General features: G+C 56.4%; 2 protein-coding genes across 7 annotated transcripts; one reads left to right on the forward strand and one right to left on the reverse strand.

The window, feature by feature from the left end:
• Positions 1-20608: 20608 nt before the first annotated feature.
• Positions 20609-55936, forward strand: BRD3 (bromodomain containing 3). 2 transcript variants are annotated; one of them, XM_057547700.1, is made up of 12 exons: positions 20609-20766; positions 35089-35417; positions 36260-36397; positions 36963-37110; positions 37876-38090; positions 39906-40277; positions 42606-42734; positions 44836-45027; positions 46256-46479; positions 49422-49714; positions 50784-50912; positions 52625-55936. In XM_057547700.1, the coding sequence occupies exons 2-12, from the start codon at positions 35205-35207 to the stop codon at positions 52738-52740; spliced, it is 2169 nt and encodes a 722-aa protein (XP_057403683.1). In that variant the 5' UTR covers positions 20609-20766; positions 35089-35204; the 3' UTR covers positions 52741-55936. The 2 variants fall into 2 exon arrangements, with proteins under 2 accessions (XP_057403683.1, XP_007194484.2); XM_007194422.3 differs by lacking the exon at positions 20609-20766 and adding an exon at positions 22983-23775.
• A 1692-nt stretch (positions 55937-57628) lies between these two features.
• Positions 57629-60183, reverse strand: BRD3OS (BRD3 opposite strand). Of its 5 annotated transcripts, none has more exons than XM_057547702.1 (3): positions 60058-60183; positions 59698-59742; positions 57629-59359 (listed from the first exon to the last, which is right to left on the reverse strand). In XM_057547702.1, exon 3 carries the CDS (start codon positions 58753-58755, stop codon positions 58501-58503), a length of 255 nt encoding a protein of 84 aa, XP_057403685.1. In that variant the 5' UTR covers positions 58756-59359; positions 59698-59742; positions 60058-60183; the 3' UTR covers positions 57629-58500. The 5 variants fall into 5 exon arrangements, with proteins under 5 accessions (XP_057403685.1, XP_057403684.1, XP_057403686.1 ...); XM_057547701.1 differs by having other exon boundaries at positions 60042-60174; XM_057547703.1 differs by having other exon boundaries at positions 60047-60153.
• Between the last annotated feature and the right edge of the window lie 765 nt (positions 60184-60948).

The raw sequence follows: 60948 nt of genomic DNA on the forward strand, positions 1-60948 counted from the left end.
CCAACACAATGGAATGAAACTAAAAATCAATAGCAGAAGGAAGGAAGATTTTTAAGTGTGTGGACTTTAAATAACACTCTATTTAACAACAAATGGATCAAAGGAGAAATCACAAGGGAAGTTGGAATATATTTTGAGACAAATGGAAACAAAAACACAGCATGCCAGACTAAATGGATGCAGTGAATGCAGCACTAAGAAAAAAATTTATCACCATAAAGACTCACATTTAAAAAAAAAAAAGACTTCAAATCAACAATCTAACTTTACACCTTAAGGAACTAGAAAAAGAAGAACAAACTAAACCCAAAGCTAGCAGAAGAAAGAAAATAATAAAGAGAACAGAGATAAATAAAATAGAGAATAGAAAAAAACAATAAAGAAAATCAATGAAATCAAGAGTTTGTTCTTTGAAAAGATGCCCCCCCCCTTTTTTTGCCTTATTGCAGGAAACTTCTCAGGGCTGGAAACTGAGAGTGGACTACCTTGCCTTATTCCTCATCTTAGTGGAAAGCATCCAGTCTCTGACCATTCAGTATGAAATTGACTGTAGTTTTTTGTAGATGCCCTTAAGGTTAAGAAAATTTCTTTCTATTCCTAGTTTTCAAGGGTTTTGTCATGGATTGATATTGAATTTGTGTCAAAAGCGTTTTCTGCATCAATTGGTATGATCATGTCATTTTTCTTCTTTAGTCTGTTAACACGCTGGATTACATTCATTGACTTTCAAATGTTAAACCAGCCTTGCATTCCTAGGATAAGCCTCACTTGGTAATGAAGTGTTATTCTTTTTATTTATTTCTGGAGTTGACTTGCTAATATTATATTAGGGATTTTGCACATATGTTCATGAGGGATATATGTCTGTAGTTTTCTTTTCTTGAATTGTCTTTGTCAGGTTTTGTATCAGATTAATGCTGACCTCATAATAGGGGCTAGACTTTCCTCCTCTTCTATTTTCTGGGAGAGATTATGTAGAATTGGTGTTACTTCTTCTTTAAATTTGAGTGGAATTTCTAGTGAAACTTTCCGGGCCTAGATTATTTTCTTTTTCATAAAATTTTAAACTGAAAATTCTGTTTATTTAATAGATATGAGACTGTTCATGTTATCTATTTCTTCTTGGGTGAGTTTGGGTAAGATTGTGCTTTTCAAGGAATTCATTCATTTCGTTGAAGTTGATGACTTTATGTGCATAGTGTTGTTCGTGGTATTCTTTTATCATGCCCGTAATGTGTGTGGGGAGGTGTCTGTAATGATATCTTCTCTTTAATTCCTGAGATTGGTAAATTGTGTTTTCTCTCTTTTTTGTCAGTCTAGCTATAGTTTTACTAATTTTATTGGACTTTTCAAAGAGCCAGCTCTTAGTTTCATTGATTTTCTCTATTGCTTTTGTTTTCAATCTTATTGATTTCTGCTCTTGTTTTTGTTATTTCCTTTCTTCTGCTTACTTTGGCTTTATCTTACTTTTCCTTTTCTAGTTTAAGGAGGGAGCTTATATTATTTATCTGAGACCATTCTTCTGTTTTAATATAAGCACTTAATGCTCTAAAGTTCCTGCCACCAAGCTATGCTTTAGCTGCATTCCACAAATTTTGATATATTTTCATCTTCATTACATCTAAACTATGTTCTGAATTCCCTTGAGACTTCCTCTTTGACTCATAGGTTATTTAGAAGTGTGTTGTTTAATTTCCTATTTGGGGATTTTCTTATATGTGTGAGTTAGATATTTTTAATTTAATTTAGCTATAGTCAGAGAACATACTTTGTATAATTTCAAGTTTTAAAACTGTTTCAGGGTTTTGTTTAATGACCCAGGTTATAATATATATTGAAAATGTTCAAAAGACACTTTAGAAAAATGTGCATTCAACTGTTGTTGAGTGAAATGTTCCATAAATGCCAATTGGGTCAGGTCAATTTGAGGTATTTTTCAGTTTTTTATTTCCTTTATTTCCTGTCAATTTTTTCTATCAAATACTGAGAGAGGAATGTTGATGTCTACAACTATAATCATAGTTTTGTCCATTTTTCCTTTCAGTTTTATTATTTTTTTGCAACAAACACTTTAAAGCTTTGTTGTTAGGTGTATAGACCTTTAGGCTTGTTATGTCTTCTTTGTGAATTGGCACTTAAATCATTATGTAAAGTTCCTCTTCATCCTTAGTCATTTTCATTGCTCTGAAGTCTACTTTGTCTGGTATTAATTTAGCTGCTCCAGCCTCCTTGATTAGTGTTTGCCTAGTATATACTTTTCTGTCCTTTGATTCTTAACCCACCTATATCATATTTGAAGTAAGTCTCTCATAGACAGCCTATGGTTGGGTCATGGATTTTAATCCATTTTGACAATTTATCTTTTTTTTTTCTTTTTTTGGTGTGTTTAGGCCATTTTTTTTTTCATTTCATTGTGTAAAGACCACTTAACATGATATCTACCCTCCTAACAGATTTTTGAGTGTACAATATATTCTTGCTGACTGTAGAAAAACCATTTACATTTAATGTAATTATTGATATGTTTGGGTTTGGCTACCATTTCATTATTTATTTTCTATTTGTCTTCTTTTTTTTCTTCCTCTGTTTTCTCTTTCCATGCTTTTTAAAAAATTATTTGAATACTTCTTAGTGTTCCGTTTTAAATTATCAACTGGATTTTCTGCCTGTATGTTTTGTGTGTATAGTTTTTAGAGGATTCTCTAGGGGTTAAAATAAGTATGTTTCTAAGTTTATGTCACAGTCTACATCATATTCCTACTTTACCATTTCAAGTAGAATGGTAGGCATTTCAAGTAGAAAGTGGAAACCTCACCAGCATGTTGATCCCTCTACCCGCTTGCCATCGTGTTGCAGTTGTCATACATATTAGATCTAAATACTTGAAAAATCCCACTAGACAATGTGATGCTTTTTCCTTCAACCATCGTATCTATTTCTAAAAACTAAAAAGAAGAAAAATAGTCTATTTTCCTAGATATTTACAATTCCCGTTGCTCTCTTTTCATTTTTGACATTCCAAATTTCCTTCTTGCTTCATGTCCCTCCTACCTGAGAACTTCTCTTAAAGCACATCTGCTGGCCATAAATTCTTTTAGTTATCGTTCACATGAGATGTCTTTATCCTTCTTGAAAGATCTTTTTCACTGGATTGACAGTTCTTTTCTTTCACTTTAAAAATGTTGTTCCACTCCCTTCTGACCTCCATACTTTCGAATGAGAAATCTGCTGTCATTCAATTTCCTTTCAATATTTTTTAACGAGCGTTGTCTCTTTCCTGCTCCTCTTAAGATTTTTTTCTTTGTCTTTAATATTTGGTAGTTTGACTATGATATGTCTTGGTGTGGATTTCCTTAAGTTTAATCTATTTGTGGTTTACTCAGCTTCTTGAATCTCTAGGTAGGCTTGTGTCTTTTTCCAGATTTGGGCAGTTATCAGCCATTCTTTTTCCTCTGGGTGCTTTTTTAGCTCTGCCCTCTCTCTACTTTCCCCCCAAGATGCCAGTGTCATGAATGTTAGATCTTTTGTTAGAATCTCACGGGTCCCTGAGGCTCTGTCATTTTTTTTTTCCTCTCTGTTGTTCAGAATGGATAATTTCTATTGTTCTCTCTTCCTCTCCATTCTGATGTTGAGCCCATCGATTGAGTTTTTAAATTTCAGTTATTCTATTTTTCAATTCTGAAATTCCCATTTGGTTCTTCTTTGTATATTCTCTTGCTTTACTGAGACTTTTTTGTTGTTGTTGCTCGTTTTGGGTGTGTTCACAATTGCTCAGTAAAGCCTTTTTATGTTAGCTGATTTAAAATATTTTTCAAATAATTCTAAGATCTCTGTCATTTCAATGTTGGCATCTCCTTCAGGTTCCCCCTCCCCACCATGTCCCTGTGACACACCGCCATCCTTTTGTTTTCCAAGCAACTTCCAAACCTTCTGGCACTACAAGGTGCTCCAGGCTTGTGTCAAAAGCTGTCACACCCACTCTCTGGCTGATTGACTAAATCTTTGGTAAGTTTATTAAGCACCTGCTGTCTACTGCTGCTGTAATGGCACCGGGAATAAAGTTGGGGTTCCTAAAGTGTCCTTCCATCCTTCCGTTCAGCAAAGAGCAGCTTGTGAAGCCGCTGCTTCATCTCCAGGGTTGCACCCAGCTCGGGGAGCTCTGGAGAGCGTGATGAATGTAGCAATAACTATGTAATTAGGAGCACGATGAGGTCGAGGCAGGAGGAAGTCATGGGAAAGTCATGTGAGGGGAGGGCTTCCAGCTCTCCTGTGGGCCTCCACTGATACCTTCCCAGCTGGAAGGGGTAGGAATACCTCATTACTGCCCCCAATGTGGCCTCCAGGGACACTGTGGCAGTTGGGGAGGGGGTGTTTCCACCCAGCAGGGATGAAACTCCTAGCTTCCTAATTGTCCTCTGACCCTGCCCCAGCAGTGTAGGGGGTGGTGGGGGGGAGGGTCAGTACAGCCTGGAGAGGGTAGAAGTCATCTCCCCACTCGGCTTTTGCTGGCCTGGGTGGGGTGGTGCCAAGTGCTTTCTGTGTTGTTGGGCTACAGAAGAGTTGTTAATATCTAAAAGTTTTCTGTCATGCTAGGCTGCCTCTTTTTTGGTCCTTTGTCTCAGTAGAGCACGCTTTTGTTGGGCTTTTGTGTCTGTGACCATTGTTCATTTCCAGGTTGCTGGCTTTTCAACTATAATTCAAGAGGCAAAAGGAAAACCCAAGGAACACACCACCATGGCATTCCATCTTCCCAGAAGCAGAAACCATTTAAATTTGATAAATGCCAACAAGAAGCCCTCCAAAAAATGCTGCTGGTTCATCTTGAACTAGGAAATAATATACGTTGAGGCTGCTTTAGAAAGATAAATGTAGAAATAGGCTTAGGACATACCAACGTCCCAACGCCTGCATGTTGTAGTCAATCAATGTTGGATGGATGGATGAACAGAATACAGGAAAGGCCATCAGGAGGCCAGTACACAGGGCAGGTGAAACATCACAGCGTCAGCTATGGTCATAACACAATAGTGCCTGAGATAGCGCCTGCCCTGCATGTGGCTCAGCTAACCAGCCCCTGCTCCCCACTCAGGTGTGGGAGACCAGAGTGCCCTCGGCTGAGGGCTGCCAGGGATGGGAGGCTGGTTGCCATGGTGATACCTGCCAGCTTTGCCATCCTGTGCCCAGGCCATTCAGACAGACCTGTGTTCAGGTTCCCTCCACCTCCGTGTCCAAGGAGCCACCCGCAGAACGAGAGAGGGTTCTGAAAAGGTGCTGTGTACACTGTCATGTACCACGTGGTTGCCAAGAGGATGGAGATGGTGGCTGCATCCAAAGAGTCAGAGAGTTACAGTCTCCATCTACTTGAGGGGCTCCAAACTTTCCCATGACTTCCTCCTGCCTCGACCTCATCGTGCTCCTAATTACATAGTTACTGCTACATCATCACGCTCTCCGGAGCTCCCCGAGCTGGGTGCAACCCTGGAGATGAAGCAGCGGCTTCACGAGCTGCTCTTTGCTGAGCAGAAGGATGGAAGGACACTTTAGGAACCCCAACTTTATTCCCGGTGCCATTACAGCAGCATTAGACAGCAGGTGCTTAATAAACTTACCGAAGATTTAGTCAATCAGCCGGAGAGTGGGTGTGACAGCTTTTGGTACAAGCCTGGAGCACCTTGTGGTGCCAGAAGGTTTGGAAGTTGCTTGGAAAACAAAAGGATGGCGGTGTGTCACAGGGACATGGTGGGGAGGGGGGACCCGAAGGAGATGCCGCAGGCCAGAGCTGGAGTGACTTGAGCAAATAAGTAAATAAATGACATAGCACTGGATTATGACCCAAAGTATAAAATAGATGTACGTGAGTCCACACTGATAAAAGGAAATGACTGAAAAAATGGGGGAGGAGAGGGACTTCCCTGGTGGCGCAGTGGTTAAGAATCTGACTGCCAACACAGGGGACACAGGTTCGAGCCCTGGTCCAGGAAGATTCCCACATGCTGCAGAGCAACTTAGCCCGTGCACCACAACTATTGAGCCTGCGCCCTAGAGCCCGCGTGCCACAACTACTGAGCCCACCTGCCACAGCTACTGAAGTCTGTGTGCCTAGAGCCCGTGCTCCACAACAAGAGAAGCCACCGCAATGAGAAGCCCGTGCACCACAATGAAGAGTAGCCCCCCGCTTGCTGCAACTAGAGAAAGCCTGTGCGCAGCAACGAAGACCCAATGCAGCCAAAAATAAATAAATAAATAAGTAAATTTTTTAAAAATGGGGGAGGAGGAGAGACAAAGCAGCCCAAATTGTACATGTAGTAACTGCCCCCTCCAGGAGGGGGCGCTTAGCCCTCTGCCCAGTTGGGGTGGAAAGTGCTTGTGACTCACTTCAAAAGACATGGCCTCAGGCAGCAATGCACAGCATGGACCCCAACAGGATGGGATGGGATGAGACGGGCTCTCCACCTCTGCGGTCTCTTTCCAGAACCCATAATCCCAGACTCATCATGAGAAAACCTCAGACAACCCGAGGTTGGGGGACATTCTGCGAAACACCTCACCAGTGCTTCTCCAAACAAGAAGAAACTGGGAAACTGCCACAGTGGGGAGGAGGCTGACAGCTGGAGTCCAAGCGGCATCTGGGGATTCTGAACAGAGGACGGGGCTAACGGACACGCTGGCAAACCCCAGATGCAGTCTGCGCCAAAGGCGGCTTCTTAGTTGTGTCGGATGTTCTGTGTTATGTAAGGTGGGAAGGATGGGGAAACTGCAAGAAAGGTCTACGGGACTCTCTGTGCCATTTGCAACTTTTCTGTAAATCTAAAACCATTCCAAAATTAAAAGCTTATTTTTAAAGAGACTGGAGGGGCCAGGCAAGGGTCACAGGCTTGTGGGTGTGTAGGCGCCTGGGCTCACTGCAGCGTAGAGGCACTGTAAACTGGAGGCAGGCGTCCATCCTTCTCCGGCTCTTACTCTGCTCCTGGTGGCATTGCTGCCCTGGATGGCCTCGGGCGCTGGGAAGACCGGCAGGGCTGCAGCTCCCTCCGCGGTGTTGTCCCAGCCCTGCCAAGCTCTAGGGGTTACCGCGACTGTGCACCGCCCTCGCTCCCTGCTCCGCTCTACGACCCGCTCATTGACCTGGGGTCCCCGCACCCCCCTGGCCTCTGTGGACCTCCTGGTGTTGTGTGCAGAACTTTGCCAATATGGGCACAGTACATGCAGGGGAGCCCAGTGGGCGAGCCCTTTTGGGTGTTGGCCGATCCCGGCTCTGATACCTACTGACACCTACTGATGCATACGTCCCCTTAGCCTCGGTTTCTCTTCTGTGAGGTGGGTCAGTAGCAGCACCCAGTGCAGGTGCAGGCATGGAGGTTCCAGGGTCGGTGCTGGGCTGGAGCAGGGAAGTGCTGCCGTTTTGGTGGGGCGGTCTGGTCCTGCGTGGAATGTGGTTCAGAGGGAACACCCAGGCAGAGGAGCGGAGGCCCCCGGGAAGGAGAGGCAGGTGTGAGGGGGCCCCCCTTCACCTTCTGCGCCCCACACTTACTTTCTACTCTGTCTCAAAGCTTTTAGGAAGACGACTCTTCCCCCTACTTAGAGAAGGTCCCACTGGGCATCACTCTGCCCATCCTCCCCAAATGCAGAGACATGTTGGGGGGAAGGAGGGGAGAGTGTAGATGGACTTGAATAGCAATTCATTTTCCTACTTAAGAAAAGGCATGAGCAACTATAATTCGAAAGGATACACGCACCCCTATGTTCATGGCAGCATTATTCACAATAGCCAAGACGTGGAAACAACCTAAATATCCATCGACAGGTGAATGGATAAAGAAGATGTAGTAGGGGGTCCTCTGGTGGCCTAGTGGTTAGGATTCCAGGCTTTCACTGCCGTGGCCCGGGTTCAATCCCTGGTTGGGGAACTGAGATCCCACAAGCTGTGTGGCGCAGCAAAAAAAAAAAAAGATGTGGTACATATATACAATGGAATAGTACTCAGCCATAAAAAAGAATGAAGTAATGCCATTTGCAGCAACATGGGTGGACCCAGAGATTACCATACTAAGTGAAGTAAGTCAGAAAGGGAAAGACAAATACCATATGATATCACTTACATCTAGAATCTAAACTACGACCCAAATGAACTTGTTTACAAAACAGAGACTCACAGACCTAGAGAACAGACTCATGGTTGACAAGGGGGAGGGGGGGTGGGAAGGGATGGACTGGGAGTTTGGATTAGCAGATGCAAACTATTATATATATATTCAATAGAATAGATAAACAAGGTCCTACTGTATAGCACAGAGAACTATATTCTGTATCTTGTGATAAACCATAATGGAAAAGAATATGAAAAGAATGTATATACGTAAAACTGAATCACTTTGCTGTACAGCAGAAATTAACACGACCTTGTACATCAACTATACTTCAATAAAATAAATTTTAAAAAAGAAAAGAAAAGAAACAGCATCAATTTGAAGAGCTTTAGAAGTCTTTCTGGGACTTCCCTGGTGGCGCAGTGGATAAGACTCTGCACTCCCAATGCAGGGGTCCCAGGTTCGATCCCTGATCAGGGAACTAGATCGCACATGCACACCGCAACTAAGAGTTTGCATGCCGCAACTAAGGAGCTCGTGTGCCACAACTAAGACTAAATAAATAAATAAAATAAAAGTATTTTTTCGCAAATGAGCAGCTATTACAATTAAAGCAGCCACACACCAAGGGCTGCCTCGGTGACTTCATTTGCTCCTGGTGTCTCCCCTTGGCTGTCCGGCAAGGGTCGTGCACCAAGCCCTGCCCGGCACTCACCTCCGAGGGCTGAGAGCTCGCCTGTGCCAAGCACCGGGGAGGTGCAGGTGGACGGAAACAGCCTCAGCACCACGGCCCTTGGGAGCAACACACGGCCCAAGGGTTGTGCCCCTCAGTGGGGGCGAGTCCTGCGATGGGTGGGTGCAGCCGTGCGTGTGAGCTACAAAGTGTGAGGCAGGGCAGGCAGGCTTCCTGAGGAGGGGGCCCCTGAGAGCCTGAAGGTCAGCAGCAGGAGCCAGGGACAGCGAGGCAGGGGACAGGAGAAGTGTTATAAGCAGAGTGAACAGCTTATGCAAAGGCCCTGTGGCAGGAAGGAGCTTGGTGAGCCCAAGGGTCTGGGAGGTGGCCAGTGTGCCCAGGACGTGGTGGGCTGGAGCGCATGGGACCTGCAGGCTGGGCTGGGGACATGGCATAGCTCTGACGAGCTGGCAGCAGCAATGAGGTGTTCCTCCAGCTGTTCTGTGGAAGCCAGAGGCTGCTGCGGTTGTACAGGAAAAGAGGGACCAGACATCCTGGAATGGTAGTTAGGAGGTACAATCCACAGGACTTGGTGGCCGACTGGATGTGGGCGGGGGGGTGGAAGTCAAGGATGATGCCAGTTTCTATTGGGGCGTTTGGGGGACAGGGGTGTCCCACGGGTCTGCCCTTCGCCCGCCACCTCCCAGGTCTCAGCTGCCAGGCCTGACACCCACTGCTCAGTCCTAAGCTCGCGTCTCAGGGCCGTGGCCAGGGCCACTCCACCTCCACACACAGGCCCCTCTTATTATTTGTCCCCCAGAACCCCTATGATGTTGGTTCTCTTTATATCCCTGCTTCCCATGTGAGGAAACCAAGACTCAGAGGGGTTTAGCTGCTGCGGGTCACAGGAGCGGGGACTGTTAGGATTCAACCCAGATCTGAGAGATGCCAAAACTCTGGGTGCCCTCCAGGGTCGCATGTGCTGCCTCTCAACAGCGGATGTCCAGGGAGCGCTGCTCCAAACCCCCGTGACCTCCTGCCCAGGCAGCGCGGGCAATACGCGTGCAAGCAATGGAGGATCACTTATTTTCTTGTGTCCTGTGATGGCTTGGGAGCTACCCATCCTATTGCTATTATTTTAGCAGTTACCCTTGGCATTTTAAAGACCTACTTCCTTGGAGACGAAAGTGGCTCTCCGTCATCCTCCCGAGTGTGGAGAGAACTCAGAATGCTCTGCTCTCATTCCCCCGCCGCCCCCAAATCTGTCTCGTTAGATGAGTTGGGTTAACATGAGCTTCCGGAGAGAGAAGCCCAAAGCAGCACACCTTCAACAGAACTGGGCTTTCTTTCTCTCCCATGGAAACAGAGTCTGGGGGGAATGGCCAGGGCTGGCAGGATGGGGGATCCTACAGATGGCAGAGCAAGGGCAACGTGTGGCCCCAGGAAGGGAGAAAATGGGCACTTGAGGTCACCCCGCCATCCGCCCTACGGTCAGTCCACGCTCAGCAGCGGTTACCCACATGTTGTCGTCTTCCTGGCTCACCATCCCTTGTAGCAGCCCTCGGTCCTTCTGGGTGCAATGTCCTCTCACTGGAGTATAAATTTCAGTGGTCTTCTGAGCGAGGTCGAGGTCTCTTTGTGCCGAGGGCTCTAACGTTAATCTGCACAAGCCTTTCCTTTGCCCTAGCCCATAAGCGACAGAGAACTGGGGCTGACAGCTGTGCTCTCTCTGTAGGCCGCCGTTACCCAGCGTTTCCATCACCGCTGCTGGGAGCCCTGCTCTGTTCTATTGCCGCTCCTTCGTAGGTGACACGTTCCTTTCTGCTGGTTGTTTTCTCTCTTATTTAACTGCCCTCCAGCCCCATGCCCTTCTCCTCCTCACCAAAACCAACCTACCCAGGACCCCATGGCTTCTGAAGAGCCATGCTCCAGACCAGAGGCATTTCCCAAGGGTGGAGCCATCCCCTTCCCTTTCTGCATTCTCCCTGTCAACCAGCCATCAAAATGAGGGTCAGCAAAAAAAAAAAAAAGGGACTTCACTGGTGGTCTGGTGGTTAAGAATCCGCCTTCCAAGGCAGGGGATGCAGGTTCAATCCCTGGTTGGACAACTAAGATTCCCACGTGCTGCGGGGCAACTAAGCCCGCCCACTCTAGAGCCCAGAAGCCACAAGTAGAGAGCCCATGCACTGCAACTACTGAGCCCGTGAGCTCTGGAGCCAGCATGCCACACTAGAGAGAAGCCCGCACGTCACAACAAAGATCCCACCTGCCGCAACTGAGACCCGACGCAGCCCATAAATAAATAAATAAATTTTGAAAATGAGGGTCAGCCAGTAGCTTTTAAGTATTCTTATTATTGAGGTAAAATTCACCATTTTAACCACTTTAAAGTGAATGACTTCTAGTATATTCACAAAGTTGTGCAACCAGCACCACTACTTTATTCCAGCATGTGTTCATCACCCCAAAAATCCCCTCACCCATCAATCAGTCACTCCCCATTACCCCCACCCAGCAGCCCACAACAACCACTAATCTGCTTTCTGTCTCTATGGATTCACCTATTATGGACATTTCATGTAAATGAAATCATACAATATGTGATGTTTTGTTTCTGGCCTCTTTCACTTAGGACAATAGCTTCAAAGTTTATCCATGTTGTAGCACGTATCAGTGCTTCATACCTTTTCATGGCTAAATAATTTTCCATTGTGTGGACATACCATATTTCACTTACCATTCATCAGTTGATGGACATTTGGTTTGTTTTCACTTTGGGACTATTATGAATAGTACTCCTGTAAACATCTGTGTACAATTTTTTTGAACATCTGTTTTCAGTTCTTTGGGGTACATATCTAGGAGTAGAATTGCTAGGTCATATGGTAATGCTATGTTTAACTTCTTCAGAAACTACCAAACTGCTTTCTGAAGGGTCTGCTCCATTTTCCATTCCCGGTAGCAATGTCTGAGGGTTCCAATTTTTCCACCTCCTTGCCAACACTGGTTATTTTCCTTTTATTAAAAATTTTTTTGGCCACACCACACAGCATGAGGTATCTTAGTTCCCTGACCAGGACCCTGTATTTTCTCCTAAGGTTTTTATAGTTTTATTATTTATTTATTTGGTTGCACTGGGTCTTAGTTGTGGCAAGTGAGTTCCTTAGTTGCAGCATGTGGGCTCCTTTGTTGTGGCAGGTGGGCTCCTTAGTTGCGGTAGGCGGGCTCCTTAGTTGTGACACGTGAACTCTTAGTTGCAGCACGCATGTGGGATATAGTACCCTGACCAGGGATCAAACCCGGGCCCCCTGCCTTTGGAGCACAGAATCTTAAATATTGTGCCACCAGGGAAGTCCCGGGTTTTATAGTTTTAGCTCTTACCTTTAGGTCTTTGATACATTTTGAGTTAATTTTTGTATATGGTGTGAGGTAGGGGTGCAATTTTATTCTTTTGTATATGGATATCTAGTTATCCCAGCACTATTTGTTGAAAAGATTATCTTTTCTATACTTGTTAGTGTCCACATTATTTATTCTTATAATGATATCTGTCATATTGGATTAGGGCATACCCTAATGACCTCATTTTAACTTAATTACCTCTTTAAAGACCCTATCTTCAAATACAGTCACATTCTGAGGTACTGGGGATTATGACTTCAATATATAAATTTTGGGGGCAGACAATTCAGCCCACAACATGATCGTGTGTGGTTTTTTCCTTTCTTTCTTTTAATATAGTGTATTACATTAGTTACTTTTCAACTTTTTTTTTTTTGGCTGTGCCGTGGCTTATGGGATCTTAGTTCCCCAACCAGGGATCAAACCCATGCCCCCTGTGGTGGAAGTGCTCAGTCCTAATCACTGGACCGCCAGGGAATTCCCTCTGAGTACTGCTTTTGCTGTGGTCCTTTATGGGTAAGATTTGGTATGTTTGGATTTTTTTTTTCATTTGTTTGGTATTTTCTAATTTCCCTGTGATTTCTCCTTTGAACCATTGGCTGTTTAAGATTATGTTCTCCAATTTCCACATATCTGTGAATTTTCAAATTTTCTTTCTGTTATTGATTTCTCGCTTCATTCCACTGTGGTCAGAGGAGATACTTTGTCTGATTTTAATCTTTTAAAAGTTACCAAGACTTGTTTTGTGGCCTAACATATTGTCTACCCTGGAGAATATTCCATGTGCACTTGAGAAGACTATGTATTCTGCTGTTGTTGGGTACAGTGATCTATAGATGTCTGTTAGGTCTAGTTGGTTTATATTGTTATTCAAGTCATCTACTGCCTTGCTGATCATCTGTCTAATTGTAACATCCATTTTGCAAGTGAAGTGTTGGAGTCGCCAATTATTATTGTTGAACTGTTATTTCTCCCTTCAATTCTGTTAGGTTTTGCTTCATATGTTTTGGGGCTCTGTTATTATGTGCATACATGTTTATTATTATATGTTCTTGATGCAATGAGCCGCCCTTATTATTAGTTCATGTGTTTCTTTGTTTCTTGTAACAATTTTTATCTTAAAGTCTACATTGTCTGATATCAGAATAGACACTCCAGCTCTCTTTTGCTTACTGTTTAAATTAAATATCTGTTTTTATTCTTTTACTTTCAACTTACTTGTTTCTTTGGTTCTCAAGTGAGTCTCTTGTAGACAGCATATAGTTCGATTACTTTTTTTTTCTTTTATCCATTCTGTCAATCACTGCCTTTTAATTGGATAATTTAATCCACTTACATTTAATGTAATTACTTATACAGAAACACTTACTCCTGTCATTTTGCAATTTATTTTCTATATGTTACACTTTTCCTGTGCTCCAGTTCTTCCACTACTGTCTTCTTTAGTGTTAGATAGATATTTGCTACTGTACCATTTTCTTCTCTTTTTTATGATATATATTTTTAGTTATTTTCTAATTGGTTGCTCTGGAGGGTACAATTACCATCTTAATTTATAATAAACTACTTCAGATTAGTTTCAATAGTATACAAAAACTTTGCTCCTATATTGGGCCATCCCTCCCTCATGTTGTTTACTGTTACAAATTACACCTTTATACGTTGTGTGTCCACTGTCATAGGTTTATAATTATTGTTTTATACAGTTGCCTTTTAGATCAGATGGAGGAAAAAGAGGTGTTGATAACCAAAATACATTAATTCTGACTTTTATATTTATCTATGTAGTTACCTTTATTGTTGTTTATTTCTTCATGTGCATTCGAGTTACTGTCTAATGTCCATCCATTTCAGCCTGAAGGACTCGACTTAGCATTTCTTAAAGGGCAGGTCTACTAGCAACAAACTCTCTCAGTTTTTGTTTGTCTGGGAATACTTTATTTCTCCTTTTTTTGTTGTTTTTTGTTTTTTGCTTTTTGGCCATAGCACATGGCTTGCAGGATCTTAGTTCCTCAACCAGGGATTGAACCCACACCCTTAGCAGTGAAAGCACAGAGTCCTAACCACTGGATCGCGAGGGAATTTCCTTTCTCCTTCTTTTCTGAAAGATAACTTTGCCAGTTATATGATTCTCAGTTGACAGGAATTTTTTTCTTTTAGCACTTTGAATACGTCATCCTGCCACTTTCTGGCCTCCAGAGTTTCTGATGACAAATAAGCTGTTAATCTTATTGGGAAAACCCCTTGTACACAGTGAGTCACTTCTCTCTTTCTGCTTTCAGGATTTTTTCTTTGTCTTTTGAAATTTCGATTATAATGTGGAGAACTCTGAGTTTATCACACCTTGGATCAACTTTGTGAGCTTCTAAGATATGCAGACACATGTCTTTCATCAAATTTGGGCCATTTTGGCCCATTATTTTTTAAAATATTCTTTCTTCACCATCCTCTCTCCCTTCTTCTTTTGTGACTTCCATTGCACATATATTAGTATGCTTGATAGCATTCCACAGGTCTCTTAGGCTCTGTACATTTCTCCTCATTCTTTTTTCTTTCTGTTCCTCAGTTTGGATAATCTCAATTGACTTACCTCTGATTGCTTCTCCTGCTTGCTCAAATGTGCTATGGAACCCCTCTAGTGAATTTTAAAATTTCAGTTATTGCTTGTTTCAACTCCAGAATTTTTTTTGGCTCCTTTTTATAATTCCTCTCTCTTTATTGCTATCCTCTACTTGGTGAGATATTGTGTTCATGGTTCCTTTAGTTCCCGTACATGGTTCACTCTAGCTCTTGAGAATATTAACTGCTTTGATATGGAGTCTTTGTCTAGTAAGTCAATGTTTGGGCTTATTTAGGGGCAGCTTCTATTCACTTTCTTTCTTTCTTTTTTATTGATGTATGATTGATTCTATTCAATTTCTTTTCCTGTATGTGGGCCATACGTCCCTGTTTTTCTGCATGTCCACTTTTCTTGAAAACTGGACATTTTTAATATTATAATGTGGCAGTTCTGGAAATCAGATTCCCTCTTGTCCAGAGGTTTGTTGATGCTGCCTCTGTACATTGTTGCTGCCGTTTGGTGACTTTTCAGAACCAATATTGTAAAGCCAGGATTCTCTATTGTGTGGCCACTGCAGTGTGTTTGATTAGCTTGGTGGTCAGCTAGGGAGTCAACAGCGATTTCTTCAGTTACTGAGATGAAGCCACCTTCTTCTTGATTGTCTTCCCAGTTAGTTTCCAGAGTTCAAATAAAGTTAGTTCTGATGGTTTTTGCCAGTTTATGTTCTGTTTCTGTGGAGTCCTGGGCCCTTGGAGCTCTCTGCTCTGACATTTTTGCTGACTTCACCTCAGCCAATTGCTTTTCAGATCTCTTTGTCTTTGATGCTTTTTCAGTTTCTCGATGACACATTCAAGTGTGGAGTCACTTGTGTTCATCCTACTTGTGACCTGTGCTTCCTGAATCCAAGGATTCATTTCTTCCATCTATTCTGTTAAAGTTTCACCTCTTATCTGTTCAAATATTTCTTCACCCCCTTTTCTTAATTCTCTTTGTCTGCAGTTCCTATTGGAAGGATGGCATAGAACCTCCTCCCTCTTTCTTAACTGAATTTTCCAATTTTTACAATATTTTCTGTCTCTGTTTCTCTGAGCTTTATTCTGGTTGTTTTCCTCAGATCTACCTTTCAGGGAACTAATTCTTCCTTCAATTTTGTCTAAGCTGCTATTTACCCTTCCTCTGAGTTTCAAATTTCTGTGCAGCCTATATTTTTGATTTCTAGCAGTTCTAGGATTTTTTTCCCCAAACTCCCAGATTTTTTGGTAGTCTTTTTTAAAAAATTATTTTACGTCTTCAATCATTTTAAACACACTTATTTCATAGTCTTGGGGTTCCTTCTCAGAGGCAGGGGACATAGGGAGGGGACACAGGCAGGGCCATGGTGTCACAGGACATCAATGCAGAAAGCTTTCCTGTGGGTGCAAAGCCAAGAAGGGCTGGTTACATCATCTTTTAAGCCATCAGAGCCACAGGGATGCCAAGGGCACCTAAACTTTGAGTGAGGATTCCAGGAGACCCAGGGACTGAAGCACTTGTGACACCAACCCTCTCTCCATCGTATCACAATGATCGCCTCTTCAAACAAAACTCATTTTTCATTACATAGCAATCTGTTTGCCATGGGAAAACAATGATCAAGAAGAAAAATAAGCTAAAATCACCCACAATCCTAGTTCCCATATTTAGCTGCCATGAGCCAACTAGCCCAGCTCCCCAGCTCCCTTCCTGACTTGATTTTTCTCCATAGCATTGAGCACAGTCAGGCACACTGCATATTTTACTTATTTCTGATAGTCTGTGCATCCCCGGGAGTCAGTCAGCTCTGCGGCAGCTGGCACTTTGTCTTGCTCCCTCTTGTACCTGCAGAGCTGGGAAGCAGGAGCGTGGGGCACCATTCCCTCCATCAGCACCTTTGGAGTGAACGAACAAATACACGTGCCGTCTTATGAATGAAAATGTCTACCGCATTTACCCTCACAACAATCCTATGAGGCAGGTGTTTACTATCCTATTTCACAGATGGGTAGACTGAGACCCCGGGGGCCACCATCTGTCTTCTCGCCCTGCCTCCTGCTGACCGTCTTTCTGCGGCCACATTCCTGCAGCTGCAGCATAGCCCACTCTCTCTCTGTTCACCTGAGCCCCAAGTCATGTCCAAGACATTTCCACACTGTGTTTTTAAGGACTTTATTATTACTTTTGTAATAATAATCTCCCACATTGGGAGCAGGAAAAACAGGGAAGTGAGATGGCTCACTCCAAGTTCCATCCCATTCCAGGGGCTCCCCATGCTTTTATAAGAGAACCAACTAACGTACTTGGGTGTTTGTGGCCTCCAACACTCACCTCATCTCTCCCACCACAACGCAGGCTTCTGGAATGTATTTTGCAGGTGAAATGTGAACCCCACTCCCCTAGGTTCAAACCACAGCTCAGGCTAGTAATTTAACCTCACAGCGCCTCCATTCTCATCTATAAAAAGTGGGCAGAATTATTCCTGCTTCACAAAATTGGTGATTCAGGGAAATTATGTATATAAAATTCTTGACACAGTGCCTGGCTCACAGTAAATGGTCAATACATGATTGTACTGATATAAGTAGAAACCTTTGCTCCCCATCAGCCATAGTGCAGCCTTTGCTTGGTGGAGACGGAAATTCCTTTTTAGCTGTTGTGAGGGCTGATCAGCCTCTGGGGGAAGGATTCATGTGCACTAAACTTTTTTTTAAAAATTATTTTATTTATTTATTATTTTTGGCTGTGTTGGGTCTTCGTTGCTGTGCGGGCTTTCTCTAGTTGTGGTGAGTGGGGGCTACTCTTCGTTGCAGTGCGCGGGCTTCTCACTGCAGTGGCTTCTCTTGTTGCAGAGCACGGGCTCTAGGCGTGCGGGCTTCAGTAGTTGTGGCTCGTGGACTCAGCAGTTGTGGCACGCGGGCTTCAGTAGTTGTGGCGCGTGGGCTCTGGAGCACTGGCTCGGTAGTTGTGGCGCACAGGCTTAGCTGCTCCGCGGCACGTGGGATCTTCCCAGACCAGGGCTCGAACCTGTGTCCCCTGCATTGGCAGGTGGACTCCTAACTACTGCGCCACCAGGGAAGCCCAAGAACTAAACTTTTAAGAGACTCATGTATTAACTATAAAGCAATAACATAACTGCTCTGTGCCTCCGGGGGCGTCGTGGGTGAAGACTGCATGAGGGAAGAGGGAGCCAAGGCTCGGGCCCTGGGCTGGCCTGAGCAAGGGTTTAAGGCCAACTGCAAGCTTTCAGGCCATGGCTTTAAGGTCTGCAGGGCTCCAGTGGGGGAGATCGGGGCAGCTGCCTTAGCTGGTAGGGGTCTGGCTACACTGAGTTTTGCAGATGGAGGCTGGAGAGTGGGACAGATGTGCGGAAGAGAAAATTTATTCACTCAGCAAATATTTATTGGGCACCCACAACGTGCCAGACCTATCATAGGCCCTGGGGGTCTAGAGCCCTGCTCTCAGGGAGCTGCCACGCTGGAGGGTGGAGACAGCCAATAAACAGCCCAGTAATAAGAGACCAAGGCAGAGAGGTGAGCCACGACCAAGAGGGGCCAGAGGCCCAGCCTGCACCATCTTTCCCCTCCCACAGCTGCAGGATGACGTCCTATTTTTAATCCTCCTTTGACAGATGAGGAAACCCCTGTTGGGGAGATTAAGTGGCTGTACCCCAGGCATGCAGCCGTCCACGGAGGCCCAACCTCTGGCATTGAAGCTACAAGAGCCTGGGAAGGGAGACGGCGGTGGCTGGTGGTGGTGGGGACAGTCAGGGCCACCCAAATCCCTTCCCAAGGCAGCCTGGGGAAGCCTGGGGCTTCCCGAGAAGCCCCAGGGAGGGGCTCCTGCACTAGGCTTGAGGGGTAGTTAGCTCAGGGGCTGAGATGCTCAAATGTGAGTATCGGTCACATTTCTCCTACAGATTCTGCCTCCAGAGATTTCTCCAGCCTCAGGGAAGATCCCTCCACCGAGCTCCCTGGGCTATGGGTGAGTGGGCAAGCAGGACCGGTGGGCACGGGGACGGGAGAGGCAGGGACCTAGGTCCTTCCATCAGAGCCAGGCTCCCAGGGTGGCCCAGGGTCCTGCTCTACTCCTGGGAGGGACTCCTCAGGTCAGTGGCAGGGCAGAGGAGGCTCATCAGGGTCCTGGGCATTCGGTTGGCAGCCTTGCCAGCCTGGCTGGTTGGGGTGGCCTCTGTGTGCGCTCCACCCAAGCCCTGCAATGTAAGACCAGGTGGAGAGGCTCTCTGTTTTGGCCTCATGAGGAGAGAGGTGGGATCGTTTCTAGCAGTGAGGTGGACCATGCTGATGGCCAGAGACCCCAGAATGTTCAAGAGAATGAGACTCAGGTGGAAGGAAGGGGATGTAGCCTTGGAGGTGACTAAAACAGAAGTTTGTACACTGGAGTACCAAACTCGGGCTTCGGGAGGGATGCAATCAGGATGATGGTTCCAAAGGAGTCAACCTGCAGGTCCTCACCGTCCACGCTTCCCTCTTTTGACTTTCTCCCACTTTGTACACTAAAAAGGCAAAGGTCTTCCCCAGCCAGAGTCTGGCATCCGGTGGTGTAGGAAGTCCTGAGCTCCTAGGAAAGGGACAGTGGGGAGGGTGGGGGAAGGTTTTGGCCTCTCCTACAAGCTGTGTTTCCCAGGACCCCAGGCTTTGGCATCTCAGCTCTCTGTGACCCAGGGCCACTTCACCTCCCAGAGTTGCCTCACCTGTAAGCCGGGCACAGAAGGCCTGTCCTGGGTGGGTGTGGGGCTGCATGGGCTCAGCCGAGTCGTCATTCACTTTAATGTTATAAAGACGTGTGCGTTTGTGGTAGTAGCACTCTTGCTCAACCTAAAATAAACCCAGTGACCCCAGAGGCTTGGGAGGGGTTCAGCCCACACGAGGAAACTCGACCTTGTAGTTGGCAGGTTCAGTGGGTACCAAGGAAAACTTGTTTTGTTTTTGACTTTTTATGGGGGTTTAATATACAAAACGTGCGTCCACCTCAAGTTACAGCTGGATAAAAACTTAATGTGTACACAGGAGGAACTGCCACTGAAAATAAGATCTGAAACGTGTCCACGAGCTGAACCTTTCAAAAATACAGAAAAAGGGCCAGAGTCCCCAGTTTTTACCTTTGTGGCCCACTGCTGGAACCTCAGGCTAGGGACCTTTGATCTCATTCCTGCCCCTCACTGGGCAGATGGGAAAAGAGGCTGGGGGGCCAGGTCTCCGGGGAGAGCCGGGAACATCCCCTGCTCCTTGCCAGCTCCTGGGACTTGGCGCCCTCTCCCACGACAGCGAACTCGGGCGCCCAGGCCCTGGCCTGACGTGGGAACGGGAGGTTGGGGGTTGGGGGAGGTAGGTAGATAGGGGCGCGACCGAGCGAGACTCCTCCCCGGGCGGGGCCGCCCCTGCGCGCGCGCCGACGCCCCGCCCCTGCCCTCCTGCGCGCGCCCCCGCCAGGCTAATTAGGCACGCGGTTTGTTTACAAACATGGGCGCCCGGCAGGTACGCGCCGCCCAGACCGTGCGCGCCCGAGGTTCGAGGGCGGCCCCCCGGACTCCGGGGTCCTCCGGTGCGGGCGGCAGCGGCGGGCGAGCACTGGCCGCTCTCCCGCGTTTTGCGCGCCTCCCCGAGCACCAGGAAATACGCCCAGAGGCGCACGTCCCTTGCGCGGGAGGGCGCGCGGGAGGGCCGCGCCGGGTCCCCGAGTCGCCGCTGGCGCCGCGCCCCGCCCCCGCGCGCCCCCCGGCCCGGGCCAGCTCGCGGCCGGGTCGGCGGGGCGGGGCGGGCGGGGGCGCGCGGGGCGGGGCGGGGCGCGGCGCCGGCGGGGCCGGGACATGTAGTCCGCGCGCCACGGCCTCCTCTGGGCGGCCCCGGCGCGGGCCCGGCCGCGGACTACGACTCCCGCCAGGCGCCGCGGCGCAGCGCATGAGCCCTGCTCGGCTCCGGCGCGTCTATTATGCTGCCGGGGCCGGCGAGCCAAAGAGGAGCCGGCCGCGCGGGCCGGGAGGGGACGGCCGCCGGAGCCGCCGAGGCCAAGTACGCCTTTCTCTTGCTTCCTTGCGCGCGCGGGGCGGCGGGCGGCGCGGGTGGCGGCGGGCCGGGCGGGGCGGGGAGCGCGGCCCCGTACGCCCCGCGCGGGCCGCCGGCGCGTCCGGGGAGCCGGGCGCCCGGGCCGCCGTCGCCGTCTCCGCCTTTGTGCGCGGCCACGATGCAACAAAGCGCGGCGGCGGCCCGGGGTCGCGACGGCGGCGGCAGCGGTGGCGCGGGCCCCCTCCCCTCCGCCCGCGCCCTCCTGGCCGCCCGCGTCCCGGGCTCGGGGGCGTCGCCGCGGCCGGGGCGCGCAGCCCGGAGTTGGCACGGCCCGCGCGCCCCGCGCCAGCGACCTCCCGTGCGCCCTCCCTCACGGAAAGGATTTTTTTCCCCCTTTCCTCCGCCCGCCATCTTTCGAAGGGGGGGATCGGGGCGGACGTGGAGGGAAAGGTGCGCTTCGGCGCCACTTTCCCCGCTCCCCTTTCCCCGCGCCCGTCCCGCCCGCCCTGGCTCCTGGCCGCGGGGCTCGCGCGGGGGCCGTCGCCGCGGCCGGGGCGGGGGGCGAGGCCGGGTCCGGGAGCGGGCGGCGTGGCGTGGAGGCCGCTTTCTCCAGAGTTAGGCGCCCGAGCTGACTTTGAGCCCTTTGGAGTTGCTGGGTCGTTGCAGCCCGGCCAAGAGGAGACCCAGTTCCCATTTTTAAATCAGCCCGAAAAGCGCTTAATCCGGGCGAGGTCGAGTTGCTGGAGGAGCGGGGGTGCGTGCCCTCTTTCCCACTCAGGGTGGGCCGCGGCCTGACAGCACGGCACAAGCCCGTCGGGGAGAAATGCTCACCCCAAACCTCACACGGCCCCCCGGCCCTCGTGGGCTCCCCGTGAATAAAGCTGGGGCTCGGAGGGTCCTCTTTCTCCACCGCTTGCTCATCCGGGGGCAGGCCGGGGTGGAGGTCTTGGGCCGCCTCCTTTCCTCGGGGCTAGGGGACAGTTTTGGAAAGATGAAAGTGGGGGCACGGAACCGGTCCGCCTGGAGACCCACGTGGGGCGGTACCGTGGCCCATCCTGAGGGTTCCCGCCATTGGGCCCAGACCCTGATCATCCTGCGATCCTTCATTTTGGCTGAAAGCTTTCTACCCAGAAGTGCATAACTGGGGCTGCCCCCGTGTGTTCCCTTGGTTGTGGCTGCAGAGTTAAGGGGGAGGTGGTATTGGGTATCAGTGGGCAAACTGGCTGGAGGGCGGAAGGCAAGCAAATGAAGGAGTCGCTCTGGCCCCTCCTCCTCGTGCCCCCCCCGCGCCAAGTGAAGAAGAAGAAAGTTTTTTTTTGTTTGTTTTTCTTTTTTGATCCTGCTTTTGTAGGCTTTCTTCCTGACTCTTTCTTTAAAATGGGGGTTCTTTTCCTGGGTCCATGGAGTGGCCCTGGGGAGATCCTGAAATCTACGCAAAGTTGCCTGGGCGGCATGTCTCCTGGGGGAGTAGTTGGCTTTCAAGGGTATCAAGAAAAGGCCTGAACCCGTGCAAGGCTGAGTACTCAGGAGTTAGGGACCTCCTTCCCTCCCTCCCCGCCTCCCTCCCTCCGTCCTCTGGCAGCCCTGAGTGCGGCCTCTCATTTGCAAATAAAGCTCTGTGTTTGCCCTTTTCTGTCTTGAGGCCTTGATGTGTGCTGGTGGTTACAGATCGGGAGAGATAGGGCACACGGCATCTGGGGCGGGCGGTGTGGGCCATTTCGCTTTGACCTTTCTGGTAACCTCGGGGGCCCCAGGACTCTGGAATCCCGCCCCAAGCAGCTTCTCAGAAGCTTCGATCCAGTCCCAGCCCTGCCACGGGGACGTCCGGGGAGGAGGGACGGGCAGCACCAGGTCAATTTTTGTTTTGTTGTTAGAAAGTGGAGTAATTGCTTTCTCTCCACCACAGCCCGCGCGTGCTTGGGAAGTGAGCTCTGAATAAAGGGAGAGGATTTGTAAATATTCTGCTCCTGCCTGCCTGGCCCAGCCGAGCGGTCACGGGCGGAAAGTGAAAGTGGGGGGTGGTGGCGGAGTAAAAAGCGAACCGCCTACCGCCCGCCGCAGCCGGCGGCTCCTCCTGCGCCCTCTTCCTCCAGGCTGGCGAGTTGCCAGCTGCCCGAGCCCTGCGCCGGGCAAGCGGCGAGGTGCACGGCCATTTCCTGGTTCTCGGCGGCAGAGCTTTCCCTGGGGAGTGCTGGCCGCGGCCCCGAGTGCAGTGGTTGGTTCGGGACCAGCAGGCCACCTCCGCGGGCCGGCTCCAGCGTGTGCCTGGCTCTCCATCCGCCGCTGGTGGGCCCTGTTCTCCTCGGGAGAGCGGCTCTCATCCAGTGGGTCCAGGGGGAGCTGGGCCGGGTCGGGAGTGGGGGGCCCACCGCCCCCCAGCGAGCGGCTGCACCTGGCCGCTTGCTTCAAGCCTCTCTGCAGGTCGCTGGATTTTCGGGGCGGTCGTGTTGGGTGGGTGAGTAGCCTGGTCCGCCTTTCCCGTCTCCCCACGTGATGGTCTAGCTGTAAAGCGACGGGACCCCCAGGCAGGGCCCACAGACCCTGCATTAGCAGGTCAGTATCTAGTCAGCATTCCTTGCTTCCGAAGGAGACTTTAGTGAATTGTGGCAGAAAACAGCATTCTGCTTGCTGTATACCTGCCTGCTGGGAACTTGTCAGGGGAGCCCCTGCTTGGGAGCCCACCCTCCGTCCCACCCGAGGCTCTGCCCCCCGGTTTCAGCAGGTGTCAGAGCAGCGCGCAGCGGCCCGGTGTGCTTGGCTCGGGGGTGCTGGTAGGTGCCCAGGTGGTGAGTGGCTTGTTGCACCTCCTCAGCCAGCCCACCCCGCCCCCGCCCTGCACTTTGTGAATCCCTTTGGCACCTGCACCCCTGCTCCGGGTGCCTGTGGTCCTGCCTCAGAGAAGCACAGGCCTCTTAAAGGCAAAGCGTCACTTTCTGGATCTGGAGCGGAGATGACGGTTACCTGTGTGGGGATGTCTGTCCAGAGGCCAGAGGCTCTGCTGTGTCGGTGCTGTGGGTGAGTGTTTGCTTTTTTTGCCAGGTTTTAACTATCCCACAGGAGAATCAGTTCTCAACCTAACTCCTTTTTAGGGCCTTTATAACCTCGAGTTAGAGCCGGCAGGTGCATGTGGGGGGAAGCCCCCCTCCCTCATTGCTGCAGTACTGGGAGAGTTCACCAGAAGGTAACGAGGTGCCTGGGAGAGTCCTTTTGCCGCTGCTTGGGAACTGCCACTTGGGGTGCGGGGGGGGGGCTTCAGGTGCCCCAGTGGGGTTTTTCTGCCAGTGCTGGAAGCTGGGCTTGGTGACCCGTGGGGCAGCGTTTCCACAGCGATGTTCAGGAGTGTGATCGGGAGGGCTGGGGGTACCTGTGTCACAGGTGCCAAACCGTCGTGAGGAGCTGGGGCTCCAGGGTCCCCGTCGAGGTCCCCGGTACGTGGGGGCAGGAATGTCCTCGCCTCCTGTGAGGCCGAATGCGTGTCGTGTGGCTGGACCCTCGTGACGCATTATCAGGAGGAGGAAGAGCTTGGGGGCAGCCTGGCCTGACGGTGTCTCAGGGATGAAACTCGGGTGCAAAGGGAAAGGAAAGGCAGGAACGGGGCGCTGCCCAGCTCCAAGCCCGCTTGCGCCGTCGGGCAGAGCCGTGGTGGTCCCAGCCCGGTGCTGGAGGCTGCTTGTGAAGAGCTGGGGCCCTGCTGGCTGTGCCCCCCAGATAAGGCACCCACCCACCCTGTGCTCTGTTGTCTTAGCTGCCACCAGGCTGTCCTGGCCGGGCCGTTGTAGGTCTGGGGTGGGGAGACACCAGTGACCGTGTGACTGTCCCCTGGGATGACAGACCCCCCCCCCACGCCTCGCAGGCTGGGAGAGGCAGCAGGATGCACTCGGTAAGCACGCGAGCCCTTGGGCTGTGGGAAACGTCCCAGCGACAGCGGGCCAGGGTGCCCGGCCCTCGGGAGCCTGAGCTAAGCCTGGTGCTAGTTGCTGGGGCAGGGCCGCCTCCCTGTGCTCGGAATGCGTGCCGGTCCCTCTCCAGGGCTTCCAGGCTCCGGACAGCCCTCCCGTGGGAGCACCGGCTGTCCTGGAAAGGCGCGGGCACCCGGGGAATGTGTTTGTGTTGGGCAGGGTGGGGGAGGTGAGAGCCGAACTCGGACCCTGGTTTACCGAGGCTGGACCATCCCGTCCTCGGCCCCGCTCTGGGCTGGCGCCGGCGGGCTACCCCTCCTGCCGCTGACCCCGAGGGGCGGCTAGGGTGAGGGGTGGGGAGGGCTGGCTGCCCCTGGACATCAGGATCCGGCAGTGGTCGGGGGCTCCCAGCCTGCTCGCCTGCCGCTGCGCCTCTGGGCTCCGTGGCCTCCCAGGCCCTCTCCGCCTCATGTCCCATCTGTTAGGCGGGGTGATGGGGTCAGAGCTTCCTTCCGAGGGCTTCTCCCTGGGGTCTCAGCTTGAGAGGGACCTGGGGGGGACAGCCATTTCCTCGGTCTGGTCTGGGATACAATGCCTGGCTCGGGGTTTTCGGGCTTGCTAATGCACAGGCGTCAGGCGTTGAATGGGGGGTGTTCTGTTGGGACGGGCACAGAACACCCCCTGTGGGTGATGACAGCACGCCGAGCCTTGGTGCTCGCAGGGCCGGGTCGCCCCGTAAGTGCGTGTGACCGCCTGACCCCTAGCATCCTTTGTGGGACCGACTGACCCAGAGAGGATGGTCCCCCCTTTCCCTCTCCAAGACAAAGTGTGGCGCTGGCCACGCTGTCCTCACTCACTGTGTCCCCTGAGGACGTTCCCCTTCGAGTGGTGGGTCCCTCACCCCCCTCCCAGAAGCCCCATGGAGCTTTACATGCCCCCTGCCCCCGCCACACACACATCACACACCGCTGGTACAGCAGCTCCTTGTGGTTTTTTCAGTAGGTTTTTCTTTCGGGTAGGTTGGTTGAAAGGTGGGAGGGGACAGAGCCTCACAGAGGTGAGGGGGGACGGCTGGCCTGACCCCCGCCGTGAGCAGCGAGCCCCACTCAGCAGGGCTGCCGACGCCCACCAGAGCTGGTATCTCGGGTCCACGGTGAGGCCGACGTCCTGGCCGGAAAGGAAACTTTCAGAGGCTGGCTTCCCCGAGGGGGCTGGCGGGCTGGGGAGACACGTGGGGCGTCAGGGAAAACTGGATTGAGAAGGAGCCTTAGGTGCTTGGGTGCCGGGGGTGCAGAGCCGGGAGGACACGGTGGCGTCAGGAAGGGGACCATGGCTGCTGGCCCCTCAGTGGGCCAGGCCGGGTGCCTTAGGATACCCCATAGACCTTGGGGTGCTGCAGACATTCCGTGGGACTGATGGGGTCCCTTGCCGGTGGGGAGCAGGAGTGGTCCAGACCAGCGGTGGGCTTAGGGCCCTGGTCGGGGCCAAGGCGCTCCAGGCAGAGCCCCTTCGGGGGCAGCCGTGGTGGCACTGCTCCCTGCCCGGGCGGGGGGTGGGCGGGAGGTGGTGGCCAGCAGGGCCCAGTGTGCAGAGGGCCCCTGCTCGCCCACCTAACGTCCCCTGGGGCCCCACGGGAGGAGGCAGTTGGCTCCGTCTGTCACTGAAGCCGACCCTGCCTGCACGGATCCTGTTTCCTGAGGCCCGGCTGCCTGGAGGCGGAGGAGCTGGGGCGGCGGGCCTGGCCCCTTCCTGCAGCTCGCCGCCCCCTGTCTCTGCGGGATTGTCGCAGGAGCTCTGGGAGGCAGTGAGGGAGTCTCTTTTTTTAATAAATTTATTTGTTTTATTTACTTATTTTTGGCTGCGTTGGGTCTTCGTTGCTGCGCACGGACTTCTCGTCGCGGTGGCTTCTCTTGTTGCGGAGCACGGGCTCTAGGCACGCGGGCTTCAGTAGTTGTGACTCGTGGGCTCTAGAGCGCAGGCTCAGTAGTTCTGGCACGCGGGCTCCGTAGTTGTGGCATGTGGGCTCAGTAGTTGTGGCGCACGGGCTTAGTTGCTCCGTGGCATGTGGGATCTTCCCGGACCAGGGCTCGAACCCGTGTCCCCTGCGCTGGCAGGCGGATTCTTAACCACCATGCCACCAGGGAGGTCAGGTGGAGGAGTCTTTGGGGTAGGGTGGACGGCCTTGCTCACAGCTTGGCTCTGCTTCTGACTGGATGGCCTCGTGCCCCTTGACCTCTGAGCCTCCGCCCCCCCCACCTGGAAAGTGGAGCCCACGTGACCCCCACTGACGCCAGGATGGGGCCCAGGGAGTCGGGGCAGTGTAGCGTGGGGCCCCCCAGAGGTACCTGACTCACCTGACCCCTGAGTCACCCGACTCAGGAAGGCCGTTCTGGTTGCCGGCAGGGCCGGTGGGTCTGAGCAGGGCAACAGGGAAGGCGGAGGGAGCGCAGGCCCTGCCCTTCCCCCCGCCCCCCCCAGGATGGAGGAGTCGCTCCCCTGCTTTTTTCCTACCTCTGAATGTCAGCACCCCCCACAAGCCCCCCTCCTTCCTGAACGTGGCTCAGGACTTCCCCCTTCAGGCCCAATGCCCTCCGACCTAGGAGCCTCCTGAGGGCCCCCTCCGCCCGCCTCCTCCTCTGACCCCCGGCCTCATCCCCGCCCCCGTGGCTGGAGGTCCTTCCCCTGATGCTGGTGAGTGAGGCTCTTTCTGCCCTTCTGTCCGGCACCCTCCTTCCAGCGTCCCCCGACACCCGTTGGGGTCCAGGCTGCCCAGGAGTGCCCTCCTCTGCCTGCTGTGGTCCTGTCTGTGGCGGGAGGACCGGAGCTGCTGCTGCTGCGTTTTCAGGGTGTTTCCCACAGTGGCACCTGGACAGAGGTCCCCACTGTCTCCTTGTTTGTCCAGGACCCCGAATAGCCTTGGTGTCCAGGTTCTTCTGATGTGTCCCTCTGGGCTGAGCGAGCCTACAGGGGCCGGTTCTCTGCATTTTATTTCGGATTCCAGTTCCCCAGGGAGGAATGAGGTGGGTCCCAGAGGATGAATCCAGGGGCAGGGAGATGGCCTTGACCTCCGGGTCCGCCTGCCCCAGAGCCGGGGACACTCGGGTCCCCCTCCCCCAGTCTGCAGCCAGGTGTGTCCAGCTCAGTCCCTCACGGAGTGGCGTGTGTGTGACTCTGGAGGGTGGGGTGACCGGCCAGTGTCCCCCGCCTGCCGCGGGCCGGCCGTTTGGCTTTCTGGACGCTTCTTCAGGATCCCGCCAGAACCCCCATCTCTGGGTTTTCTCTTGCTGTTCAAGGGCTTTTGTGGTTTGTCTGAGCATTTCCTCTCTGGGCGGTTTCAGATCCTCTCGCTTCGAGGGAAGGTTGTCTTCACTCTGACCTTCGCCCTGTTTGTGGTGCAGCCTCCCGCCCCGTCGGGCAGCCCCCGGAGGTGGGGGTGGGGGTGGATTCTCCGAGCCTCGGTTTCCCCTCTGAGGAGTGGGGCCCCGTCCCTGCCCTCGGCCCGGGTGTCCCCGCGCGGTGCACACCGCCAGCCGGGCCAGCGGATCCTCAAGGCTCCTTTCCGAACCCCACCTCCTAGAAGGCTGGTTTCCAGCCCGGCCGGTGTGGAGCGGGCCCGGTGGGCTGTGACGCCAGTGAGGTCGGGCTGCACGTCTTTGCCCCCAGGAGATGAGACACCCCCGTGCCGCTGGGGGCTGGCGGGTGGTGAAGGGGAGACTTGGTAGCTTGCGGGTTTTATACGTCTGGGTTTAGGGCGCTGGGCTCTGTCACCTGCACTGCCCCACCCGGTCCCGGGTTATCTTGCCTGATTCCATCTCCCCCCATCCCCCCACCTGTAGTCCTTTGCCCTGCCAGGCGAGGGGGGCACGGGGAGCAGGGTCATGTCCCCCAAATCTCGCTGTTGCTGTGGTGGTGGGCAGCGCAGGGTCCTGAGCACCCAGACAAAGGGGGGGTCACCCTCTTCCTTGTGGTGGGGTAGGGGCTTTCCAGTGTGGCCAGTCGAGAGACAGTAGAGGCCCCCAGGGTGCTCAGCTTCTGCCATGAGCACTCGTGCTCTGTCCTGTCTCCGCCAGACCCCTGCTCATTTCAATCCCCTTCCCACCTCCCCGTTATCACGAAGGAAGCTCCAGGCACGTTTCCTTCGTAAGGCGTTTGGTACCCACGTCTAAAAGACAAGGGCTTTTTAAGAGTTATAAAAAGCCACAGCACCACCATCACCCCCAAAGCGTTGACATTGGATCCCAAAGATGGTCAGAGAGACAGTGTTGAAGTAAATGCCTCTGGCCTCACAGCCTGGCAGGTGTTTCTCACAAACTGGCCCAGGGCACAGGCACTGGGGTCGGGCGCCACCACCTCGCCCGCCGCGGCCGTCCTCCCTCCGGGCCACGTGGGGGCCGGGAGGGGTCCCGGGCTGGGCGGAGAATCCGACCCCCGTGATGGGCCGCCTTCCTCCGTTCCAGCTGTGACCCCAGAACACTAGTCTGGGGGGTGAGCTTTTCTCCTGACTCTTTTGAGATGAAAGCTGACCCTTGACAGCTGATACAAGGCTGTCTGTGGTCCTTTTTTACTCTTAGACTGAACGTTGGTATGTTTCCCTGCAGAGTGTCGTGTCTGATTTGGTATGTTATCTCAGACCCAGGGGGCTGGGGGTGTCTCTGGGAGACCCCCTCCCCCCCCGCCCCACGGAATGGTGCACTCGCTGGGTTCTGAGACCCAAAAGGTTCACTCAGGACATGCCTGGCTTGGGGAGAGCAGCTGTCAGGCTCTGACCTGTCCCATGAGGCCGGGTGGCGGTGTTTGCTACCCCTGTTCCCGGCGGGTGATGCCTGCTCATGTCCGAGTGCTGGAGTGAGGGGACGTCAGGTGTCCCCGGGGCTCACGGGCTGTCCCAGGAGGGTGGGCGTCTGTGGGGGCTTTGCCTCCGCCCCCAGGGGGCAACTCGACAGTGTGGTGAGAGCCTGAGCTGCCGTGCCACCCGTGAGCTCTGGGTGCCACGGGCTGATCGGGGAACCCGGGGTGGGATCCCAGCCGGACCTTCTCTGGCCCCTCCTGGTGTCCCCGCCCAGCCTCAATGGCTTGGAACATGGGAACGGGCCGGACCCTTCTGGTACCCACCCCCCGCTCTGAATTTGCCTTGTTTCTCTCGATTTGGGGGCCTGTGGGCATCCCACTGGGATTCCCTCGAGGAGGAGGTCTGGAGGCCCCCATGGCAACTTTGGGTCCCCAGCTGGTGAGGCCAGGTGGGCAGGGTGACCAGGCCTCTGTCCTGGGTGGGGCCTGGCACGGCCTGTCTTCGCACATGGGGCTGAGGCCTGCTGGGCCGAGGAGACCACCCGAGGGGCCAGTGCCCGCCGGGAGGGGACAGGCCTGGGGGGAGCTGTGGGGAGGAGCAGGGCACTTCCTCGTGCTCCGTAGGACAGGCCGCCTCTGTCTGCACCTCTGTCGTCTCCTGCCCGGCTCCCCGGCTCCGGCCAGGGCGGCTCAGCTGGGTGGCCTGTGGTTCCCTGCCAGGACCACGTGGAGCCGGGAGGAGAGCGACGGCCCTGCTCCTGGTCCGCTGGGACGTGGCGGCTGGGAGAAGTGGGAAGCTGCGTTTGTGTTTTAGACGGGTCCATCCCGTTCCATAGGCTGGGTCCATCCCAAGCGTGACCTCATTGTGTCCTCATGGCACGCAGAGGTGGGTATCCAGGGACCCTCGGGCTCTGTCCCTGTCCCTTTGCTGTGACTCCTCCCCACGTGGCTTGGGAACCACGGGCACCTTCTTTTTTCCACCCGAGGGGCCAGTGTCACCCACTCTCTAACCACTGTCAGTGACGTCCCTGGCCTCCCACGTCCTCGTGGGTGGGGAGCCATGCCTCCATCCGTGGGGCTGCGTTGGGGGCACTAGACAGCTGATGGCCATGCTGCCGGGGCTCAGCCAGGAGGGGAGCTGGGATTTGAACCCCGGTGTGGCAGACCCAAGTGGGCACTCCCTGCTCCCCTTCTGCGTGGTCCTCGTGTCTGGGGCCCTCCTTGCATCTCTGGCCGGGAGTTAGGATCAGACCAGGGACTTGGAGGGGCACTGCTGGCCTGTGCCTGCCCCCAGGGCTCGCCGGGTGGCCTTGCCGTCGGTTGCAGTGGGGCCATCTGGTTCCTTAGCCGCCCGGCTCCTCCTCTCACCCCGTGTCACCCACGTATGCCAGGAGCCAGGTCCGGGAGGCGCGGGGTCCTGGGCTTATGTCCGCGAGTCTCCGTGTGGGTGGGCTCAGGAAACAGCCCCGGGGTGGAGGAGCTCCAGCTTTGTCATCTGTGCGACGGGCCTGGTCATTGACCTCAGAGGATCGCATGGCGTCTCACCCTCAGCAGAGGTTTGAAGGGCTCTTGACCGTGGCCGAACCCCCAGTGTACTTCTTGGTGCTTCTCCAAGAAGCACGGTGAGAGTCTGTTCCTGTGCGGCCGGGGGACCCCGGGCGCGGGTAGTGGGGGACTCCCCCGTGGTCTCCCCTTCCTGTCGTTTCAAACCCCCACGTCCCTCCGCACCTCTTGTCCGTTACTGATGTCGGTTCGGGGCTGAGCCCCGTGAGAGGGTCAGCTGGTAGACTGTTTAAGTTCCAGCTTCTCTCTGGAAGCAGCCTTTGCCTTCCGGTCTCAGAATGTGGCGCTGACCCCCGCCCAGACCGGGAGGCTGACGGACAGCACAGCTGCTGGCGTCGGGGAGCATGGGCGGCACCCTTGGCACCCATCCTCGTCCCTCTGCTGCCCCGACAGGTGGGCGCTGGGGGGATTTCTCGGCCTTCCGGGCGACGCGGGGGTGGCCGACCGCGCCTCCCGCTGGTGGCCCTGCCGAGGGCGAGCCAAGACTTCGGGGTCATTGCGGCCCCCGGATTTCCCCTGGGCGGAGCACACGGGGCTGCCTGGCCGGTCCCCAGACTCCGGGGCCGTGTCCCCAGACCCCAGAGGAAGGGAAACGAGCTCTGAGATGCTTGGCCACGTTTGTGCATTTTTCCAAAAGAGAAATCCCTTTACACTTTTTTCTTTTTACAAAAGTAACACGTTCTTAAAAAGAAAAAAAAAATCCACCGGTTCAGAAACGCAAACAGAAAGGGAGAAAGCAGCCTTGGGGACCGTATGCTGTGGGTGTGAGGTCCTAAGTGCTGGGGACCTCCGTCATCTTCCTGCCCCTCGTGGGAACGTCGTGAGGCGGCGTGTGGCCTTCTGCATTCCCGTCCATGCTCAGCCGGGGTCTGGTTTCCGCGGGGTCGCTGCCGGGTCTGTGGGATTGCGTGAGAGGCAAGGCCAGGCTCTCACCGCGGCTCCGCTTGCCCCGGACATGCCAGCCCTGAGGTCTGGGCTCCGTGTGAAGGAGTGAAGGCTGTGCCCCAGCAGGGAGCTGCGTGGCCGCTTCACTCCACCCGCCACCCCAGAGGGGACAGCGCGGGGTGACCTGTGCGATTGTATGTCCCACCGGAGAGGGTCATGGCCAAGCGCCCCGGCTGTCCCTTGCCGGTCTCCTCCCCCAGCCACGCAGCCCTTCCCAGGAGGTGGGTCCTGGCTCCTGGGATGGAAGGGGCTTGGGGAGGGGGTGCCCCCCAACCTCTCACGCTCTAGCTGCCCTTCCTTCCTCCCTGTCGAGCTGGTGCCCGGGTGCTGGGGACGGAGGACAAGCCAGGCGCCTGCCTCCACCGTGGGGGGTGCTGTGTGGCACCACCTGACGGGGGACACCACGACCCCCGCGGTCATCGCACGTTCCTGCAGGGTTCTGAGTGCATGGGGGCCCCCCGCCTCGTTCCAGTGCAGGTGCTGGGGGCAGCATCCCTGTGTGCAGAGAGGGGGAGGTCCCACTGCCACGTGCCATCCCCCAGGCCGTGGGGCATCCAGCACCTTGTGCACGTGTCCCCTCTAGACCTCACAGACCCTGCTGGGGTCCCAAGTGTTTCCACACCTCGGGACTCCCTGTGGCCTGGGGTGAACGCTGGCATTCGGTGAGCGTGTGCCGGGCCAGGCCCTGGGCTCAGAGCTGAGCCACGTAGCCTGGGAGCCCCCGGCTCTGCCTCGCAGCCCCTGGGTGCTCACCCCACGATGGGGATGTGTCCGGTGTTTGCTGCGGGGGCCGGCTTCCTGCTCCGCCGCGGGTGTGGGGTAGGTGGTCATCGGTCAGAAGAGGGAGGCAGGGCAGAGGCCAGGCCGAGGGTCCTGATGGCAGCCCCAGCACGTCCCTGCAGAGAGCTGTGTCCGTCTGTCCCTGTGCTCGGAGGAGGCCGGTGTGCTGTGTCCCGCCCATTCCCTGCTCCCTGGACCGTGCAGCAGCGGCGCCGGGTACTGGGCACCTGCCCACCCGCCCCACATCTGGCGGCCCGCAGTGCACCGGGCCGGCATCTAGGCCCAGGGTGGGGGGCTGGCAGGAACAGGGTGCATCCTTCCCTCACGGATCCCGGGTACCCCCACGCAGGGAGCCGCCGCAGCCGTCACGGCAGGACCGTGTGGCGATTGGTATGTGTGCAGCACTGACCTGAGTGCTCTGTGTTGGATCCCTTTAGTCTCACAGAGCCCTGTGGGGACACAGGGGGACCAGATCCCATGGCTGGCGAAGGGCAGAGCTGGGATTGCGAACAGGAGCCTGGCCCCGGCATCTGCTCTGCACCCCTGAGCTGCCCAGGGTCCGGGAGGGTCCGGGAGGCCCTGGCAGGTGGTGGCGTTGGGGCAGAGGAGCCAGAGGAGGAGAGGGAGGGTGCGGGCCTGCGTAGCCACAGCAGCCAGGACAGGGAGACGAGTCACTGGCCAGAGCGGGACAGGCAGTGCTGGTTTGGACAGGAGTCCTGTGTAGGGCAAGGCCATCGAGGGGCGGGCAGGCCCGTGGGAGGTTCGCAGAGTCCCCAGCAGGAGGCGGCGCTGCTGGGCCAGATGGGGTCAGACCTGCTGGGGGTGGGGCAGCGAGGCGTCGAGGGTGAGAACTCAGGCGCCTTTCCGTCTGGTGGTGCGTTGCAGCCTCAGCGCTGCCAGCACGGCGGGCACGGCCGCCCTCCCTACGGAGCTGCCTTGGGTGCCAGGGCGCTGCCCCGGGTTGGCGAGATGGGGGTGCGTGAGAGGCGCCCACTCGCCCGGGGAGAGCATGGAGGAGAGGAGCTGCAGGCCCCCAGGATGGCGAGCAGGTGGGGCCCCTAGGGGTGTTCCAGAGCATTCCTCCGAGGAAGGGCGGGCGAGCGGGGCAGGTTTGCTCGGTGGGCGAGATGTGCCCAACGTCTGTTTTGAGTCCTCTTTCCTCTTGGTCGGGGGGTGCTGAGGAGGCACTGGCTGGGGTTTATTTAACAAGCCGGCACGGGGGCGCCCTGGTCTGTACTTTGTGCTGATGACCATGGTGTAAACACGCCCACGTGGCAGAGCAGGCTGCCGGCAGGACGGCCGTCAGCCAGCTCGAAAACTCTCCCAAGTTTTAACGATCTGCTTTTGCAAATCGTAGAGGGCATGCTTCCAGCGGCCAACACGCACTGCTCTGTCCTCCCCGAAGGCTGGCCCCCAGGCGGGCCCTGCCACCCAGCCCAACCCGGCTCAATCCCGTGACAGGTGCACATAAACACCTACGGGGTAGCAGCGTGCACAGATGCCGCCCGGGTCCAGATTTCGTATGCAGCCCCCAGCGCGTTCTGCGTCCTCAAGTGACATTGGGGCCACCGACTTCCTCCCGAGACGTGGTGGGGTTTTGATACTGGGGGCGGCCCGTTCATCCTTTACTGCACAACATTTTTCTTGGTGCTAGTCGGTCTCCTGGTGACACATGTGGGGCAGCGGCGGCTGCTTCCTTCCCAGCTCCACACTCAGAGAACATTCCGAGAGTCGGGGTGTGGTCCTGCAGCCCCTCACTCGCTGAGTCTGCAGGCTCCCATCGCCTTCTCCCACCCCCCACCCCACCCCACCCCCCGACTGGCCGAGGGCCGGCCGTGTCACAGCCCAGCCACCATCACAAACCAGAGCCCGTTCTCACGGTTACATTAGAACCTCCATCGGTGGCCTCACTCAGAGGGCCCCGGCCCTGTGTGCCACGCGTGGTTCCACGCGTGTTCTGCCGGCCCGGCGTGGCCGTTGGGTCCACGTCGTAGCTCTCTGCGTGTGGATCGTTCTCTAAAAAGTTGCCACGGTCAAGAACAGTGTAGAGTCAGTCCCCCGCAGGCAGGCGGCTAGGGGGCAGCGAGCCGACAGTGGCCCCCACCTGGACGGCCGCCTCCCCGCCTGCCCAGGTGGCACCTGCTGGCATTCTGTCCCGTCACCTGTGTCTCTCCCTGCCCCAGCCTGAGGGCAGCAGTGGGAGAGCGGTTCTCTTGACAGGTGAGGGTTGGCCTGACCGGGGGGAGTGCGCCGACGTGGCCTCACGTGACCGCACGGCTGTGCTCGGGGACCCGGGCGAGGCCGCGGGGCCTGGGGTGACCGGCCATTCCCTGCCGTCCCTCCTCCCCCGCAGGTGCTGCCTGACTGGGCCCAGACATGGGATGTCGCACCTCGGCGGGGAGCACAGCGGAAGCCAGGGCCTCGCCGAGCTGCTGCTGCCGTGACGGCCAGTGAGCGAGCAGCCGGAGGATGTCCACCACGACGACGGTCACCCCCGCGGGGATCCCGGCGGTCCCGGGCCCCGTGAACCCGCCCCCGCCGGAGGTCTCCAACCCCGCCAAGCCCGGCCGCAAGACCAACCAGCTGCAGTACATGCAGAACGTGGTGGTGAAGACGCTCTGGAAACACCAGTTCGCTTGGCCCTTCTACCAGCCCGTGGACGCCATCAAGCTGAACCTGCCCGTGAGTGGCCCCTACCCGCCGCCCCTGCCCCTCCGCGGCCCCGACTCCTGGGAGGACGGCCCCCCTGGCCTTGGCAGAGATGGTGCCTGGAGGCGGCTGGTCCTCATAAGCCAGGCACAGCTCAGGACCCACAGTGACCGAGGAGCAGAGGGGATACTTAGGCGAGTGGGGGAATGGAGGGCGGCCGCCCGGGTGCAGGAAGCGGGGAGAACCCGTGGCCTGTGGGTGGGTGGAGGGGGAGCCGGCGATAGGGCTAGAGGCTCGCCTGTGTCTTCACCTTGTGCCCGGCACTGTCCTGCGGAATGACGCGTCCACACCTGAAACCCTGTGCTCGAGAGGGGTGCGGCCCACTTTCCCAGGGATAGCGCCCCAGCTGCATGCCCGGTGCCGACCTGACCATCCGACGGCTTTCTCTTTTGGACCCGAATAGAGAGCCCCTGAGTCCTGCGAGGGGAAGCCCTGGGCTAGCACTTGGCGGCCTGGGTCCTGGGCCAGCTTGGCCTCCAGGCACTGCGGGCCCCCAGGTGAAGTTTGGAATCTGGGGAGGGGGCTCAGCCCCACCTCCGGAGCCTAGAACAGCTCTGGGCTCTGCCCCAGCCCTGTGGGTCTGTGCGCCCACACAGAACCCTGCTCAGGCCAGAGGCTTGGCAGGGATTATGCTGGCCGAGCGCTCGCCCCAGACCTCACACCCACCTGCCGTCAGGTGAACAGAAACTTGGGTCCAGCCCCAGTACCCAGCTCCCTGAGAAGACTGTCTCCTGCACGATCTCTGTGCTTGGGAATCGCGAAAGTCGGCATGAATTTGAATCCAACAGTAACACCGCTGAAAATCTCTTTCTTAGGATTATCATAAGATAATAAAAAACCCCATGGATATGGGGACTATTAAGAAGAGACTGGAGAATAATTATTATTGGAGCGCGAGTGAATGTATGCAGGACTTCAACACCATGTTTACAAATTGTTATATTTATAACAAGGTAAGAAGACGGTGTGGCGTGGGCCCTACACGCCCCTGTGAGCTGCCCCCGGCCCGGGGAGGCCTGGGGTGGAGGGCCAGCCTGGGGTTGGCCGGTGCCCGCCGGGCTGGGCGCTTTGCAGCAGCTCTCAGACAGGCCCAGGGTGCGTCCCAGCCTCGCGCTCAGCCCTTGTCTGGCCGCGATCCCCTTGTGCGGGTCCCACAGGCCACGCGTTTGAGCGGTCGCCTTGTGTGTGGACCGCCCCGTCCCCTGCTCAAAGGAGGGGACATTAGAACAGCCTTTTCAGAGGGCGTCGATGTATATCAAACGCTTTAAAACGTCCACACGCTTGGACCTTTTTTCCTCCGTGTGATGGGGTAAAGGGTGGTTTTTATCCTTTGTGTTTTTTGAATTCTTCCAAGAGTTTCCACCTTAAAATATATTCTTTTTGCCTCCCTCCTGCCCCGCCACATCCCTTCACAGTTTTCTAAATAAATGTTTTTTCTTGAGCAACCACCATGTGTTTGTCTGCTGCAGGCACATGGCTCCTTTCTAGCAGGTAACCTTGCCTCTCCTGTGTCTTCAGCCCACAGATGACATAGTGCTCATGGCCCAAGCCTTAGAGAAAATTTTTCTCCAGAAAGTGGCCCAGATGCCCCAGGAGGAAGTTGAGTTATTACCCCCCGCTCCAAAGGGCAAAGGCCGGAAACCAGCTTCGGGAACCCAGAGTGCAGGTAAAGGGGTGGATCGTGCAGTCCTTCTCTCCGCCTCTGGCAGGTGGGCAGGGTGCCGATGACAGCGTATCTTCTGAGGGTCCCTCTGGGCTCAGTTTTCCCATCTGCAAGGTTGGGTCAGCGATGATCAGAGCTCCGGGAGCCGGGCCTCTGCTGTGTGTGCGGCCTGCAGGCCTGGTGACCTTGCTGCCGCCTGCCTTGGAGCCTTGGTCCGGGCAGGGATTGTGCTCCTGCTGTGTCCCTGCGCTGCCCCTCTCCCATCCCCCAACCCCCCAGCTCTGAGGACACCGATTCTGGAAGCCACACTGTCCCTTTGTCCCCTCCGAGGAATCTGCCTCTTCAGCGTGCTTTGTGTTCTCTGTCACCTGTCAGGGAGCGGTGGGGTCAGGGTCAGCACGGGGAGCCCGGGGGTGGGTGACCTCACCTGGTCCGGGAACCTGGAACAGAGGTGCATCCCGACGGTGAGCTTCTGGGCGGCCCAGCCCTCCAGAGAGGCCAGGGTGTTCCACACTTACAGACGGGGCTGAGGCTGGTTGCCTGTGGAACCCGAGTCAACCCCCTGGCTCTTCCTACCGGGCTGTGCACCTTGTCCTCCTGGCTCACCCATTCAGACCAGGGAGGCAGCCACGATGAGGGCCAGGGTCTCGGCAGGAGGGGCTCTGCTGGCACTCGGCGGGCCCTGGCTGGAGGGGATGGTCCCGGCAGCGTCCAGAAGCATCGCTGGTAGAGCCGCATCAGTTCAGCCTCCTTTCCTTTGTCCTCAAGGTACGCAGCAAGTGGCGGCCGTGTCCTCTGTCTCCCCGGCAACCCCCTTCCAGAGCGTCCCCCCCACGGTCTCCCAGACGCCCGTCATCGCTGCCACCCCTGTGCCAACCATCACTGCAAACGTCACGTCGGCCCCTGTCCCCCCGGCTGCCGCCCCGCCCCCTCCCGCGACGCCCATCATCCCCGTGGTCCCTCCCACGCCGCCCGTTGTCAAGGTGAGCTTCCCCCGGGGGCGTCCTGGACGCAGGCAGGTGTGGGGCGGGCAGGAGGGCGCTCCGCCGCTTTCCCCTGGCACCGACCGCTCGTCGGGCGTTGGGCGTATGTGACTTTGGACGGGTCCCCTCCCCCGCCACGCCCGTGAGGTGGGCCGCGGTTCCTGACACGGACAAGGAGCCCGAGGCTCGGAGCGGCAGGTCACACAGCTGGTGAGGGCGGCTGCGCTTGAACCCCAGCTTCGCCGGCCTTTGCAGTGCGTGGGCCGAGGTGGGGGGTGCAGGAAGGAGGGGGGCCCCGGCCCTCCCCGCCCGCGCTTGCGCTCGGATTGCCTTGGCGTGGGGAGGGCGGTGGTGGCCTCCACCTGCTCCTCGCGCCCCCCCCCCCCCCGAGTGTGAGCACACGTCCCTCCCCCGGCTCCCTGGGGGCTTTCCTCGGCCGGGCCTGGGCTCGGAGCGGGTGCTCCCCGCGAGATCCGGGGCCAGCGAGGACGGCTGAGTGTCCTGCTCTGAGCAGGCCCCCGTGCCGGCCACTGATGTGTATCGTCTTCTCCGATTTGACCCTCACAGCGAGCGACCCTCTGGGGCAGGCAGTATTTCCCCCATCTTACAGATGAGGAAGCAGGCGCTCAGAGGGGTTAAATGGCTCCCCCAAGGTAAAATGCCATCTCCGTCGCTTTCCTCTCCCCCGCGGCCTTCACTGCCTGTACTCGGGCGGCGCCTGGCCTGGCCGCCTCACTCAGCGCCCGGCTGTCTTGGAGCATGTCCCGTCTGCCACGGCCCAGTGAGCCCCCGGGCCCCGTGGCACGTGCTTGGCCTCTGTGGGCGCCCGTGAAGTGTGTGTGGGTGGCTGGCTCGTGCCCGCCAGCCTGGGGGCAGCGGCTTGGCTGGGGCGGCGACTTTGGTGGCGCTCAGACAGCAGACCCCCGTGAGGCCGGCGGCCCGGGTGCACGTGGCTCCCAGGGGCTGCTCCGCCCGCCCGAGCTGAGGGGAGGGGAGCCCCCTGGCCTGGCCTCGGGGTCACAGCGACCCTGGCCACCCAGGCACGAGACACGCTCTCACGCACTGGACACGCCCACCAAGTGCTCGTTGGTCATTTCAGTGTTTCCTCCCCCGGCGGGAAGTAGCTCTGTGACGTCTGCTGCCCTCAGGGTCAAGTCCATCCCTGCCCAGGCACTTAGCGCCCGGAGTCCTTGGTCCCAAACCTCGTGCTGCTGCTTGTGTTTCCCGGCTGGGCCGCTGCCCCCGCCCCCCCGCCCCCCGCATGCTCCTCCCAACCCCCTCGTCCCGTGGCTGCCACTGTCCTGGGAGCGCCAGCTTTGAGGCCCGCGTCTGGGACGCCCCTCTGGCCTTTGACCAGCGGGGGTCCTCTCGTCCCTGCTGTCCCTAAGCCCCAGCCCCACTTGGTGATGGTCCCAGTTACGGTGCCACCTCGGTTGGTTGTGAGTGCCTGAGCTGCCACCCAACCCCGGGCGCGGGCGGGCTGCATCTCACGCTGCTCGCTGCTCTGCTCGAGGTGGTGAGCAGTGAGCGCCCACCGTGACTGCGCAGGGCCTGGGGGCTTGGGCGGGGCTCAGGGACGGCCCGGGGGTAGGTTCTTAGTCCAGCCTCACCACCGCCAGCTGTGTGACCTCGGGCCGGCAACGTGGCCCCTCTGAGCCTCGGCGTCCTGCGTGGCGCGGGGCCCCGGGAGGATGGCCGCGGCCATGCATGTCTTTTGCTTCGCTCGGTGCCTGGCAGCTGGTCCGCGCTCCAGGGGCGCCACCGCAGCGGTTCTGATCCCGGATCCCGGGGCTCACTGTCGTTTTGCTGTCGCAGAAGAAGGGCGTGAAGCGGAAAGCAGACACTACCACGCCCACGACGTCCGCCATCACCGCCAGCCGCAGCGAGTCGCCCCCGCCGCTGTCGGACCCCAAGCAGGCCAAGGTGGTGGCACGGCGGGAGAGCGGGGGCCGCCCCATCAAGCCGCCCAAGAAGGACCTGGAGGACGGCGAGGTGCCCCAGCACGCGGGCAAGAAGGGCCGGCTCTCGGAGCACCTGCGGCACTGCGACAGCATCCTCAAGGAGATGCTGTCCAAGAAGCACGCAGCCTACGCCTGGCCCTTCTACAAGCCGGTGGACGCCGAGGCCCTGGAGCTGCACGACTACCACGACATCATCAAGCACCCGATGGACCTGAGCACCGTCAAGGTACGTGGGTGGTGAGCCAGCCGGGCCCTCTTCCCCTGTCTGGGCGGCCCCTGGCATCTGCAGGGCGGCCTGACATCCTGCGGGGCTGTCGTGGTGCTGATGTCTTGTGCCGGCCCGGGGGCAACTCAGCAGGCTTGGGGCATTGCCCGGCTCCCTTGGCCTGCCCTCCAGCAGCAAACGGGGCCTCAGGGCTGGCCCGGGGCCCTGGCATGGGTCTGGCAGGGTCAGGGAGGAAGGTGTGCTCTGCCCTACACTCACTGAACCGGCATCTTCCTCGTCATCTGTTTCTCTTGAGCTGGTTTCGTCATCTCGTTCATTTTCATCCCGGCGTGTTTGTAGGTCTTTGTAATGTTAGGCAAGGAGGCCCTTTCCCGTAGCCCAGCCCGGCCCTGGACAGAAGTGGGTGCTGGAGCAGGTGGTGGCGGAGCTGAGACCAGGAGCCCTGGCCTCCTGATTCCCGCAGCAGGGTCTTCCTGCACTGGGGGCTTCCCCCTTGGCTTTTGTGGGTTTTCCTCCAGGTCAGGTCAGTTGTGTACAAGCAGAGAAGAGCAGGTCTGGGCCAGACAGAGATGGAGAAAATTTCCCGGCTGGCAGTGGCAGCCTCGAGGGCAGGAGACCTGGGGTCTTCCCTGAGTGTGTGCAGGAGGGGTTCCTGAGCCCCCGTCGGGCTTGGGCCCCAGCACAGCTGCCCTTCCTCGGTTTGGATCGGTCTCTGACGGTCTGAGGAGCATCCCTGGCCGTTGGACCGTTACCTGGAAAGGTAACCCCACAAAAGGGGCAGGTGGTTTCTTTGCACCGATGGGGTCTGGGCCCTGAGCCGCTGGGCTCAGTCATTCTGCCTCGTGTACCGGGATACTACCTCGTGTACCTGTCTGGGGCAGACTCTCCTTAATGGAAGTCTTCCTCCCCGCCAAGGGACAGGACAGACCTGGCCATCTAGGGCAGTGGTTCCTGGGGAACTGGCTGCGTCAGGCGGGCCTGGCTGGGCTGGGTGACCGAGCAGCTTCCTCACCTTCTCTGATCCTCCTCCTCACTGCGAGGGCAGGCCTCCGGCTTTCTTGGACACGCTCAGTGCTGCAGTGGCCCTGCCCCTGCTGGGAGCCCAGGAGTGTCAGCTACTTTTCTTTGACTGATTTTTTCTTTTAATTTGTATGAGTAAGATATGAGCAGAGGATCAAAAATCCAAGCAAAGCAGAGGCGGGTGGAGAGAAGACCTAAACTCTGGTGTCGTTGCCACCCTTTCCAGAGATGTTTCCAGCTAATGGTTTGGTTACATCTTTCTGGATTAGCTCCTGGCTCAGGCTGCCTCTTTCCAAGCAGGTTTTGACAGTGGGGCAGTGGTACTTGGGCTCCCAGATGCACCAGGAAAGTGGCCGGCTGTCAAATTAGGGCCAGAGTCTGAGAATCTTGCAGAAGTTGAGGAGGGTCCCGGGTGCCCATTTCTCCTTCCTGGCTGAGCTACCCCAGACTGGGGAGGCTGTGCAGAGGGCTGGAGCCAGGCAGCCCCAGTGCTGTTGGAAGCTCTCCAGGGCGGGCAGAGGAGGACGGTGTGTCCTAGGCTATAGAGGCTGCAGGTCCTGGAGTCTGGCCACCACCAACCCCTCCATCGAGGCCAGGACTTTGTTAGTCTAGGTGCCGGCAAGGTAGGTGGTTAGGCTCCGGCCCACAGTGCCCTGCTGCAGCAGAGCATGGCCCCCAGGATGAGCGGGCACCTCATACCCCCGACACGAGGTCCCTGACTGATGAGCTCTTATCTATGTGAACCCATCCAGGCATGGGGAGCTCTCTCCCTCGAGAGCCGTTGCCCCGTCTGCCCCGATCTTAGCTGCCACACTGTGGTCCCTGGCTGGCTGCACTTCTGTCCCCACCGGCAGAGCCAGTCATCCCTTGCTCCCGGCGGGGCAGTGGGACCACCTGGTGCTCTGTGAAGCAGGCTAGCTAACAGCACCTGGATTCTCAGGGGAGAAAATTAAATGTCTCATTCTGAGAACTGAGTAGCCCCCTAAACTGGTAGAGAGCGACTTTTCGCCAGAAGTTGCTTGCTCCCCACCGGAGCTCCTGACAACAGGGATATCGGCGTGTGAAAAGTTAGCCAAAACGTAGAGCTGGGAACTTTGGTTGCGGGAGCTGGGACTTTTGGGAGCACCTTTTTCTTTCTCCCTGAGTGTCAGCCTCTCTGGGGGGTCCTGGACCCTCCCCTCCAAGCCCTTGGGGCCACCCTTCTGCCTTCTCCCTGGGCTCCCAGACGAGGTCTCGGGCTGGCGGTGGACACACGGAGGGTCCCGAGGCACAGCGGTGCCCTCACGCCCCGTGGCTTGTGTGTTACAGAAGAAGATGGACAGCCGTGAGTACCCTGACGCACAGGGCTTTGCAGCCGACATCCGGTTGATGTTCTCCAACTGTTACAAGTACAACCCCCCCGACCACGAGGTGGTGGCCATGGCCAGGAAGCTGCAGGTAACCCCAGGTGCTCTGTGTGGGGAGGGGCCACCGGGGCACAGGTGGAATCAGCGGCTCAGGGCGGGCACCCAGGAAAGACGTGGGTGCCTGGGAGGGCACGTCTCCCAGGGGAGGTGTGGGGCTGAGGGGTGGGGTGTCTGGGGACCCCATCCACGGGCACGTTTCTCCTGAGTGGCGGCCAGGCCCCGAGCCTGCTCCCTAGGGACGTGGTGGCCAAGAGGCCAGTGTCTGCCTCCTGGGAGCTGCAGGCTCAGGTGGGCAGCGGCAAGCAGGTGGGGGCCAGCAGGTGTTCTAGCCAGGGCGGAGACGGAGAGAAGGCAGACGCCTGCTCCCCTGCACTTTACTGTGTGCCAGGGGCCCTTTGTCAGGAGCCTGCCGGTGAGACCCGTGGGTGTCGTAGCGGGAGACGGCTGTTTGTGCAGCCTGTTGCTTTCCCGACCACAAGGCAGACGGCATGTGGGAGAAGCGTGGGGCCTGCAGGGAAGCGCAGTCTGGCCTTCGGTGATGGGACTTTGCGTACATGCACACGGATCTCACGTACAGGCCGCGTGCGTGCGAGCGTGCGCTAGTGTGCGCGCACCCCTGTGCGTGATTATCTGTCAGAGCCTGGGGGCTGCCGCGGGTTTCTGTACGGGCCGGTACACCGAGTCTGTTCTTAACTTCTCTTTGCCATCACGCAGCCTGTTGCTTTTGTAAACACAGGACCCAGAATGTCGTCCTGTAAGACGTTCCCAGTCCCTTGCTCAGAACCCTTTTGAAAAGCCGGTACGGTAACTCGGGAGCATCCTTGATCGCCCAGGCCCCGGACGGGGCCGCAGGAGGAGCCTCCTTCCAGGCCTCTGGGTCCCGCCGATCTTCCTCACCTTCCTCCTGCCTGTGGGCCCTGGCTGCTGTGGGCTGCCCCCTCTGTGCACTGGCTCCCGCTGGGGAATGCGGTAGAGCGGTCCTGGGGGTCCCGGTACACCCAGAGGAAGCCACCAGGACCCGCGGTTTCATACCAAGACCACGAAGCCGAGAGGCTTTGCGCAGCCCCGCGCTGTCGTCGCTCTGTTGATGCTCTTAAACCTTGCGAGTAGCTCCACGAGGAAGCCAGGCGGCGCTGGCAGCAGACGGGCCAAGGGCAGTGGCTCTGATTCTGTTCCGGCAAAAGGTGGTCTCCGCAGTGTGGCCACAGAGGTTGGGAATCTTAATTACTGATGACTGTTGAGTAATTGGCTCTTGATTGTGTCAAGTCAAGCTGGGTGGGGTTAGAGCCTGACGCTGCAGCAGCCTGATGTAGACCCCCCCCCCCCCACCGCTGGGAGGCGGTTTGCCCAGAGCAGGCCAGGTCATGGCCTTGTGTAGCAGCGTACCTCTGAGATGTCTTTACCCCAGGAGGAGATTTCTGGGGGACCAGGACCCAGAGTAGGCTCTTACGGGAGCCGGACGCCTGGTCGGTGGGGCTGCATCTTTTGCGTGTAAACCAGGTGTATGTGGCTTCAGGTGTCTGAGCTAGCAGAGAAGTCCCCCTTCGTGGCCGCTCATCCTGTCTGAAATGAACCTGGGCCACCTGGCGGGAGGGGACCTTTGTTGAGCGTTCTCTCAAGGCTGTGTAGGAGCTGGCAGTTTGGATAGGACAAGACTTTTGCCTTTTGAGCCAACTTTTGGACCCAACTCAGAACGAGATGTGATACTACAGTAACATCACAGGGGAAAGAAATGGGAAAGTGGAAACCGGCTCCCAGATGCAGTGTCTGGGGAGCCCCAGAAAAGGGTCAGAGCTCAAAGGAAGGCCCTCTCGCTGCCTGTCAGTAGGAGGCAGCCTTGGACCTGGATGCTGAAAAGACTTGCAAGCCATCGACAGGAGGTGGGGTGTCTCATAAAGGAGCTTGTGTGCCAGCTCCTAAAAGGCTGTGTCTGTGGCCGTTGACTGCGCCCTCTGGCACTGAACCCGCGCTCAGGGCCTGGGGAGGGAGGGGCGGAGGGAGGGACAGAGAGCAAGCCGGGGTGGGCGGAGTGGGGGCGGCCCAGCGCCCTGGGCAGGCTGGGTCCAGTCTCCCCGACTCCCCGGGGGCTGCCCACGGCGTCCAGGACCCAGGCGGCCCCTGCTGTCCCGCAGGACGTGTTTGAGATGCGGTTTGCCAAGATGCCGGACGAGCCGGTGGAGGCGCCCACGCTGCCCGTGCCCGCGGCCCCTGCGGTCAGCAAGGGCATGGAGAGCAGCCGCAGCAGCGAGGAGAGCTCCTCGGACTCAGGCAGCTCGGACTCAGAGGAGGAACGGGCCACGCGGCTGGCGGAGCTGCAGGAGCAGGTGAGCGGCCGCGGCCGGGCCGGGGACCGTGGGGGCTCAGACGGGGCTGCGGCGGGACCAGGGCCCAGTCCCGGCCGGGCCTTGACCCGACGTTTGCCCTGGTTACCCCCCACCCCCACCCCAAGCCACAGCCGTCCTCCGCAGCGGTGTCGCTGGCAGGGCACCCGGCGAAGGTGTCGGCGCCGAGGGCCCCCTTGGCAGTGCCTGCAGGCGCGGGGCCCTGTGCTCCCGACTGGGTCGGGACGTTCCTGGAGCCCTGGAGCCTCCTTCCACTCCAGCAGGGTCTGGGAGGCTCCTGCAGAAGCCACAGCCGTGGGGCTCCACGAGCCTGTCTGGTTGGGGGCGGGCGCGGGCTCCGCAGCTCTGCCGGAGCGAGCTTGTCCTGCCTCGGCCTCTGACCGCCTGTGACTCGGCCCTCCCCACTCCTTCACGCTCCTCACATGCAAAATGGGACCAAGAAGTGCTGGATTCCTGGGGGGGCGGGGGTGGGGGCCTCCAGCAGGGAGGAGACAGTGGAGTAACAGTGACCCTGCCGGCACCCCAGTGGGGCTGGGCGCCTGAGCTGAGCCTTGTCAGGGATGACGGTGCAGGGAGCATGGCCCTGAGGTGTAGCTGTCGGGCCGGGGTCCCTCCCACGCCACGTGACGTGGCTGGCGTGTGCGAGCCTGGTGCTGTCCTGGCCCATCCACCTGCTAGAGGCTGGGGGCACCGTTTCCTCACCCGTTCGGCGCGAGACTCCCCTTGGGGGGCTGCCGAGGTGAGAAGCGTGTAGAGCACGTAGCACCCTGGCAGCCACTTGCTGGACTAGATGAGTGTCCCCTGCCGGCACTGGACCGTTTTGACCCTGCAGAACCGCCGGGTAACATCCCAGCAGCTGCCCACGAGTGGAAAGTCTCCTCTGCGCAGGCGTTTAAACCTCTCCCTAGAGAGTCTCCCTCATCGGGGAAAACAGAAACTAGCAGGAAAACCGGGAGGCACCATTTATCGAGCCCTTCAGGTGCCACCTGCCCTGCACTTGGGGTGGGGAGACTGAGGCCCAGCGGCTCGCCCGCCGTCGCAGGGGTGGGGAGGGCCAGACGGGCTCTGCCGCCCTCCGGGACCTGTGTAGCTCCCCGGCTCCCCTCCCTGCACGGTGGCGGCAGCTCCCGGGCACCCCCGCCCCCCGCCCCGCCCGCGGCCCCCTTGGGCCAGGCCCGGGGAGCCCCGCTCAGCTGCCTGTCTCTTCCAGCTGAAGGCTGTGCACGAGCAGCTGGCCGCCCTGTCTCAGGCCCCAGTGAACAAGCCAAAGAGGAAGAAGGAGAAGAAGGAGAAGAAGAAGAAGGATAAGGACAAGGAGAGGCACAAGGCCAAGTCCGAGGACGAGAAGAAGGCCAGGGCGGCCCCGCCCGCCAAGCAGGCCCAGCAGAAGAAGGCGCCTGCCAAGAAGGCCAACAGCACGACTGTGGCTGGCAGGTGGGCTCCAGTACCCTGCGTCCCGGACACCCATGTGGCGGGAGGGTGCTGGATGCGGGGCTCTGTCCCGGTGACCTGGACCCTGGGCTGTTACAGGGAGATGGGGCGGGGGGTTGGTGGCCCTCGTCTTGCCCACCTCGTGGGAAGACTGTGAGGACCAAAGGAGACCTCTGCCCAGAAGGTATGGGCTCCGGAGGGCGGCGCTTAGCTCCCCGGGGGGGCCCGCCTCAGTCACAGGCATTGGAGACCTCAGCATCTAGAGGCTGCAGGGACATTTTCCTGGTCTGGGCCCGGGAGTTTGCTTTGGCGGGGGTGGGGGTGGGGTGGGGTCTTGGCGCCGTGTCTTGGGCCCTTGGCACCCCATCCCCGGCTGGCCTAGTCGGCGGAGGGTCGGGGGTGGAGGTGCGCCTTGGCACAGAGCTCCCTGGTCCCCACGACCTTCACTCAGCCCCCGCCCTGGCCACGCGCTGCCCCGAGGAACGCCTGCCGCAGACAAGCAGGGACGACGTGGGGAGGTGAGGGTGGTGGGAAGGCACGCCGGGCCGGGCGCCTCTCCCGGCGGGGTGGAAGGAGGGCGTCCTGGAGGAGGGGGCGACAGCTGCACAGAGGGTCGGATGGGGTTCCAAGAATCAGGAACAGCGGGCACAAAGCTGTAGAGACCAGTGGAACGTGTTCCTCGTGGGAATGAGGACAAGGTGGGCACTGCTGAAGAACAGAGGCCAGGTTGGCAAGAGGGGAGGGTTTAGGCTGCCGAGGCTGGCTGGCTCGGTTGAGGTGTTTGCAGTTTATTCTCCAGTGAAAGTGGTCAGATCCTGGCCAGTGTGGAGGATGGATTAGCGAGAGGCAAGAATGGGAAGAAGGATGCCCTCTGGAGTTGCTGTGGTCACGCAGGCAGGAGAGGCCGGTGTGGCCATGGGGGTGGAGGTGTGTTGCTTTGAGAACTGTTTGTGAGGCAGAGTGGACAGGCCTTGGTCCCTGGAAGTAGGAGGAGGGGCACGCAGAGCTGGGGACTTGGGCTTTGGTAGCTGGGTGGGCAGTGGCACCATCGAGAGGGGCAGTGAGAATGGTCAGGGGTTTTCTCCTCCCTCCCTCCCTTTTGCAGGGGGAGGCAGAAATCAGGTTCCCTGTTCTGTCTCTGTCTCTGGTTTTGGTGTCTTGTACAATGCTGGTCTCCAAAATGAGTTGGGAAGTGTTCCCTTGTCTTCTGTTTTCTGGGGTAGATTTATAGCCTTGGTATATTAATTCTCAAAAGTGTGATAGAATTCACCAGTGAAACCATCTGGGCCTGGAGTTTCACTGTTGGAAGGTTGTTAACCATGAATTCAGTCCCTTTGAACGTTTCCCACAAATTTGATATATTGTGATTTCATTTAAGTTCAGAATATTTTTTAATTCCCTTCAGGCTTCCTTTTTGGCCATGGATTATTTAGAAGTCTGTTGTTTGGTTTACAGATATTTGGAGATTTTTCCAGATATTTTTCAGTTATTGATTTCTAGGGTCAGAGAACATACGTTGTATGTTTTCAACATTTTAAAATTTGTTAAGATTTTATGGCCCAGAATATGGTCTGTCTTGGTGAATGTGCCACGTATGCTTGAAAAGAACGTGTATCCTCCTGCTGTTGGGTGGAGTGTTGTATACACATCAGTTGGAAGATTAAAAAAAAAAATCTAAAAAAAAAAAAAAGACACAAATGAACTTATTTACAAAACAGAAACAGACTCACAGACTTAGAGAACAAAGTTATGGTTACCAAGGGGGACGGGGGTGTGGGGGGAGGGAGTTTGGGGTTGACATGGACACACTGCTACATTTAAAACAGATAACCAACAAGGGCCTCCAGTAGAGCAGGGGGAACTCTGCTCAATATTCTGTAATAACCTAAATAGGAAAAGAATTTGAAAAAGAATAGATACATATATATAAAAAGAAAAAAAAAATCTTTAAACCCAAACAGACAAAAACATGTCAATTAATAAGTTAATTTGGTTGATGGTGGTGTTGGGATCGTCTCTGTTCTGCTGATTTGTTCTATTAATTACCAAGAGAGAATCGTTGAATTCTGCAAGTAAAGTTGCAGATTTTCCTATTTCCCTTCAGTTCCATCAGCTTTTGTTTAAATATTTTGAAGCTTGGTTTTAGATGCACACACGTGTAGGACTGTGATGGTCAGTTGACTGTTTTATCATTATACAGTGTTCCTCTTTTTCCTGATAGTATTCCTTTTTCTGAAGTCTACTTTGTCTGAAATTGTTACAGCCATTGCGGTTTTCTTTTGATTAGTATTTACACGGAATATTTTCCCCCCATCTTTTTACTTTTAACCTGCCTCTGTCATTATATTTCGGGGGGGGTGTAGATTAGATAGCATATAAATTGGGTCTTGGTTCTCACCCAGTCTGACCACCCCTTTCTTTTAATTGGTGTGTTTAGGCCATTTATATTTAATGTAATTGTGGATACAATTTGATTTCCACCTACTATTCCATTATTTTCTGTCTGTCCCTGCTGTTTATTCCTCTGTCCCCCTTCCTGCCTTCTTCTGGGTTATTTGAATACGGAGACGAGTTTGACCTGTCGTGCTTGAGATGCCTGTGGGGCATTGAGGGGAGCTGACCACCATGCTTGTTTCCTGGCCAAAGCCTCCCTAGGCCGGTAGCAGCCTCTGCTCTGACCTCTGGAGCAGGGTCTTCCGTGTCCCTGGAGATGTATGTGCATCTCCAGGCAGTAGCCCGGCTTCTCTGTCTGGGGTACCACTTTGGGCTGCTCCTTGGTAAGAGAGCCTGGTCCTGCAGAGGAAGAGGGCCGGGGGGCAAGGGGTCAGGGTCTGGGGGGGCGGGGGGGAACTCGGGGTTGTGGGGCAGGGGCTGGGTGGGGTAGGGGGCTCCAGGGATGGGGACGGGGGGCTCCATGCCACGATGCTCCTTGCCTTCTGCCTCAGACAGCCGAAGAAGGGCGGCAAGCAGGCGTCGGCCTCCTATGACTCGGAAGAGGAGGAAGAGGGGCTGCCCATGAGCTATGATGAGAAGCGCCAGCTCAGCCTGGACATCAACCGGCTCCCGGGGGAGAAGCTGGGCCGGGTAGTGCACATCATCCAGTCGCGGGAGCCCTCGCTCAGGGACTCCAACCCCGACGAGATAGAGATTGACTTTGAGACTCTAAAACCCACCACTTTGCGGGAACTGGAGAGATATGTCAAGTCTTGTTTACAGAAAAAGCAAAGGAAGCCATTCTGTAAGTCGTCGGGACGGGGTGCGTTGCTGCCGCCCCCTCCCGTCACCCCTTCAGTCCCGGAGCAGACAGGCAGGCAGCCCCGGGCGTGGGAGTGGGAGTGGGTCGCACGCTGCCAGGCTCCTCGCCCCTCTTCTACCTTGTGCCCTGAGGATGCAAGGACACAGCTTCTGTCTGCTCAGCTGGGGGCGGGGGCTTAGCTGAGACCGGCTGCGGCCCCACCCCAGCCAGAGCCCTTCTTCCCCTGCTCCCGGGCAGGTGGGCAGCACTTGTGTGCCTCATCCTTCCCCACAGCAGGCAGGCAGGACCCCTGGGTCGGTCCCCAGCCCCCTTCGTTCCAGTGCTGGCCAAGGCCCTCACCACAAGCCTTCTTGAGGCTCCGTTTGGGGCCTGGGCTGCAGGCGACCTGTCGATGGTTCCCTGCCTGGGCAGACCAGTTCCCTTTGCCTGGGGTGGAGGTCCAGAGGCCTCCCAGGACGGACGATTGCGCTGGCTCAGGCTCACCCTGGAAGTCGATGACTTCACTGGACGGGAACGAGTCGCTGCCTGGGTCGGTGGGTCCCGGGGAGTGAGAGGAAGGGCAGGAGGCCCCAGGCGGCCCCACGGTGGCAGGAGAACAGGGCAGCTGCCCGGCCCTGAGGAGCAACACCCAGGGTGCACGTGATGCTGTGGGTGGCCCCCTCGGGCTGCTTGGTCCTCACTCGCTCTGAGGGGGAAGCTGCCTTCTCCTGGATGGAGCATGGCGTGACCCCCTGCAGCCACAGCACCTTTGACCCTCGGTAAGTCGCCTGTGGACTCGGAGGGGCTGGCGCAGGCGCGCCAGGTGGCGGACTGGGCCGTGGCAAAGGGAAACCACGAGCTGGGGGGTCAGGGCCTCAAGCCACGGCTCTGCCCCTCACCCGGGGGTGCCGCCATCTGTGCAGCTGTCTGCAGTGGGGGTGGTCTGTCCCACCTCAGGGGTTCTGTGACAGTCGCAGAGCTTCGCGTGCGGCGGGGCCTCCGTGCGTGTGGGCCACCCCGGGGCCGCCCGCCCTCCCCTGCCTGTGGCCTCAGCTCCCGTGCTCTTCCACAGCCACAAGCGGGAAGAAGCAGGCGGCCAAGTCGAAGGAGGAGTTGGCTCAGGAAAAGAAGAAGGAGCTCGAGAGGCGGCTGCAGGACGTCAGCGGGCAGCTGAGCAACAGCAAGAAGCCCGCCAAGAGAGGTACCTGTGGCCCTCGGGCCGCTCTGTCGGGGGGAGAGGGCGGTGGGGGGGGAGCGGGCAGCTGACCTGGGCTTGCGCCCGTGGCTCCACCTCGTAACGAGCTGTGTTTCCCTCGGGGAGGCTGCTGACCCCCCGAAACCCTGATTTCCTTATCTGCACACTGGGACCAGAGCCCGGCCCCGCAGGCAGGCTGAGCAGATGACAGGCGTGTGTGGAAGCGCCAGTGGCAGAGCCCCTGGGAGGCGGCTCTTTGGAAGGGCCCAGCTGTGGGCTTGCGGGGCTGGACCCCATGACTTGGGAGGGACTGGGGTCCTACCCCGCAGCTTCAGTGGGTCCTGGCCCCCAGCAGTGGGCTATCTGGCTGCCCTCAGACAGGAACACTAGTTCCCAGCAAGTTAACCAGTATCACAGGTGGAGGGAGGGTCTGACTTCCAGCCCCAGGCCCTGTGCTCTGTGGACTCGGGGTCTTATTTTAGGTGAGCAGGTGATCTGATTCCTTGCTTCCTTTCCCCGGGGCCTGTAAGAAAAGGCAAATACCTTTTTCCTGGCCCCAGGGACAGTGGGGCCCAGGTGGCGGTCAGATTCCAGGTCCAGTCTTGGTCATGCAGCAGCCAGGTGCCACAGCCTTGCCCGGCCCCGCTTGCCCAGTGCCAAGCTGGGGCTCGGAGCCCTGCCCGCCCCCACTGATGGCTGAGGGGGCCCCCTTGCGTTAGCCCTGGGGAGGGCACCGTTACGCTCAGCACGTGTGACTGTGGATTCTTTGTATGGCCGGCCACGTCCCCGCACGTCCCATCAGTTTCTCGTAGTAGATTGCCTTCACTGTTTCCTAGCCTCTAAGTGTATTTAGATTTGTTGACTTCTGAGCTGTTTCTGCTCACACTTCCGACACCAAACGTGCGAGTTTTTCGCACACCAGTTCTCCAGCTCCTGCACGAGCAGGGTGTTCAGCAGTTGAGTTCTTCTGACGCTGCCTGCTCGGTTAAGGGCTCAGCCCCCTACAAGATGCCAGGTGCACGTCCCAAGCCTCCTGTGCCTTTGACGGGCTGTAAATCGGGGATTCCCACAACCCCCTCCTCAGGTTTGAAAATTGGCTAGAACGACTCACAGAACTCAGGAATTATGAGTGAAACCCCTTGTGGTTTGTTACAAAGGACACAACTCAGGGACAGCCAGGTGGGCGAGCGGCACAGGGCAGGGTGCGGGGCGTGGACCTCCAGGTCTCTCCAGCCACCACCCTCCCAGCAGCTGGAGGCCCCCTGACCCGGGGCTTCTCTCTGGAGCACAATCTCCAGTCCCCGGCCCTCCTTGGCCATGGGGGCGGGGGGAGCTGAAAGTCCCCGCCCCCGGTCACATGGTCTTCCTGGTGAGCAGCCCTGGGTTGTGGCCGTGGGGGGGCCCCGCCCCGTAAACTCAGGTGTGAGCTAAAGGGGCTCCTTAGCAGTAAAAGACGTTGTTGCATTCTTGCCACTTGGGAGACTGCAGGGGATTTAGGAGCTCTGTGCCGGGAACAGGGTACGAGCGGGTACGAGCACCAGACACGCTTCTTACACCATCACAACCTCCTTTAACGCGTTGCTGCATTTCAACAGAATCGCTTAACGTTTATCACGTGACCGGGTCGGCATCCGGGTGGGTCGGGGCATGTGACGCAGTGGGGGGGGCGGCGGCCGGCGCGTGCGGGGCGCGCCCCCTCACCTGCGCGTCTCCCCCAGAGAAGTCAGGCTCGGCGCCCTCAGGAGGGCCCTCCCGGCTCAGCAGCAGCAGCTCCTCCGAGTCCGGCAGCAGCAGCTCCAGCGGGTCCAGCTCCGACAGCAGCGACTCGGAATGAACTCTGGGCTCTCGCGGGCGGAACAGAACCAGCGGACGTCGCCCACGCCGAAACTCTGCAGTGTTCCCTTCTATGGTTAATATACGATTTTCCTTCCATGGTGTGCAGGTTCTCTTCTTAATTCAGTGTTATGGTATCTTCCAGTTTTGGCTTGAATAGGTCAAAGATCTTTCCGTGTGTGTCCATTAGACTTTATGAGAAGCTGTGAATCTGCATAACGCCTTTCCTTCGTAACTGAATTCAGTCCCTTGGAGATGACAACTTCAAACGCTAACCTGATGACCGTAGAAAAACACGTAAGGTGTGATCCGAAGGTTCTTGCAAAATCCCTTTTCTTACGCCCGACCTGGTCTGTAGCTCCAGCGAGAATTTCTCCAAAGGAGATGTCTCGGAAATGGTACCGTATGTGAAAGCTGTTAGCTTTGCGAACAGGCGTTTGTCTTTGTCTTTGGGGGCCTGGGCTCTGACCCTCACGTCCGAGGGGTCACCTCTTTCTGCAGGGGCTGAGGACAGCTGTGCCTGCCCCTGCCGTGAGGGCCAGGGCTGGGCCCAAGCGGGGAGGGGTCATCGTCACTGCAGCCAGAGCTCCCGCGGGTGGGGGACCGGCGAGGGTGGGCGTGGAAGGGAGCCGAGTTTTTCTGATCTCTGTGACGTCAGGAGTTCCCGGGAGGGAACACAGTGGCTGCGTGTACAACGCGCGGGTTCCCAAACACTGAAACTTTTACCTCAACTTAAAAAAAAAAAAGAAAAAAAAAAAGAAAAGATTAAAAAAAAAAAAAATACAGAAGGAGACTTTTTTGTAAGGTTCAGCAGTTTTCTACAAAAGGCCAGCCCCCACGTGTGTCCCCAGCCCAGCCGCTGCCACGCACTCCGGAACCATTGTCCCAGTTTCATGTATATATGAATACTTTATTTATTAAGATCATTGGTCATTTTTTAAAAAAAAAAAAAAAAAAAGGAAAGAAAAACAAAACTGCAAAAGAAACACATTAAAAAAAAAAAAGTGGCAGAGACGCAGGCCTTTTAAATGGTTTGAAGGGGAGCCCCAGACCCTGCTGGCCGGCGGGCCTCTCACCTCCAGGTGCTACAGCCTGCTGTCGCCGTGCCGGTGCTCAATCACGTCTGTGCGCTTGCTCTCGTCTCGGGGCTGCTGGGGTTTTTCTTCTTGTTCTTTTTTGTGTGTGTATGAAATTTGGAGACTTACAGGTGTAGACGACTTCCAGCTGCAGCACATTCTGATTTTTTATTTCGTTTGTTTAGTTCTTTTGTATTCACTTCTGGTCTCTCTTAGGACTGTTTTAAAAGACTTCAATTTAGGGAACCCCAGTTATATAATATAAACTTTGTAATCTGAGAGAAGAAAAATGTATAGTAAATCTAAGTCTTGATTTTTAACTTTCTATTGTAAAAAATAATAATAATAATATACAGAGTTTAACAGAAGGTTATGTTTTGGTTTTGTTTTCTCCAGAGGCCGCCATACGGCCTTTGAGTGCAGGGACGCCCCATCCACACTGCCTGCCTACGCTCTGACCGTTGTGGCTTTGGCCAGGAATGCAAGGGCCCCCGGATGGGGCACCCCTGACCCCCCACCTCCAGGAGAGGGGCGCGGCCCCCGCTGCCCCACGCGGTCTTCCAGCCGCCAGCAGTGGCGGCACGGGGCTCCCTGCTCACGCATTTTCCAGTTAGCACAGAAGTGACCGCAACAGTCTCTCCCCGTGGAGACTTTACTGAGGGGGGTGCTGGGGGTGGAGCTGCGGGTGGCCTGGCCTCTTGTCTGGTGGCGAGTTCTTTCTGCCAGCACTTCTGGATGGATTGGCGGACTAGTTGTTGGTATCCTAACAGGCGGTGGTTTCTAAAAATCCTAAAGTCGACTTGGATTCCACCAACACTTACAGCTGGAGGATACCTCTGATGGGTGTAGAACTCGGATGAGGCGATGGATGGTGGATTACCATTTTTCTGACTGCTGGTGATTCTGACCTTTGGGTGAGTTTTGAGCCAGTCTGTTCAACTTTTTTCATTAAGTTTTGTTTGTAAAAACAATATAAATGGATTTTAGACTTGCCATTTTTTAAAGCTGCCCTGTTTTTCAAAGGTGTTTTCTAAGCAGATCTTTAATGGAGTAAATAGCCTATGACTTTAAGGAAATACGACATGATGGAAGGTCCTGAAGCAGGATCTCATGGGCAGTATGCAGCAGGCACGCATCTGAGTAACAAACAGACCCCAGCCGGGGGGCCTGGAGGTGCTGGGGGCTCCCGTGGGGCGCCCCTCCAGCCGTGAGCGGGGAGGGTCACCTGTGCCAGCCACTCAGCGGGGGACATCGGGCCCTAGAGTTGAGCGCAGCGGGGGCGTTTCCTTACCTGCTGGTTCTGTGTTGGGAGAGATGTGGCGTCTCAGCCACCTGTGCTCCTTTCCTCTGAAAGATCTGCTGGCTTTGACGCCGCCGGAGGGCTTAGTCCGTGCTGAGCGGTTGTAGTTCATTGGTTTTTTAAGGCTTTCTGTCCAGACTTCAAAACCGATTTCAGAGTTTTGGAGGGACCTCCTCCACCCCCCCGAGGTCAGCCTGTGGGGGTGTTCGCCATTTCCATTTCTCTGCGTTGGGCAAGCGGAGTTCCAGTGCCGAGAACCGGAGGGCAACCTGTCAAGGCTCAGGGCCTGTGTTCAGTGGGTTGGCCTCGCGCAGGGCACGGAAATGGCTTTGAAACAGTCCTCGTGATCCCTGGGGGCCGAGGGGGCGGCTTGGGCTGTTAACTGAATTCCAGAGACCCTTGCTCACTCATCTTGCTTACAAACTGTTAAGATACGTTTTTCTTTTCTGTTTGTTTTTTGGTTTTTGTTCTTTTGCAACATTCACATCTTTTACAGTTTGGGGGGTGGGGAACGCCGCCCACGATAAAGGATTTGTTACACCTGGTGTAGCGCTGTTCCCTAATACTGGCATAACACTTCCAGGAGGTTTTTCTTTTTTATATTTAAAATGTTACTTTTCTGTATGATGTGCATGCAAGTTTACCGTAACTTTTCTTAAACTTTTTAGTGCCGTTTCTAGTATATTCCTGTAAATGTCAGTTACTGAAAATGAGTCCAATGTAAGTAGTTTTAGCTTGTTTATTGCAATGCTGGCCTCAACACAACAGAATAAAAATGGTAGAAAGTACTCTGATGTTTCTGGTAATCATGGACCCTTCTCCTGGGGCATTTGTTTTGTTTTCATAATAAAAGAAAAAAAAAAAAAAAGGTGCCTTTTCCTGTGCTTTCTGGGCTCCCAGCTCTCCCCTTGCTGGCGTGTGACGAGGGGGGAGCCCCTCATTTTGACATCCTGTAGCTCCTGGCAGGAATACCCGAAGCATCCAAGACGGTCTTAAAGAGCTCAGTGGCTCTGGTCCAAAGCCTGGGTGGGGAGGCCCCGGGATTTAGGGAGCGTCTTTGTCACCTTTTCAGGTCAGCGGCTCTGTGGATGGGCCGCCCCCCTCGCTGACCCACAGGTTCGGTCGCCTCGGTCCCCGCCCGCCCGGTCATCCATCCTCTGTCCCCGCTGTGCCTTCAGTCTGCACTGAGGTGCTTTCCGGGACCAGAGGCATCAAACACTCGTCCAGCTGGCCCAACAACGGACGTTTCCAGGAAACCACGTCGAGCCGGTGTACGCACTGAGGTTTCGTCCACGCGGCCCGGCACCCGGCACACAGTGGAGGCGGCAGCGAGGAATTAAGGAGGTATCGAGACAAATGCCAAGTTCTGACGCCGTTTTCAAAACAGTCACAGCTGTTGGAGCCAAGCCTTGCAGTGACGTCCCGGGAGAAGGCTCTGCCCAAGTCCAGGCCCGAGGCCCGCCCCCCCCCCCCCCCATCACCCAGACTGAGCTCCCTGAGGACGGAGACTGGGCACGTCCACCGCGGCATCCCCAGCCCCAGCCGGGAAGGCCAGCCGCCCAGGCGTCCCCAGGGCAGACGTGGCCTCCCCGCTCGCTAAGCAGCTTAGTGCCAGCTGTGTGCAAGCGGCCCAGGGCACGTCGGTCACCCGCACACCCGACCAGTGCGGACGGCGGCCGTGGCCCGTGCTTGCTTTCCCGGCCACCGCCTCTGTGCTTGCGGCTGCGCCAACCACGGCCCATTTCTAGGTTAGTCTGAGGGGCGGTGAGTGTGCAGCAGAGGCGTTCCAGCTAAGGCAGACGTTCGCCTTCTTCCCAAACTGAACTGAAGTCGAAGGAGCGCAGAGATGCTGACGAGGCCTGTCTACCGGGGAATTCCAGTGTCAGGGCGCCTGGACGGGCGAGCCTTTACTGCAGAGTCCTTCCTGACTGTGTCGACGAGACAGGCTTCCCTCTTCACCTCCGGGAGGCGCTTAAGGAAATCTGCCTTCCAGCCTCCCCACCTGAGGCAGTAAGCAAGCCGAGGCTCCCTGCGCAAGGACCAGGCCTCTGGCTGGACACGTGACATTGGGGGAAAGCAGTCTGACCCAGCAGTTCCCTTCTGGATGCTGTCTGCTAACCAGTTTGCACGCCTGCGTGAGGAGCCATGCAGAGGGAAGCCCAGGACGTGCCGTGCGCATGGACAGCGGGAAGGTCTCTGCCCACCTGTGGGCTCACGGGAGCGCTGCCAGCAGGCCGTTGGAAGCGTGATGTAATCGCCCCATCTGTACAGCTGAGCAAAAAGTCGCAGAACCAGATGCTGCGTGGTGCGGGACGCCGCCTCTGGAACCTCGGCACACGCACGCGCTGAGCTGCTGACGGCCACTGCCTCTGGGGAGGGTGCTTCGTGCGTTTCTGCACTGGGGTTTTTAGCAATCGTTAGATGCTACTGTTGTAAAAAAAAAAAAAAAAAAACCTGAAAGCCAAGTTAGGATATTAGGAGCAAACAGATCAAAATAAGGAGTGAGGAAGGAAGGCGGCTCCTAAATGAGATTTATTTAGAAAAGAAAACTTAGCTTTGACAAAAGTGTCTTTGAGAAAAGCCACTTCCACGTTTGCCTCGCCACACAGACCTTAATTACAGCAGACAGCAAATCCTTTAAAAATGACTCATAAAGCTGCCCACACAGGTGGGCCGAGGCTGAACCACTGTCGGCTGAGAACCTGCCTATTTCAGCCCTGTGATTAAATTTGAAATCACTGTTAGCAACTTTTGTGTAACTTAATAATTTGGGGGTTTCCTTAATGTTTTGGGGCTGCCTTTGCCCCACAAGCCTCCAGCATCAGGAAGGTAGTGTAGGAGCCATCACAGTGCATCACACGCAGTGATCATTTTGGTTACTAGACTCAAAACTCAAGTGCCACAAAGTCCCTACTGAAATACTGCTGCCGATGACCATTTAGGGTGAATCCATCTTGGTCCTGCACATCTGGGTCCTGCACATGGATCTGCGACCCGACATGATGCCAATTCCTTCACCTTTTTCTAGATCTGACCCATTCTTTACCAGGCAGAAGGGAATCCTAAAGACAGCCTGTAAGAATGTGAAGAGGTGGTCTGTAACCGGGGTGTCCCTCTCGCTTGACTTATTCGGAAGCATAACCAAAACAGCATCTAGCCGGGCCCCGGACCTGGCCTGTGCCTACAGCGCCTGCAAGATCACAGTGGAGTCCAGGAGCCAAGTCCACCCATCAGCCCGACTGCGAATGGGCCGGGGCACCAGCTCTGGGATTTTGGGGTTCTTCTACCACAGCTCAACCTTCACGTTCACTGCTCAGGATCTCCCAGTAGGGACTAGGGATTAGCAAGGCGGCTGGGTGCCTGGGCTCAGGTTTTCACACCAGAATTACATAACAGAGCAAAACTTGGATTGCCCCGTGTCCCGGGAGATGTCCAGCTTGTTTCTGTCCCGGACGAGGATGGCCTCGTTTCCATACTGTGAGTACCACATGCTTCGACTCCTGCTCAGGTACGTCCCGGGCGGCACAGATGCCAACTTCTGCTGCTGCTGTTGCCAGATGAGCAGGGAGGTGTCCCGGTACCGGAGCCGGGCGTAGCCTTCGGACAGGGCTTTCTCTGCCAGCGGGACGCGGCCGCTCATCACTGGCCGGAACCTACCCCCTCCTGGGCTCCTGCGCAGGAGGCCTCTGAGTCCGTGCTTTGCGCTAAATGCACTAGTGAACCAGTTTTTCAGCTGCTGGGTTTTGAGGATTCCTTTAACCTACTGGTACAAATGAGAAATTCAGGCCATTTGCAGGCAGCACCCTTGTGAGGGTTCTTTGCAAGGAAACTTGAGAGGAGCCTCCGAGCATTCTGAAAAGACACTTAAGAACCACACGTGAGTCAGCAAGCAGGTCAGCAGTGCCCTGGCCGCAGCGTTTCCTGGTGACGGTTGTGTGCACTGCATTAGGTGTGCAGTTGACAGGGACGAGGCGCCCACCTCAGGGGGCACTTGTGTCTGCAGCGATTCTGACACCACGACTCGGACCACTAAATTTGAAAAGGTATATCTGGCGTCCCGAATGAAAGGACATTGTACAACTAGACAGAAACTGACAGCAGTTCCTGTAACTGCCCGCTCCTGATCTGTGCGTGGCTCGGCTTTCAGCACAGCAGAAGCGTTCTGATCCCTGCCAGGGATTTGGAACCAGCATTTGTCCAGTGCTTTTTATCTGGCTAGTCTTCAGCTCCTCTCCAAGGTGATGCTACAAAGAAATGAACATGCTGTCAGGTGTGGCGGAGAAAAGGGCCCCAGCAGAAATGGCATGTTTTATAGCACAGAATCCTCCTTAACTCTTGGGATCAGAGCGTTAAACCAAGCTACCGACCGACACATTGCAGTATTTCATTTGCTCTCCGGTGACGCAGTGAGCCTGGGTTTAAGAGGTAGGCCTGTGCCTCATCCTAGTTCTTTTATTAACGAAGGGGACCATCCTGGGGAAGCCACTTGTTGGAGCGTTAGTGTCTAGATCTGCGACATAAGTCCTAAGAACTTGACGGGGCACAGAAGTGACCTGCCCATGCGGGGGACGCTGGTACTCACCCAGCCACCAGCACCTTCTTTCTGCTCCAAGCATCAGGGAGGCCCCTGGACCAGAAAGAAAAATGACGTCAGGTGAAAACCAAACGGGAGCATCCACAACACCCCCGCCCCACGCCGCCCCTGCCCATGCTTTCCCAGCCATGCAAGTTCACTTCTCCTTCTGTGTGGCCCGCGCCCCCATCGCCCTACCCACTCCTCACTGCCCGCTGCCGCTGAGCCCCCAACGCCCGGCCCGGCTCGCACCCAGGACGCCCCCAGGGCGCGTCCCCATTGCCTCCCCGGCATCCCGGGTCCCCCCTGGCCCGGCCCGCGCCCAGCGTCCCCCAACCGCCCGCCCCCGTCACCTGACCCGCGCCCCACCCCGCGTCGTCGCCGCCGCCGCCCCGGCCGCCCGCGCCATGGGGCCTCGGCGGCTCGCGGGTCGCGGGGCCGGGCGCCTCGGGCGGGGCGGCGCCAGTTGGCTGCGGGTCCGCGTCGCTATGGCAGCGCCGCAGGCATGCCGAGCCGAGCGCCGAGGCCGGCAGGCGGGCTCCACGAGCCGGAGCCATCGATGGCTCCGCGGGGCGGGGCCGGGGGGCCGGGCCTCCCGCTGGCGGTGGGGCAGCTGCGGGAGCCGTGTGACCGTTATTGTAGGTCGCACCATGGTGTAGGTCGCACCATGGTGTAGGTCGTAGCTTTGTGTTGCTATTTGTGTCTGCTGTTGCCACTTCTGCCACTGCTGTTGCTACTGCTATTAGCATTCTTACCCCTAATAATTGATAGCGTTGTTTTTAATAATTTCATGTTGTCCCGGGCGTACGTACTCTCTCAAAACCAGGTGTCCCACTAACCCATGTCACCCAGCCGGGCCAGGTCCCCATTCTGCCAAGAAAATTAGGTCTGTTTCCTTCCGCACCCACCTCCAAATCCTTTTGCAATAATACTCTCGTTTGGTATCTGTCCCTTTCCTTACTGAACTTTCATTTTTACGGTTTCCCCTAACGCTAATTAAGGAAGTCGACTTAAGGGACATTCAAGAACACTGAACCCACCACTGTAGAATGCACATTCTTTACAAGGACACAGAACATCTCCAAAAATTGACCACATGCCAGTCCATGAGTCAGTTTCAATACATTTCAAAGCACTTAAATCCTAAGCGAAAACGGTCACAGGAAACATAGTCTATAAAACAACAATAAAAAGGTACTAGAAGAAAACCCCTATTTTTGATTACTTTAAAATATATTCTCGAGCCCACCCAGGAATACC

Source organism: Balaenoptera acutorostrata, chromosome 6 (assembly GCF_949987535.1).
Source record: "Balaenoptera acutorostrata chromosome 6, mBalAcu1.1, whole genome shotgun sequence".
In the NCBI taxonomy this organism is placed as follows: domain Eukaryota; kingdom Metazoa; phylum Chordata; class Mammalia; order Artiodactyla; family Balaenopteridae; genus Balaenoptera; species Balaenoptera acutorostrata.

What these genes read in the sequence shown, in the direction of transcription:
- BRD3 (XM_057547700.1), top strand. Translation starts at nt 35,205, where the DNA reads ATGTCCACCACGACGACGGTCACCCCCGCGGGGATCCCGGCGGTCCCG. An exon ending in CCATCAAGCTGAACCTGCCC is followed by an intron (nt 35,418 to 36,259) that starts GTGAGTGGCCCC and finishes TCTCTTTCTTAG; the next exon opens with GATTATCATAAGATAATAAA. An exon ending in AGCACGACTGTGGCTGGCAG is followed by an intron (nt 46,480 to 49,421) that starts GTGGGCTCCAGT and finishes CTTCTGCCTCAG; the next exon opens with ACAGCCGAAGAAGGGCGGCA.
- BRD3OS (XM_057547702.1), bottom strand. Translation starts at nt 58,755, where the DNA reads ATGAGCGGCCGCGTCCCGCTGGCAGAGAAAGCCCTGTCCGAAGGCTAC.